This window comes from Myxocyprinus asiaticus, chromosome 12, assembly GCF_019703515.2.
Source record: "Myxocyprinus asiaticus isolate MX2 ecotype Aquarium Trade chromosome 12, UBuf_Myxa_2, whole genome shotgun sequence".
Taxonomy (NCBI): Eukaryota; Metazoa; Chordata; class Actinopteri; order Cypriniformes; family Catostomidae; genus Myxocyprinus; species Myxocyprinus asiaticus.
In genome coordinates, this window is record NC_059355.1 from 35,589,581 (window position 1) to 35,651,235 (window position 61,655).

Below are 61,655 nucleotides of genomic sequence, written 5' to 3' on the forward strand. Positions count from 1 at the left end.
CTAGACTATATTTTGACAAAATCAAATTTCCTACATTTTAGGGACATTTAAACTAATATGACGGATGAAATAGACCATGCTGGAAATTGTACAACTCAGTCCGTAACATATTTGTAGTGCAACCTCTGTGTGTTACCTGTAAAGTTGGCACTTGCGTTTCAATGGCAAAAAAGTCCGAAAATATAATGAAGAACATAAGTGAGGGGAGAAGTCTCTGTTCACCTATTATCCATACTAAATACAATGTGAAAAGAACAAAATATCAGCCCAAGGTGAGTTAAGAGATAAAAATAAACTAAACTGAATGGACAAATTGAAAATGAAGTAGAAATAAAAACTAAATTAAAATTCAAAATAACAACAACTCTGGTTGTAATGACTAACGCAGCTTTCACTTTCTTTGGTGTATGTTTGAGTGGAGGGGAAAAGCAACAAATAATTGAAATGTCAACAGAAAGCGATAAGTAGTGTGTTTAAGGACAGTTTTGTCTTTATACACCTAAAGCATATGTTTTCATTCTGAAACCACTCTGAAATTTGTTCAGCAGGATACTAATTTGTTTTTTGCATTTATATTGACAAATTGTTTTTCTTAGTTGTGAAGGTTAAAATAAGCTTAAAATATTGATGATGAGTTTACAGTTACAATTTTAATACAGATTCTTGAACAGATTCGTTTGGACTCGGATTCGACTCGGACTTGATTAAGGTGGACTCAAACCCAACACTACTCCATCTAAAACTAGTAAACAGTTTTTGTAACTCTTATAGAATCATCACACATCGTCACATATGACCTAATCTGAACAGAGCACATGGAATATTTGTACTTTTAGAAAAAGTGTATTTAGGCATCATCGCTTTCCAAAGTATGTGGTAGTGGTTTTGAAAGAAAACGCTGTTCCGAGTGTGGATTAGAGGCGTAAATATAGCAAATTGCATGCATTTTCAAACAAAAATGTATTAGTGTGGACGTTTTTGTTTAGCTATGCGCTTTCAAACAAAAACGTATGTACACTAAAACGTCTTCATTTGAAAATGCATTAATAGTTAATATAATGCTTTAAATTATGCAATTGCACCTCTCTTCCACACTGGAATGGCGTTTTTCTCCAGCAAAAATGGAGTGTTTCGAAAACACACTCTATTACCGCATATTTTAGAAAACTAATCAATTCACTACTCCATACAAGTTTGAAACCTCTGCTTTCAGTCTGCTTGTTCTACTGTGGAGGAGTGGTGTAAAAGTAGCGAAATCAATGGGTTTTCAAATGAAAAAGTATTAGTGTGTACATGGCCTTAGTCACACAGCAGGACTATTTAAATTAAAACAAAAAAACAAAAATAATAATAATAACATGGTCAAGCTTAGAAACTCTTGAGAAATGCAGACACCTAAAATATTATATAAACTTTAACCCAAGATTTCTTATTTTGAATAAATATGTCCATGTTACTCGTCATCTACCCAGGTATAAATGTTTTGGTTGTATTTAAAGATCCCTCTAGTAGTTTCTGTGTTCAGAGACCACCAGTTAGCACCAACTGTCATTCTACAGACAACAGAAACAACACACAAACGTACACCTGACACAGCAGAAAAGAGCACTAAACACGCAAACCGTTGCATCTGTCGCTAGAGGCTGAAAACACATAGGGGTCTGCAGTCACATTACTTCATTCTGCTTTTTTATCTCTTACACTCAAGTTTTAACATGTTCTGCTGCTTAGTTTGGAGTTCCGATAAAACGTTTTGAATATCAAAACACCAACAGAATTGAAAGAACAATAAAAATTCATTTTTCCATTTGTAGGCTCACTAAAAAGCCATGCCATATTACAATACATTTTCAGACGTTAATGCCATTTTTCTTTAATTATTTGCCATGTACCATTGTAATTTAATGATATTCTTTGAAGTACCTTGATGTACTATGTAAAAACCATGGTATACTGTATGTAATTCATGATATATTTCAAAGCACCATGGAATTGTCATCTGATACCATTAATAGTCCCACCAAAGTACTTTTTATAAGGTTTGAAACAAATCTTTATCTCATAGTCTTTCATAATTGTAATACTTTCAGCAGCTAATTACACTTCAATTGTTTAAAATATAGCATATGCATTACTGGAGGTACTCTCTGAAGATAAGGGTTTATTATTAGGTGTTGACTTGATGCTTAGCAAATATTATGTTAAGCTCTAACACAACACAGTGCCAGGCAACAAAACCAAGGCTTGTTTTTAAAAACCATCAGGATGACATTATCCTCATCACGACTAGTGTAACACAAGTCCAGAGAGTATTTTAATTGATTACTGCAATACTTACAAGTGGAACACATTCACAATATATTCATAAAAGGTAACGCCAAACAATCCCTCTGAATGGGTTTAATTAAGGATATAAACTGTCTGTATTCTCTTTGAATCAATTGTTTGATGACACTGCCACACTGCAGTAGTTGTGTGTAGATAAATCAGACCTCACATTAGGTAACAGGCCTGAAAGGTTCAGTTAGGGCAGCTGGGAAAACATGGGATCAACAGCACAATATGACAACACAAAGAATTCAACAAGCACTGCAACACACAACAAGTCCACTTTTGTGAAAAACACCTTGAGAAACACAACACATGCATGCATACATATGGCTAAGTCTTTTGATTCCTGAGTTTTAACAGATCTAAATATAACCGAACCACAGCTTTTCTGTAGTACACATGCAGCCATAACAGTCAATATGTTGTGGGTTTTGTGACCATGCTGTCACAAGTCCTTTATAAAACCATTTAATAATGATCTGATCTCATGAATGATCACAAAAGCATTCAGAGTTTTGAACAGCTGAGGTTAATACTCAATCGACAAGGGAGTGGGAGGAACCGCATAGCCTCATGCAGTCTGTCCATGACATAGGATTGAGAGCATTCTGAAGGATTTCCTAATCCTGCCATTTGAGAACATAGTAAATCTCTGTAAGTATGAGATAAAGAGATCCACAAGATGAACTCATTTCCACCCGGTATTAAGATGCGTTTTTGGTGATCCGATCATGTGTATAGCGCTAAATACAGGTCTAAACGGGGTCTAAAACATTTTGTGATCGAATCACAAAAAACACATAAGTGGTCAAAAACGCATCTGAACCCATCACATTTGATGTGTAAATGCTAATCCGTCCTGTATGCGTCCCGGCAGCAGCGAAGCGCCTCCCCTCGCCTGTCAATCAACCACTGTGCTAAAACAAGCGTTTAAATTTAGCCAGTTAGGAGTGGTTTAAAAGGAAATAATCGTCCGATCGAAAAAAAAATTAAAAAGTGGATATACAGTATTCACAAGCATGAGAATTTCATGGATCTTCTTCAGTGTGTCTGATATCAACATACAGGGACACTTGTGAGAAGCACAAACATCTGCAGGTTCATTCCTAATCCGATTACAGATCACAGAAGACGCATTTAAACGACCAGGTGTAAACAGCGATGTGTCTCGCCTGACCACGTGATCGGACCACCCGAGACGCATCCTAATACCAGGTGGAAACGGGGTTGATAAATCAGAAATAAGATTCAAAAAAACTTCACTTTCGCTGCAGAGTTTGAGGCATTGAGAGGATTCAGTTGGAAAGAGTAAATCCGACTGCCAATGCCTCCGTTATTTTAAATGCCTAGTGGACACTACACGACTCAGGCTTGTCTCCTTTTATGTTTCGAGTCGGCGACTGGTCTGCGACGAGAAGTCCTGTTGTGTGCGCACTCCTGCGACATGCTGAGACTAGTCCCAGATGCTACGACAGTTTTCAAAAAAAAGGTGTGTGCACTGTCCCAACAAGTGAGAAACAATTTTGAGCCAAAACCAATTAAATATAGAGAGAACACAAGATCAGGACGCAGAAGACAAAATACAATGAAAAAATAAAACATTACCCACATCTCCCTACTCGCTATTTTTATTATTTTCAGCTGTTTATAATTTTTTCCCCTTTGCAAATTGTGACAATAAGCGCAAAATGGGCGAGAGCCATTCTCTTCATGTTTGTTGACATGTTTTCAAGAATAAGCTGCAGGAGTTTGTGAATGAATTTCATTATCTTAATTTTAAGATGCATTTTGGGTGATCCGTTTGAAACAGGATGACACTAAAGGCAGCCGTACCGTCCGGTTTTTCACTGGTTACTTGTGGATTTAAAGGGAAATAAGAGTACAAACTGAAAATTAAAAGAGAATGCATGAATGTGCACAATAGGGACACCAATATAAGCAGCATGTACACTAAAAGCTCAGTTATAGGCACTGCACTAAAATATCTCTTCTGCTTTAAATGTCATATTTGCGAATAATTTAGAGAATGTGTGTGTAATGGAGAGCCTGTGAGTAGATCTCCATCACGGGATTTTAAAGGAATGTTCCGGGCTCAATATAAGTTAAGCTCAATCGACAGCATTTGTGGCATAATGTTGATTAACACAAAACTTTATTTCTACTCGTCCCTCCTTTTCTAAAAAAAAGAAAAATAGCAAAAATCGAGGTTACAGTGAGGCACATAATGAAAGTGGATGGGGCAATTTTAAACAGAAATGAGGAGGGTTCAAACAGAAATGTGAAGCGTATAATTTTATAAAAGCATTTGCTTTAATTATTCTGTTAAAACTTGTCATTTTTTTTTACATTTCACGGTTTAAAGGGTTGTTGACATTACATTGGCATACATGACAGACATGACATTACATTTTAATCACACTAAAATCATTTTTAAATGTATATCCTTTATGTCTTGTGGCTATACTTTAGAAACAGTGAGTATTTCAACGTTTGCAGATTGCCACATTGACTTCCACTGTAAGTGCCTCACTGTAACCTTTAACAACATACCTTTAATGTGTTCAATGGACTTTTTTATCCATCCTTTTTATTGTATTTATTGGTGATTTTAACTCTTATCTCGTGTTCTTATGTATTTATTCCAAGATATTGCATTTAAGAATGGGGAGGTGAGGGTTAATTTTATTTAGAAAATGGTTTATGGCAGGAAAACTTTGTATATTTAGGCCTGCCACCACTATAGGCACTATACACAATGGCTCATGGATTGATTGTGTTTGGAACACATGGAGAAACAAGGTTGTTTGCACTACTTGAATGCCTAGGACTCCGGCCTCCATTGTTGAACGAGGGGAGTTGGTACTGCTTTAGTACCCAACAGTTCTAGTTTTTAGAAAGCTTTTAAATGACCTTGTTTTCATTTGTTCTTAACACTATTTATTTGCACATTTTGCGCCTCCAACAAAAAAAAAAATTGGAACGCCATTCCTGCTTCCTTGTGTGATCACTCCTTGTGACTGCATTGGTCCCTATAACACTGTGACCGTTTTTAGCAGTTTTCTTTTTTGTGCTTTATCATTCAGTAATACACAGATGTAATGATTGATGTATGTCCTCATGAAATCAGACTCTCCCTGAAATCCGAACACAAGTGGTCAAAAGAGACGACCAGGTGTAACAGTGATGTGTCTTGCTTGTACACTTGTGATCGGATCACCCAAAACGCATCTTAAAATACCAGTGTGCACATGGCCTCAGTTGGGGATGAATGGTTGTGTAGTTGATACACTGCAGTCCTGCATAGTGTGCACCAGAACAATGAAAAACAAGACTGAGTTGCAGAGTGCCGACTACAAGTTGCGTAGTGTACGCTTGGCTTTAAGCAGAAAAACTTGTGTCTCTAATAAGCATGATCAGCTCTTGAGTGGGAGATTACATGGTGTTTCAACAATACCTGTAAATGTGTTATGACTGAAGGGATTAAATCACACAAATAGCTAATTAACTAAACTCTAAACAAATTCTGACACAAGATACAGTATCTTACATACTTTTTATTTATAACAATGACTTTCAAATTAACAATGATTTTCAAATTTCTAGATATATGAATGTATCTACTCACTGCACTGATTATATTTAATTAAAATGGGCTTGTTTTGGGAATACCTTTATAAATCACCATAAACATGATACAGAACAGCATTGTGGGTACCCTTACCGTGATAACCTTACACTTTGCCATTCCCTCAATATGAAAGGGCATATTCACTATATCCAATTTAAGCCTTCATTTCATCATTCCATTGCTCATATGTGTTTTTTCTTGAGTTAACTGGTTATTTTTGTTCATTCCTCTCCATCTTCATCTTCTCCCTGGTCTCCATCCACCAGTAGGGCTGAATACTTACTGGCTGAACTAAATTGCTGTAGGGACCAAAAATACAAAGTTAGTTTATGAATCTTAAAGTATGTGCAAAAATTACTTGGGGATGGTGATGAGCAAGTCAGAGTGGCAATAGACCTAGTTTATAAGTTTATAGAGGAGGTAGTTTTAAATACACTGCAAGTTAAACAGCAGTGGACTGAACCAGAGACTATTTAGCCCTGTGACGGAGCACTTGTATTAAAATGAATGGGAGAAATCGGAATGCCAAATATGGCGGATGTAGATACTGAAGTTCCGCCTTACAGGTAAAAGAACCAATCACCTTTTAGACACAGACATCACCTGTCAATCAACTTAAGAATGCATATGTACATTAGCTAGACTGGCTGGGAAAATAGTATTTTTTAGAGTGATCTGAGCTAAAGCAGCACAATTTATGATACCATTGTTGTCACATTTTACTGCTGATTTAAAATATATTTGATTGTAATCTTGACCTACTATTTTAGAGATTTCAAGCTTTTCCCATTTAAGTAGACAGGAGCTGTACTTTCACGATGCTTTTAACCACAGAAAATAGCTGCCTGGGAGTGCTTCCGAGATGGCTGCTGAGTGGAATGACTTGCCTTTGACTGAACTAGACTAAATGGGAAAATTTTTTCAATTGAATTGAATTGTACTTCGCTCCCTCCCACTCAATTTAGGACCCGGCCTTGCAGCCTAGCATTATGAAAGCCGTTTATTCTTCCAGGGTTCCTACAGATTAAGGCAAGTTAGATTTAAGACTTAAGACTTTTTTTAATGCCAATTTAAGACCAACTTTACAATAACCAAAATTGAAGAAAAAATGACATCAATTACTTAGGGTTAGGGACAATTTTGCCCAAATGTTTATTAAAACATGACTTTTTTTGGTCCAGTTAAAAAGTTCGTTTTTTTTTTTTTTTTTTTTTACACTTTCTAGAGTGGAACACAAGGAAAACAATAACATAAAACAACAATCATGAATCATCAGTAAAAAGGTACAATTGGCTGAGACGTATAATTCTCGTATTCCTTATTTGCTTTAATGGCGGTATGCATTTAATGCATATTCAAAATACACAACTAAAAAAACAATAATAATGTGTCACTTAAATGTGTTGGAATAAGTCTTCAAGTCCCTCATTTGACTTGTATGACTGGTGTTTTGTCACTGTGTTCAGGCACCACAGTACCTCTGCTTTCAGTGTAGGCGAACACCCGAATGTTATCTGGAGATCTGTTGCTGCATGCCCTGGTGCTGGTATCGGAGATGGGGGTGGAGGTGTGGTGGAGACGAGGGTAGAACAGAACTGGGAAATACCTGCTATCTGTTGGCGGGTTGTGTTGGCAGTTTTGTGTTTCTCACTCTGCATGTGGGATTCCACAGCCTTAATTCCCATCGTGCCAAGTTTGAAACACTTCCTGCACAAAATACACCGTGCCTCGTATACATTGCCTGGTACCGGTTTCATCCATGCCACGAAATCTTGGTTGAATAGCCAATTTTCATTGAATTTGCACATCCCCATTTCGTCACTAGCTAGACAGTACATCTGCTCTGAGCATCCCGGCCACAAACAAAATATGAGTGTTGTTGGTTCCACTATCCTGATCTGCGTGACGTTAATGTGAGAGGCATTTGGTAATTTATAAAAAATAAAAAAAATGTTGTTGCCAATTATTTTGAAATTTTAAATTGCAATGTCAGGAAAAAAATATTCATAAAATCCTACTTCCCATGTCTTAGAATTTTTAAGACTTTTGAAAGATTGATTTAAGACATTTTAATACCAATTAAGGCCTTATTTTTAGATTAATGAATTCAATGCCTTTTAAGACTAAGGATCTGCAGGAACCCTGTTCTTCGCACTGTCATAAGAGAAAAGGAAAAAAAAAAAAAACCAGTTGCACATACAACCCCGATTCCCAAAAAGTTAGGACGGTATGGAAAATGGCATATTGAAAGCACTACAACAATGAAGTATTTGGTGTTTGTGATGAGGAGGAGGGCGTGGCCAGGCCATGAGGCTGCACGGCCGGCGCTGAATCAGCTGATCAGTGGGAGAGCGAGATAAAGGGGAGCCGGAGATGCCAGTTTGAGAGAGAGAGAGAGAGCATGCGGCCGCATGCGAGTCTGCGTCCTTATGTTTTATGTTGTTTTAAGTATCATTAAAGTTTGTTTATTGTTCAGCTGGTTCCCGCCTCCTCCTTGGTACTAAAAACTGGGTTGTATCCTTCTTTTGTCTGAGCGTCCTGCGTCACTCGCTACAACCTATCATTTATAATTGAAAAATACAGATGTGTGAGTGCAACACATGGCTGAAGGCATTGACCATCAATGACTTTCACTTGGTAAAACGCGTGCTTAAGAGTCTCGTCTTGCATCTACTCCAGAGGGAAATCCCCAGGAGGTATTCCCCTAAGGGCTGGGGAAGCCGAGGACCTGGATCAATATCTCCATCTCCATCAATGGGCACTGTTCTCGGACATGTCCCGGCTCCCCGCAACTCCAACAGATCGGCCCAAACCTCATGCCCACACCAGCGGCAGCAGCTTCCCCCAACTGAGAGGAAGAATGGGTAGAGCCGGGGGACAGAGAGACAGGAGTATTAGTACACCCCCGAGGCCGGGGCACCGGTCCACAGAGAGAGAGAGAGAGAGAGAGAGAGAGCGGGGCGTGCCGGCCCCCGGGTATGCCACTAAATGGTCCTCTGCCAACTGCACTGCTTCATCCAGCGACACTGGTCGGTGGCACTGGACCCACTTAGCATTTCCTTTCGGTAGTTGGGGGATGAATTGTTCCAGTACCACGAAATCTATGACACCCCCGATGTCGCTGGGCTCCTCAGCCAGCACCCACCGCCGGCAGATGTCATGGAGCTGTTGAGCGAGGGCAAACGGGCGGCTGATCTCGCTCAGCATCAGGGATCAGAAACACTGTCGATGCTCTTCGGGACTGCGGCCGACCCGCTGCAGGATGGCTTTCTTCAGCTCGGGTTACCTCAGGAGGTTGTCGACCAGGTGCTGTTGGGCCAGTGCTTCTTTTTGAAATTATAAGTGCCACATTTGAGGTCGCTGCAGTTTAGTGCTGCATCACATCTATAATGCTTTAGAGGTGAAGTTTAAATCGCTCAAACAATCTTCATTAAAATAAGTCGATACGCGAACTTATGTCATGAGAAGTAAGATGAACAAATGGTCTCCCTTCTTTACTTTACACACCCATAATAATGCATAGGACGTGACAGTTACGGACACTTCAAATCAAAACATGGATATAATTGAGAATCAAAAATCCACCCCTCCTTTTGCCATGATGATTCTGATAGATTGTGGACTATTGCTTTGATCTGTGATGTGTTTCAAGCTTTCTGCATCTAAAACCATCTTAAAAAAATCTAATCGAATTTTGCAGCACTGCTTAGTATGTGCCGAACACAGCCACTAGAGGGCGCTGCTCGCTCACGCAGTGCCGATTGAGGCAGCGAATGCAGACTATCCTTTAAAAAGCAGCCTTTTGCAGTTAAGTAATTGTGCAAGGCCATACGGTTATTTCAATCTTATTTCAATTCATCATGCAGCCTTGATGGTTATCAAACAAATGTTTCAAGAGGTCAAAGTCTGCAGGTATCAAAGCATTTTGGATAGTTTTCCCTCATCATATAAGTGCTGCTTTTACAACTGTCACGTCCACAACACCGTTTTTTCCCCATTTATGTGAAAACGACAATGAATAAAAATAAATATTACATAGGGATGCACCGATATTAACAGTTATGGACGATACCGAATTTAAAAAATAACTATTGGCCGTTACTGATGCCGATCTTGCCACTTACCTTACTTTGTCATCAGATCACAATTTGCTCAGGAATTGTGTACAAAGAGGTACAAAAGCTTTTGTTCTAACAAAAATTAATTTCTTTTGAACATGGATAGGATCTGCTGAACACATGATAGGCCAAAATTTTAAAGAAAGCCACACACAATGAAAGATAAATAATAAAAATATTCAAGCTTTTGTAATAGCACAAGACCTTATCGCGATTTCAAACTTAATCAATCGTGCAGCCTTAATGGATACCATATCAATGTCTCAGAAGTCAAAGTTTGCTTTTATCAAAATGTTTGGACGGTTTTATCTCATGTATAGGAAAATTTCAAGTGTCACGTAATGACGGTTTTTCCTCATTACTGTGAGAATGATAAAGAATAAAAATTGTATATTACATGTTCTTCGGAGTGCCAACCCTTCTGCATTCTGTGGCTATCATTTCTGGATTGTGCATTTGAATTCAAAGTGTTTTTACAAAGTGTGATAATTACCATCGTTTTTTCATATCGGCATTGTCATGCTTAAACCGATTTGCTGATGGTTTTAATTTGGTCATTAATTGGCCGATAAATATTGGTGCCTGATACATCGGTGCATCCCTAATATTACATATTCTAAGGAGTGCCAACATTCTATGGCTATTATTATTTCTGGATTGTGTATTCCAATTCACAGGATATTTAAAAAGTGAATGGTCCCCCAAAAACTTGTGTCCATTCTTATCACATACATAAAGCAGGTTCATTTCTCTCTCCAAACTGTAAAAAAAAAAAAAAAGTGTCTAGACTGAAAATTTACTGATCTGTGGAATCTATCTGCAGGGGTCTGCAACCCTCTACGGTCATACTGGAGAAAGAATTGCCATTGGCTTGTAAATTTTTGTATTTACTTACCAGACGTTTGACGACATGCAAGCGTAATGCAACAGAAAAAGATATTAAGTAAACCGAGAAAGGGGGCCTCTTCATATATATGACTTAAGCAATTTAGTATATTATACATTTTATTTTTATATTTTGCATGATCATTTTAATCACATTTTAAGCTTTTTAAAAATGTACAAATTTCACATTCTATCAATTTATATGATGTCATGAAATTGCATTTTTAATAATGATACAAGCTGTTGTCACTGTTTGAAATTTCATACACATTTTTAACAAAAACTTCACAAGGTTGGAACCTAATCACAATTATGAAATTTGGCTGACAATTAATTGTCAAACAAATAATTGCGATTATGACGATGAATTGCCTGTTTTAGAGCTATCACAATTAATTGTCTGATTTTGGTCTTTCACGAATATGACAATTAATTATACAAACTGTCACTATGTGTGCTTCATGCACACAACAAAGTCATTTATACAAATTTAGCTTGGGTCATACAGTAAAATAAGTTTATATGATTTCCTTTTCAGGCTTCAAAAACGTATCAATGACAACCAAATCAAAAATATAAAAGTATACATTTTAAAATAATTAAATAATATTTTAACTCTAAAAATATTTCTAAATAATTAAAATATATCTCTTATTTTTCAGATTTATTGTTGGTCCATTTCATGTCATGGAGTGTTTTTTTTTGTTTTTTGTAACCCAGTCATATCATATATTATATTATACAATAGTAAAATATTTCTGCCTTAAATTCTTTCACACATTATTTTAAGGTTCTCTGATTAACTCACAAGCCCTGTCTCATAAAGGAAAAACTGAGATTCTGTTTCTTGCATTTTATCATCTCCACAGAAATAGAGTAGGTTGGCATCTCCTCTGTGTCAATGCGTGTCATTATCACTGCGTGAATGAACCCGAAATGAATGGACATTTGCCATTACACGGTTGTTAAATTAAAGTGAAACTGGAGCACACCAAGTTCACTATTCAATTAATATGTTTATACCCCTTATATTTTCGCTGGAGTTTGGCCCAAGCCTATGTAGACGATGTGCACATCAGAGCGCTTGAGAAGCGGTTCATCTTCACGCACTCTCAAGAGAGCTGCTTTTGGTAACGTCCACAGTGCCGTTCCACGAGACGCTCAAAGTTCAATGTGACAAACGCATTTTTCTGCACGCTGATGAGACAGCATGCAGGGAAAGACGAGACTGAATCCAGCTTCTTAATCGCCTGCTTTTTATTAAGTAAAAGGATCTTGATGCTACGACACTACACAACTCAATCACTGGCGAGTGAAATGTTAATATTTACTCGCCAGTGGTTAATAACAGATTTACTCGCATATGCGAATGATTTACTCACTATGTAGAGGGCTGGTCTATGATTATACACACAAATGGTTTCGGTATAGTGGCAATGAGTACAGAGTCAGAAATTTAGTCACCCACCACAACAAATCAAATGAGGTAAAGCAGATCTCTGGATTGAACCACAACCCTCAAGTGTAAGTGTTCGTGGTTATTGCAATCAATCAATCAATCAATCAATTATTTTTGTGTCTAATGCTGCTTTCATTGAAGACTACTGAGGAAGAGTGTTTAAAAAGTTAATTTCTGATTAAGTATGAGATGTGGCATCAGGAATGTGTTTAGTACTCACAGGAGCAGACTCCTCATATTTTTTTTGTTCTTGGCCTATCCTGGGCTCTCTCTCCTGTCTGCCCTCTTTCCTGTCAATCAAAACACATAAAAGTTAACAATTAAGAAGTCATTATCAGGGACTAAAAACAGAATGTTTTTCATTTCAGTTCGTTCTGAGATAAAACAGTATTTTTTCACTCCGGTTCAGAATTTCCGCAGCTTCCTTTCCAAATGGTAACAAGATACAACAAAATAAAAGAACAGTTAATGACGTTCTTTTTAAAATAACATTGTGCTAAGGGGAGGGTGAATTACCAATTGCAGTTTTGCCAGATCTCATAAGAGAAACAAGCAACACGGTCTGGAAAAACAAGCCCAAAATAAGCCACTTGCCTCACCAAAATAAACAAAATTAAGCAATTTTTTTTTCCTGTGTGGTGAATTTATAAGCATAGAAATCCTAACAAGCAATTAATTACCAGTTAAGAATAATGTTAATTACAGATCTGCCTCAGAGTCAAAACCCAGCAGCATCAAATCTGTATTAATGCATCATATCTAACAATAATTCAGTGAAGACTTGGAAACAACTGAGAAATGTACTTTTTACCTCTAATAATGTTTTCCTTGTATCTGGATTAGCCGTGCATGTACAGTATGTAGTGATTAAGGCCCAAGCACTAAAAGTGCGGAGGCCCTATTGTTCTTCTAAGGATTATTATTCTTAGGGCCCAAGCAGTGAATGTGTGGAGGCCCTATTGTTCTTCTAAGGATTATTATTATTATTATTATTATTATTAAGGCCCAAGCACTGAAAGTGCAGAGGCCCTATTGTTCTTCTAAGGATTATTAGGGCCCAAGCACTGAAAGTCACCAAAATTGGTACATATATAGTTCTCATCAAGCTGAAAAACTTTCATACTCAAAGTCATTAGATCCGCCCAACAGGAAGTCAGCCATTTTGGATTTTCTGAAAATCGCAGGCTCTGAACTTTTAAATACTCCTCCTAGGGGATTCATGTGACTGGCACCAAATTTGTGCAACATCATGCCAAGACATTGTAGATGCTAAATTGCAAAGGATTTTTGATATTTTGAACGGAGTCGCCATGGCGAAGCAAAAAATGTGAAACAGGAAGTTCCTTATATCTTCTGTGTGCATTGTATGATTTTGATGAAAATTCAGCTGTATGTTTGGTAATGGAGGCTGATCACATTTATCTGGCTATTACAGGTCACGGTCATAATGCCACCAACTGGCAGCAGGAAGTAAGGCAATTTTAACAGCCTTTGAATAGCCCTCGTGTTTACATGAATTGCTTAAATTCTTTAGAATAATGTCAAGACACTGCTGATGTAAAACTGTAAAGGGATATTTGATATCTTAGTGTTGCCATGGCAACACATTGTTATTATTCCTTTCTTCCTATATTTGGGTGTAAACTTAAACAGTGGTAACTCATGAATGCTAGGGAGTACAGACCTAAGCCTGGTATCTTTTTAAAGAAATTTACTGTGCAAGTGAAAGCAGTTTTTAAAGTTACATTAAAAAAAAAGTTGGAGAAGTTTAAATTTTTTGTACTGAAAATATACTGCACAAGCTTTTTATTTTTATATAAATAAAATATAATAAAAATATCAACTGAAATGTAAAAATATTAGACAATCAAAGCCATAAGTCTAATCCAATTCTGTTCTAAATTTTAGGTTGATATATCAAAAAATGACCTTTTGGTGGCAAATTTCAGACACAGTACTAGAAATGTCCAATAGAGGACAGCCAAGCTCCATTGGTGAATGATTCCCAAAATACCACATATGCACAATAGACCTTTTATCACAGACTGTGATGACGCGTTTCCACCTTATTTATCAGGGTAAATCTTGCAATTTGTTTTATATTATACATTTTTTAAATAGTGTAAATTTATAACATTATGCTTGTTATATTACCCTGGAATTAGTTTTAAAAAACGAATTACCACAGCTGTGAGGGGGTTTCGATTGCAGCTGCTGAGAGAGTGACAGTAAATTTGTCATCTTGTCCCATCTGATTTGCTTAATCCACTGCTCTCTATTTTTTTCCTCTTCTGGAAAGTAATTCAAATGTAATAGTGGATTTTTTCTTTTAGTCTTGGAGCAAATGGTTAAGTGAAAATAATCTTTGCTGTGATCTCCCATTCAACGCCGTCAAAGTTTACCCTGCAAACGTTTACTTCTGCATTCCAAAACCCTGAGTGTGAAAAAGCTCTATTATCTAAGTAAACTCGGAAGGAATTGACATAAAAACACAAAGGAACCAAAGCCACTTGTCTGACCATGTCCTGATATAAATTTGAGAATCTGTGCTTGAAGTGGGTGGAATGCAATACCTGCACTTCTGTAATTTACTCAACACGTATAGGTGTCCTGAAAATATATGCTACCTATCAGGATGTGCTACAATGCTACAATTACAATAGGGTTTGAGGTAGGGCTTAGTTTAGCCTCACGCCCGTTTCACATCGCAAGCTTGAGCGAGACGTGAGCATAGCGTCAGCTTAAGCGTAACTGCAGCTGCAGACTCGACAGGGCTTTCACTCTGGAAGTGTTTCTATAGCGTCACAGCAGCGGCTCTATACAAAACAATACTGTGATTTCTATGTTACTAAGGTGAGTATTCATTTGAATAAAGATCATATCTTTTAAAATGGTTATCAGGACTGGGTCATTGATAAGTACTACAAACTTGATTGTAATACTTATCAATGACCTGAAGAGGAGGACCACATTTGCAACTAAAAGGTAAACTATAGAGCACTTTGTTCTTCACTTCCACAATCAATCTGGTATCATCCATTGCTGAACACGAATGAGGTAAGTTCTGAATTTGCTGACGTCATAGTCCATCACGTGCATGTGTTTATAAGTGAAAGCAAACTCGTCTGTGATTGGGTATTGCTGAAGCCTATAGACCTGTTTTATGTTTAATAGTACATAAGAGTTTGTCGTCTCATATTTTCAGGCTCATAAGTTGTAGTTTACTGTAGTTTTAAATGATAAACCGCATTTCTGATTAAGATCTATAATTAACATTTTAAAGTGGTTTAAATTGTTAAATCTCCTGGAATTTATTTTTTTCTTTTCATTTGTTTTTCAGATGTGCTCTAATTATTTCAGTATAAAGACACACTAGACTACTAATATATGCTTATTCTGTGCATTGTGTACTTTTTTGTGTCAGATCACATACATTTTATCTAACAACAGTGCACGGACACTTTAAGCACAAGCGGCGCAGCAAAAATAGACTCTGATGCAGTTCACACATCCTCCATGAGCATGGCGAGCGCGGCACGGTCACGTTGGACGTTCCCATTGGCTGCGTCTCTTCCGCAAGAAACAGCAGCGCCTCTGCACAGGAAATAAATCTATGGGGTCCTACGCCAAAGGTTTTCTTTAATAAGGTCGTAATAAGCTGAGGTTATTGCTGCTTCAAAGACAACAGTGGGCAGTCATTTGCACTTCATCTTTATCAGCTCACTTGGTTGTGATTGGTTAATGTTTTGTCTAAACTGTACACCTATATACACAGAATGGCAATAGGTCCGGCAGTTTAATTCTTTATTTTATTGAGTTTACTTGCATGCAGACATATAAATTGTAGTGTACTATAGGTTCGGTTTGAATAATTTTGATTTACTTGTGTCTTTTCAATAATCTCCTGATTATTTTAGTGTTGTACTGCACCCAGAGCCGCTGAGCTCAGCGTGAACCGCGTGGCAAAAATAGGCTCAACGCTGAAACTATCCGCTTCTGGGATGCTTCACTTCGCGACTCATGCTTGCAGTAAAATGCGCCGCTCTCGCCTCGCTCACGGAGGATGTGTGAACCCAGCGTGTGCTGAAACCCCCACTGCACTGCAGCTCATGCTACGCTTTGACGGGGCTGCTGACGCATCCGATGTGAATGCTCTAATCTGTTATTATGGATGGCGAAAATAAATGCTCTGCTTATGTGCCAATCACGCTTGTGATGTGAATCGGGCATTACACCATATCACACTATTTGATAGTTATGCAAGTAGTACATCCTGGTATGTATTATCTGGCTGACAAGATGTGCTACCTAGGTTTTTAACACCTTTAATGCTGTTGTAGTATATACCGACAGGTTCTCCCGTGCCTCGACATGTGCTACCCAAGTTTAGGCTTTACATACCACTGTTTTCACTGCTGGTAGCACATCCTAAGCAGGTAGCACAGACTTCTCAGAGTCTCCCAGTACAATGTAATGTCTTTATTTAATGTAAGTCAGTGCTTCGATGAGGCCAGCCAATAACGTTTATCTGACCTTCCAAATGATTGATAAAATCGCGGCTGTAAACATCCGAGCCTTCTCTGCGCAAAAATCAGTGGTGAATTTAACAAAACTCAACATGTGCAACAGCATCAGCAGTCATCAAGCTATCCATGGTACAGTTCCTGACCGGAGCCCGCATGTTTAAGCTTAGTTCAGTTACACTCTTTTTCAAAAAACAAACAAGCAACTTTTAGGTGAGCGCATTTTATCGCATCTTATTCAATCAAATGTATTTATGCAAATTGTTTATCCGCTGGGTGCTGTCAAAACTACAGACTTAAATGTCAAAGCTGTTACAGAAGTGATGTCAGCTCATATGCACAACCTTTTTTCACAAAAGATAAACTGATGATGAAAACCAAAGCTTCAAAGAAAAACAAAATGTGCATTTTATTCGCAATTATTTTCTGTAGTGCTCGTAAAAAGATTGTGAAGTGTCACTGAACTTGCCTATGCATAAATACTGACAGTGTTTAGTTGTGTACAGGTGTGCGTCAGCGTTCACAATTCTGAACATCATCAAATCAGTTTGTTCATCGTTTCTTCACTGTGTAACAAATGTTTGGTTTTTTTGTTCCTGGGTAGTAAGTGTTATTTCCTAATTGCTTTTACCTCAAAAGTATATAAAATGGCTATTATTCCCCACAAACTTTGCTTTTGTGATCAGGACAGTGATTTTTGAAATGTACCTATTTCCAATGAGAAAACGGGCGAATGTGTCTTTTCATTCACATAAAGTGAATATTAGGAAATAACCTGCTACCCAGGAACAAAAATTGTGTTACATATTGACTGCACAAGTATATGGCTCCTGTTTGCAAGTTCATGTGTGCAGGACAAGAAAAGGCTAATTGTCCCCTCATTAAATGTGAGGATAATAATAATAAAAAAGGAAAAACAGACATTATGCTCTTTTTCCAGTTTTAAGCTACATTATTTTGTGTAAAAAGAGAGTTCTACAATAGATTGCCATTGTTCTCTTATGTGGGTGGATATGGTCAAAGACAGACTTAAGCAGGTCTAAATATTCTTCCTCAGATTTCATATTTTCATTATATACCCCTTATAATGTAATTACATACTATTTTAAAATAAATGCATAATATTAACAGTTTTATTTTTGTGTTAGGTAAGATAAATATGTTTAGTCTTGGGGGCTAATCACATGGATTTGACTATTTTGGGTCACGGTCATAGCACCACCATCTGGCAGCAAGAAGTGCGGCTCTTACAACGGACTTTAAAATAGTCCTCTTATATTTACCCAAATTGCTTTAAAATTGTTTAGAATAATGTCAAATGCATGTGTCCACCTTGCACTGTTTTCCAAAAGCCACCAGGTGGAAATGGACCATTTGTGCTTGGGCTCATTATCGCTGCTTGCAGCTATATTTATACATAGTTGATAAAAAGGTCTTCATGCAGAGAATGCGACATACACAACAGGCAGTTAGGCAAAGAAATGTGTGATGCCGTTTCCTAAAGCACGTTTAATTTTTTTTGGGCAACATGAAAGTACATTTCTGAAAATGTACTGTCATAAACCCTTTGGCCTTTAGTTTCATGAAAAAATGATCGGAACAAAATTCACCAGTTACAACTGGTTACCAGCATTTTAAAATAATGTTTTCACTCTGGAACAATTGAAAATCACTTTGTTCTGGTTTTTGGTTATGTTTTGCTAAAAATTTCATTCGCTTTCGGTTTTCATTCCTTGAACCATTTTTAGTCCCTGGTCATTATGTGCAAATCTCAAGTGAGTAACATGATGTTACGTCTATGTAGTCATTTAAATTTGAAGTCAGATGCGTTAGTGAAGTCCACCTCACCTGTCTGCAGGTTCTCTTTGTTTGTCTTTGTTGGGGACCTCAACTCCTCTACCCCACCCCCCTCCTCTCCCAGCTATTATTCCTCCTCTTCCCTGAAGTACACCTTTATCCCTTCGAGCCCCATCAACCCGGTTTTCATCAACTAAAGAAAAGGAAAGCAGTTAGAATACACCTTCCTATTCAACTTGCTAATCTAATGTTGTACTGTTAATATGGAGACTACTACCTTTGCCTGAGACTCTCTCCTCTGTTGATCTGGAGAAACCAAAAAATTTACTTGTGCATTTTGACTAAAGTACTCAACAGATAAATCAGACAAGTACTCTGCATGTGATGGAGTGGACTGTGTTGCATCAGCATTTTGCACCATATGCACCATGTGTTTTTAAATACTTTTATTTAAAACACTTCTTAAAACACATGCGTTCTGTTCCATTCCATCAGTTGTGCCCTGTATAGCAATTTTAAAACACTGTGTACGACCCCTAATCCTCTCATAACGTGGATAGTTACTGCACCAACTCTAACCAAGATATCACACCATATATCCACACAATTACAAAAAGTGGAAAATGCAGTTACTGTGTTTTCATGATTTATCAATGTTGTCACTTACTCATGCCAATTCCTACTTGTACTGTACTTCATCATTGTGTGTTTGTGTTTGCACTGATGTTCTCCATTTTCCATTAATTTGTGAGAATCTTACCTGCTGTGAACAGGGGCACTTTTGCTGCTAGTGGACACTGACGGTGGCACATTCCTCTCATTACTGCCACCCCCTGAACTGCGTTTGGCCCAGGCATTTTCTTTAGGGGGAGGTGCTGGCATCACTTTTAGTGGGAGCCCTCCCTGTTTGGAAGATGGTGATGGAGATGCGGGAGAGACTGGCTCATCCTCCTGGCCACTGAAGACTTCATTCTCTGAATGTTCACCATCTCTACATCTAGATCCTGAACATACAGATATTCAAATATTTATTGTTAACGCTGGTAACCACTGGCAGTAACTAACAAGATTTAGAGGACTTTTTTGGCATTGAAGTCATACTGCTTTTTGAACAGCAAAATGGCATTTTAACATGATATTTGACAAAGACAACTATCTGACAACAAACTAGTAAAAACGTTAAATGCTTTTTATCTGCAACATATTTGCGTAAATTGAGGCCTAGCTTAGAATGAAATGTAAACTCTCAGATTCACGTACTTGTAATTACTTGCATTGATGTTAAGAATGTACATGTACTACCTTTAGGATTTGAGGATTCACTTCCTGTGCGTTCACGCTCCCTAGATGGCTCCTCACTCCTCCAACTCGAGTCACTGAAAAAAGAAAAGAAAACTCAGCCCCTAATCATCTTGTGTCTCTTATTTACTCCTTTCATTGCCATTTAAACTTTTTTTCATAGACACAGGATGTTTTTGAGCTGTGTTGCATTTTTGTATTTTCTCCTTCCTCATTTTCAAACTGTCCATCCACCTCTCTCACCGGTCACGTGGCCGTCTCTCTGAGGCCCTGTTCTTGTCCTCCTCCAACTGTCTCTGCAGTCGTTCTTGTTCTTTCTTCAGCCTCTCCTCCACCTCTCGCTCCTTGGCGGCCGTGTCCACAGGTTTGGCTGCCCCAAATATAGAGGAAGCCCTGCTAGGATTTGCCGTGCTGCTCTGGGGAGACACACTTCCACTCTGTTCCTCCTCTTTTGGGATGCTCCGTGGCTTCAAGTTTAGCTTGGGTCTCTGAGGAGGGCCTGGAATCAAAAACGCAGACATTAATGGTAGTGCATTCACAGAAATCTTGTACTATTAGTCTCTAGGGAGGAAAGACAATTCAACAGAAGTAAAATTCTGATCTTTTTATGTTTCTAAAATTACTTTCAGGCCAAGTCCACACTATAAGACTAAAGCTTGTCGGCCTTTGATGTTTTAAGTCTGTGACAAAAAGCTTGAAATCATAGCCAACACGCTCTTCTTGTGTGTGCACTTGTGAGAAATGCAATGACTAGTTGCAGACAACTTTTAGGTCCTGTTGGGAGAATTACCTTATAATTGACACTCCTAGTCTATAATTAGTTGTGTAAAGTGTGGACCAACACAACAGAAAACAACAAACTGTAAAGCCCCATTCACACCCCAAACGACACTGTCACTAGACTCTGAGATCTGTGTCGCTGGTGGGCGTTCCTACTGCTGTCGCATTAATGTTATTGGTGGACTGAACGTCTAGCCATAATAGCTTTGGAAATTCTGATTGCAGATTATTCTGTCGGTAAAACTAAGATATCATTCTAATTTGACAAGGAATTAGTTCTATTGCTTCTGAAAATGTATATTTTTTAGGGGAGAGTGTTTTTATATAACCTGCAGCAGAGCTCAATGCATCATATCATGAACAAGATCAATGATCTATCAATGTCTGAATCAAACTCACTCAGAGTGCCACCACGGTTTTCCACGCATCATTTATATTAGGCAATATCCATGTGTGTGGTTATAGACAGATGACATAGAAAAGTGAAATTGTTCACAGAAACTTTTAACTTCTTTGTTTGGCCTACACTTGACTCCAGTATCTCACACTCACAGCAGACAGGTGACGTAAGCTTCACTGTCTTCACTCTCATTGGCAGTCTCTCCCGAATGTTGCTCGTCATTCGCATAAAGTTATACTTTTCTCAACTTTGTCTTGTCGAATGCCACGGCGACCTCTGTCACCAACGGTCACTCTCGCTTGTGTCACCGGAAGTCACTCTGCTCTTTTTGAAAATGAAAGGGATTGTGTCGCTTTGTTGCTCGATGTCGTTTGCGATGTAAACAGGGCTTAAGTCTTCAAATGTGAGCAGAGCAACAAGCTTCAATCTTTTGGTGCATTAAAAAAAATCAATGTCTTATTATAATGCCAGAGATAATGGTTTGCACCCTCTCCCTCAAGTACCTCTCTCTTCTCGTCCATCATCCCTCCTGTCTAGACGTTCTTCTCGGTCCCCATAGCGATCTCCATCTTTTCGGTCATCAAAGTCACGTCTGAAGCCGCTACCGAATCCTCGTCGTACTCCACCACGTGAGTCATAACCTACAGATTACATGACCACAGCTTTACTTACAGAGCAGACAGCTATAAACTTAATGCATTCACAGCAAAAGTCTGTTTTGGAATTCAAATGTGATGTGTGAATAAGAAAAATTGTCCCCCTCAAAATTAAAATTGTCATCAGCCTCAGTCCCCATTCACTTTCATTGCATAAAATTTTCCATACTTTTTTTTTTTCATACAATTGAAGACAGTGGGGACTAAAGCATTCTGTCTAACATGTCCTCTTGTGTTCCACAGAAGAAGAAAAAAAACAAAAAACATACGAGTTTGGAACAATGTGAGAGTGAGTAAATTACGAACATTTTCATTCTGAATAAAGTACCCCTTTAAGACCACAGCTGAAAAAATAAAACAACTCCAACCTCCACGATCGTAGTCTCTGCTACCTCTGTCGTCATAGCGATCTCTGCGGTCCCGGTCATCGTAGCGATCTCTACCACTGTATCGATCTCGACCACTATCATACCGATCATCACGCCTTGGAGCATCTCTGAATCGATCTGACTCATAGCGATCACGTGACCCTGCAAAAGTGACACACCAAGGTGTTACACAAAATATGCATGCACAAGTTCAACCAATTGTGTGTTAACACGGTCAAGTCAAAGAAATTGAGCTGATCTACATTTAGCCTTCATTCCCACAGCATCATTATTTGCTCCAAACTTTTTTAGATATATCTATCACAGCAAAGATCTGGCAAATCACTCTCATTCATGCAACTAATTGCAAATTCTATACCTCAGCAAGAACAAATTAGCATACAACTTCGCCATAAATTATTCTGCTCAAGCACAGTCTTCTTTGGTCTAAAGAAAAGCACATTTGAAAATATTTCACAGTATTAGAGGGATTTGCATCAAGAAAAAAATCTTCAATAAACCAACGACAAACCACTACATTTTTTCTGAGGAAAGTGACAGTTTTCAGGTTTCTTTTCAAAACTTGTCCAGTGCCCTCCACAAGTATTTGGACAGTGAGACACTTTTCATAATTTTGGCTCTGTACTCCACCACAATGGATTTTAAATGATAATCAACCAATAGGTGATTGAAGTTGAGACTGTCAGCCTTCATTTGAAGGGTTTTACATACAAATTGGGTGAACGGTTTAGGAATAACAGCACGCTTGATACACAGACCCCCCCATTTTCAGGTACTCAAAATTAATTGGACAAACTAGCATATTCATAAATAAACTGATCATCTTAATACTAGTCACTGACACAGCTACTGAAGAATATTCTACTTCTTTGCCTTGAAAAGTTCTTAGGTTGCTTTCACAGTATGTTTTGGTTACTGCTAATCAGAACTAAAAAGCACCATCCTCTCATTTTTGCAGCATTTGACTGAATCCGAGCAGAAAATATAGCCATAAACACATCAGAAAACATCCTGCTGCTTCTGTCAGCAGTCATATAATCAACTAACACTAGTGGCCCATTACCATTGGCAGCTATACAAGCCCATACCATAACACTGCCTCCACCATGTTCACAGTTGATGTGGAACACTTCAATCATTCTCCACACTCTTCTCTTCCCATGATTTTGATACAGGTTCATCTTAGTTTCATCTGTCCAAAGAAAAGTGTGCTTTCTGGCAGTCTAATCTGTCCTTCCTACTCTTGAGGCTTACTAGTGGTTTGCGCCATGTGGTAAACCCTATGTATTTACTTTCATGAAGTCTTCTATTGATTGTAGACTTTGACAATAATACACCTACTTCCTGGAGAGTTCACCCAATTTGGATGTAAATCCCTTCATATTTAAGCTGACAGTCTGCACTTCAATAATATACTGATCGCTTCATTTCAAATCCACTGTGGTGCCATACAGAGCCAAAATTACAAAAAAAGTCTCACTGTCTAAACACTAATGGAGGGCGCTGTAAAAGCTACAGTACAACATTTATCCACCTAGACTGCACAATTTCAGTACATATCTGTGTAACTTACTGTCCCCATAACCCTCATCTCTGCGTGGGCCATCATCCTGTTCCACACTCGGCCGCGCCCTCCAATCAGAATCAGTCTTATCGGGGCCACTGTCCATCATTCGACCACGATCCCGATCCCTGTCCCGCCCTGGCCCATTATCTCTTTCTGCAGGAAATAGAAGACTCAATTTTAGAATAATTAAGTATGCCCCCAAAAAGCATTCTTTCACAGAGGCCTGGTGTGAACAATGTGAAGGAGTTTCTTTGTCCTCCATTTACCTTTGTCATTGGATTGGTCTGCAATATCCACCCGAATGCGCCTGTTCCCGAGATTCTACACAAATGCATTTAATGAAATGTTAATTGAGAGAAAAAGAGAGTTTGCCAGCTATTTGTTCAGTACTTCAGTGACGACCCACCTCTTCATTTAGAGTAAGCGCACGCAAGAATGATTCTACATCTTCAAATTCAGCATAACCAAAGCCCTTGAGCCTCTCTGGGTTACTAGGCTCCCTTGGCAAACGCACAGAACTGATCTATAAACCGGACACAAAACACATACAATTACACATAACCCTTACAGGCCTAATTTATTTTCAATCAAGCAAGACACAAACTGTTCAAAATTCAGAATGTAAGAACTGGCTCCCTGGCAAACCATGAGTTGGAATTTGAAATGACCACATGCGACAGGATGTTGAACTGGATTTTGAACTGGAAAAACAGATGGAGGAATTCACTGAATTGCAATTCAAAGAAATTGAACAGCCATAAAAAAGAGGAATTTCATTAGTCCAACTCTAATTACATAATTACAACAATAATTACATAATCATTTTGACTTATAATTAAGCTTTTGCAATGCCATATTTACATTATTAATTTTGAGCAATAATTATGGATATTTATTCACTGATCTGCAGAATAGTTTTTGCTCAACACATTGTTTATGTCTTGTGGCTATACTTTGAAACACTGAGTATTTTAATGTTTACAGACTGGCCCCATTCACTTCCACTGTAAGTGCCTCACTGTAACCAAGGTATTTGCTTAAAGAAAATGCGCAACAAATCGATTTTTTTTTTTTTGTGCGGTAATCAACATTATGCCACAAATGCTGTCGACTGGCAATATTGTTTGCCTTCAAATGCATTTAAGATTTTGGGATAAATTAGGGCATTCTGGGAAATAAAGTATTTGTCCACAATAAATTGAAAATACATGAATAAAAAAAAAAAAAAAAAAAAAAATATATATATATATATATATATATATATATATATATATATATATATATATATATATATATATATATATATATATACACACACACACACACACACAGAGAGAGAGAGAGTGTTGTGGCCAAACATACTGGCACCCTTGGTAAATATGATCAAATAAGGCTGTGAAAAATAAGTATTGTTTATCCCTTTGATCTTTCATTCAAAATATTCACAAAAATCTATCCTCTAATGGATATCAAACAATTGCAAATACAACACAAGTTTTATCAAAAAATAAGCATTTTGTCAAATATATGTGTGGCACAATTATTGGCACCCTTTTATTCAATACTTTGAGCAACCTCCTTTTACCAAGATAACAGCTCTGAGTCTTCTCCTATAATGCCTAATGAGGTTGGAGAACACATGGCAAGGGATCTGAGACCATTCCTCCATACAGAATCTCTCCTGATCCTGATCCACGCTGGTGGACTCTCCTCTTCAGTTCACTCCACTTTTTCTATGGGGTTCAGGTGTCAGGGGACTGGGATGGCCATGGCAGAACCTTGATTGTGTGGTCAGTGAACCATTTTTTGTGTTAATTTTGATGTTTGTTTTGGATCATTGTCCTGCTGGAAGATCCATCCACGGCCCATTTTAAGCTTTCTGGCAGAGGCAGTCAGATTTTGATTTTTTATCTGTTGGTATTTGATAAGAGTCTATGATGTTATATATCTGAACAAGATGTCCAGAACCTCTGGCATACAAACAGCCCCACAACTTTAAAAATCCACCACCATACTTAACCGTGGGCATGGGGTACTTTTCCATATGTAAAATAGATCAATGGCTAACGCACGACTGCACGTCGTGAAATACGCGTGACTTTTCAGCGCATTTTTTTCTCTCTCATAGATTTGGCTTGGTCTACATGTTAATTATTTTCAACAATCCATTTAGAACAGGCTTTTAATTGTTGTTCCATTGATCCTGCACTATTCATTCAATTGTTTTCTAGAAATATGCCTGTTAAATATTCGCTAACGTTGATTCAGTGAATGCGTGCCATGTTGTATATTTAATGTACAATGATCATAATTCAAGGCAAGCACGTCGCAGATAAATGCCCCTTTTCAGTAGAATTTAGTATCGGATTTGGAATAGATTAAGTATTTTAAATGGGTCGCATAAACACATTTTTTTTTACTGTTTTCTGAAGGTTGGTTTCTCTTTAAACTAGTCGGTTAAAAAACTTCCATTTAAACGACAGTCAAATTAGTCGTAGCATACATCCCTAATGAGAGCAGAGGCTTTTTTCTTGAAACCCTCCCTAACAACTTGTGATGATGTAGGTGACGTCTGATTGTAGTTCTGGAGTCTTTCTGACCCCAAGACCCAAATAATTTCTGCAACTCTCCAGCTGTGATCCTTGGAGAATTTTTGGCCACTTGAACCATCCTCCTCAGCATGCATGGAGACAATATAGACACACGTCCTCTTCTAGGCCAATTTGTAACATCTACAGCTGACTGGAACTTAGTTATTGCCCTGATGGTGGAAATGGGCATTTCAATGCTTTAGCTATTTTCTTATAGCCACTTCCCATTTTGTGAAGCTCAATAACATTTTGCCACACATCACAACTATATTCTTTGGTCTTACTCATTGTGGTGGATGACTAAGGGAATTTGGCCTGTGTGTTAACTCATATTTACACCCCTGTGAAACAGGAAGTCATGGCTGAACAATTTAATGTTCCTAGTCACCCAGGTGTACTAAAAATGTTAAACTATGAATGGGAATATACTTCAGATATATTTTACTCTAGGGGTGCCATTAATTGTGGCAAATGTGTTCTGGAGAAAAATATTTATTTAATTATGAGATCCCCCCCCCCATTCAATTAGTTTACTTCAAATAAAGGTTAGATTTGTGTGCATATTTTGAATGAGAAATCAAAAGGATAAACAATAAAGACATATTTTCACAGACTTTGCTCATATTTACAAAGGGTGCCAATATTTTTGGCCATAACTGTATATATAATTCCTATAGGTGGCATTTCAAACATTAATTGATGCCATCTAGTGTTTCTGGCAATACCCTATATTATGGTTAATTCATACTGAAAATAAATGTATTATTAAAAACTAAACTAAGAGCAGTTATATAAATGTTTTACTATTTACTTAAATTGTAATTCGAATTACAATTCTGCATCCTGTTTCCAAATTAATGAATTCAATTCTTAATTCAATTAATCTCTAAATGGTACACAACCCGGTTATCCACATATCCATTTATAAACATGAAGATACCACCACTGACCGCAAGTCCCCTAAAGAAGTCTTTGATAGATTCCTCGCTGACATCGTATGGTAGGTTACCAAGGAAGGCTGTGTAGGGTGGGCCGCGTGGTAACCGAGAGCGGTCAATGTTTGGCTCCCGCGCTGCACGGGGCGCAGTTGGCAGGATGGAGCGGTCAATCGGAGGAGCTCGATACACATCCTCCACGGTATGCCAGGAGGTCGAAACTACAGAAGGCAGAAAGAACAAGAGATTGAAAAGAAGACAGAATGAGAAAGCAGGCTGGATGCCAATTTATTTCTACTGGCTTCACTTACATAACAAAAAACATGAGATCTGTCTATTATGGATTAAGTTGCATGCGGAGGATATCAGAATATGCAGTTTCATGATACAGTATGCAAACAATCCCCAGATGAACTACTGCATCTGCTGAGATTCTGTAGTGTGCGACTTACTAGTCGATAATTTAAAATGCCACAAGACCACAGGAGCTCAATTCAAAAGGTTAAAAAAAAAAGATGTCTGCTCCTATAGGCTCTATTTACATCTGAATGACATTATAAATATGATGTAGCTACTTATGTACCTTACCGCCTCAGAATATAGTTTCAGTTATCAGATCACAAGATGCATTGGATAACATATGCACCTGTCCACTTATGCTCGGCTCACCTGAGATTGACTAAACATCTATGGCCCAGGTATACCTCTATGTCCTCTTACTCACCATCTCCATCCAAGTCATCAGTTTCATCTGCCCAGCTGGAGGTCTTTGCAGCGGGGTAACTAGGCGGTGCGTTGCCACTGCTATCATTCGCAAGGAAGTCATTCAGGGTCAGGGTCTTTCCCTTCTTCTTATTCTTCTTAGCTAAAGCATAATAAACATAAAATTCATCATCAGACTGTTTTAATGTTCCCATACTTTAAAAGTCACTTGGCCATATGGCGACACAGATAACTGCAAAGCATGACTGTGCAAAAATGTATAGGGTTATTCAAGAGTCATCCCCTAAGCTTAAACAACCATTAGTTTATCGACCAGTCTGTTTGTTTTGACTGTAGGCCAAAATGACATTGCACATGAAATGCAACTTTAGGCCTCTAAACACCCTCCATTAGATTTCATGACACCCTGAACGTTATTAATAGATTTCACAGCACTCAGATGCAGGGGTGAGCAGTGACACCACGTGTGCAAAAGGGGCGCTATTGACACTGAACACTGATAATAAACACTGAAAATCCTAAGCTGGTTTTAGGTGGTTTAGCTGGAAGGCCAGCTGGTCTCCAAGGTAAGACCAGCTTGTGCTGGTTTCAGTGTTTTCTATTCAGAAGGATAATCAGGATAAGTTATCATTCTGAAACAAAAATATCTGGTTATACAAGCCTTAGAAATATTTATCTATGTTTTTTAAAGGGTTTAGAATAGAGAACGTCTAGTGCACTTTCGTGTCCACTCACGTGGTGATCTTCCGTCCCTCCCCTGGATCACACTGCGCATGCGCACCATGCACGGGTTATTAGCACTATCTAGCATTTCACGTACTAACATTTAACATAACCAAACTCTAGTATATTAACCGTATGAGCTACACTAAAGTACACGAAATCAGCCGAAGCTCAATTATTAGCCTGTCTCGTCTTAAAACTCGGAGGAGAACAAAACAGACGAGCCACATGATTTGGTAGCTAGCAAACCGGCTAATTCATTTGGCCATAACGCTTCCCCCGTACAACGAATCCTTCGTGCTTTTAATGTATTTTCTCAATATATTTAGCTGCGTAATTTTTGGAAATAGACCACCACGAACACGTTAATCATTAAGGTTGAGCGCAAAAATGTTCTACAACTTGTTTAGAGCTGTTTCGCAAAGAAGCGTACAAATGAAGGCAGAGCGCAAGAGCGCACTATTCTCACCTGACGCCGCCATGTTGGAGAGTGGTAGAGTCCCGGATGAGTGCGTCAGAGATTTGTTACGAGGGCAGGCGGCACATACAATCACAAGTATTACAAATGTCACTTTGAGAGAACATGCAAACTCCACACAGAAAGGCCTGGTTGAGCCAAGACTCAAAACCAGGACCTTCTTGCTATGAGGCGATAGTGCTATCCACTGTTAAAAATAAGATCAAATTGCCTCAAAATCAATCTATAGACACCACACGCAAAGATTTCATGGAACAGGAATTTTTTCCAGTATATAGTGACAAACAGATGTTTAGAGAAGTGCTTTGGTAGTTTTTGTTGCTATTTAGTGTCCTGGGAGAAAATAAAATCAATGGAGACTTTTATCCCACGGCGCCTTTAGCCCCGGTGTACCCTACGTTTGTACTCACTGGCCCAATTGGGAAAATAATTTTAAGATTTTCGCATTTCTATTTCATGACAAAATCCCAACAAATTGAATTGAGTAATCTTTTATAATAAAAAATAATAATAATTCAAGTTTTGTTAGTTTAATTTAGTTTAACATTACACATACATAATTTGATGGATTTTTTATGAGATTGAAATGCATAAATCTTAAAACTAGGCTAAAGTATTTTTTTTAGTCTGACAGTTTCGTCAACTCGCCTAAACTCTCACACTGGTCCCGGCCAGTGAGTTAGAAATCAAATTACAGCTTTGTTTACATTGGGCCATCTAATATGTATTAAGTTTAGTGCTCAGAGTCTATAAGTACTAAAATATTAATGTTTAATTTAGGTTCTGAGAAATGAGACCCCAAGGCCCTTAGAATATATAAAAAATGTGCTTAAAGGCATAGTCCACCCAAAAATGAAAATTCTCTCATCGTTTTGCTACTCACACTCATGCCATTTGTATGGCTTTCTTTCTTCTGCTGAACACAACTGAAGATTTTTAGAAGATTCTAAAAGAATATCTCAGCTCTGTTGGTCCATTCAATGCAAGTGAATGAACTTTGAAGCTCCAAAAAGCACATAAAGGCAGTATAAGAGTATCATAAGACAGTAGTTAAATCCATATCTTCAGAAGCGATTTGATAGTTGTGGGTGAGAAACAGATCAATATTTAAGTTCCTCTTTACAATAAATCTTTCACACAGCCCTCCTATGCATGTTCTTTGTGAACACAAACTTTGACTTGTCTGCATTTTGAAAAGAGGGTGAGACAAAAGAATGATTAGATGAGGGAAAATGACAGAAAGAGACTGGAGAAGAATTTTTAAAAAGGTATTGTGAGAGGAAAGATACCATCAACATTAATTTTGCAAGCAGAGACTGTTTGAGTAAAGATGTGGAGGTTAACATGTCACTTTTGTCCTGCTTCTGTGTTACAGGTAAGGTCTTAGTCTCATCATTTTTAATATTGCCACAGTGCCCAAGAGAATTGTAAAAGAGAAGTTTGGTAACACTGTCCAATAGTCAAAAATAGAAATCGTTATAACTTTGGAATTACCTATCGTAAATTAACAATCCTTAATTTATTTGAGGTTATGTCTGGGCAATGCATTGCCAAATTGAAACAAAACCCAGGCATGCATGACTTTGAGACCATGCCCTAAAGATCACTGTAGAGTTTCAGCACAGCACTAGTCAAAAGTTATAAAGTTTCAGTCTACTCCTAGCTATACAAATCTACTCCTAGCTATACAAATATTTATATACACTTTATAACTTGTGTACCACTGCTTGCAGCTATACTTTGAACTTTCTGCACACTGTAGAATGAGACACAAGACAAACTAATACCAAATTACACACATCATCCTGGTCAAAATTTTACATACCCTTGGTTCTTAATGTAATGTGTTGCCTTCTTGAGCATCAATGAATATTTGCACCCTTTGTAATAGTTATGTTTGAGTCACTTAGTTGTCAACATCATAAAGCTACTGTTGGGAAGAACTAAAATGTGCAGGAGATGCTGGGAATCCAAGCAATGTGCAGTACCTGAAGGATTATTTTAAGGAACAGTGAGTAGCTTCACTGCTCAGGACAAACCAGAGACTCAACTACAGTATCACAAAAGAGACAAACAGTTACGGAAGCAACATACGATTAAGAACCAAGGGGATGGATTGAACAGAATAATTAGTGTAAATTCAGTTATTATTTTGACTTGTGGAATAAATGTTTTTTTTTTTTTTTTTTTTTTTTTTTTTTTGCCAAAGAGCTTCACCAGGGCAGTACTAAATAAAAAATAAAACACCATTTTTATTGATCCCTCATATAAAAAAAAATAAAAATAACCATCTTGCAGATTCTGCAAGGCAGTGCAAACCTATGCAATCGACTGTGTATCTACATATATATATATATATATATATAATGTTTTCAAAAATAATGGGATAAATCATTTTCATTTATCAATTAACATCATACAAAGTCCAGTAAACATAATAAATAAATCAATAAATCAATATTTGGTGTGACCACCTTATATCATTCAAAACAGCACCAATTCTCCTAGGTACACCTGAACACAGTTTTTCTTGGTTGTTGGCAGATAGGATGTTCCAAGCTTCTTGAAGAACTTGCCACATTTCTTCAATCTATTTAAGCTGACTCTTCATGTAATCCAAGATTGACTCAATGATTTTGTAATCCAGGCTCCGTAGAGGCCATACCATCTGTTGTAGGGTGCCTTATTCTTCTTCTGCAAATTTTATTTGCAAAGGGAATGTTGAAATCTAAAATTGTATTTCCTGCTGATACAATGAAAGCAGAATATATAAAATAACCATCTTAAAAAATATATAATGCACCTAAGACTTTTGCACAGTGCTGTTTATTTCAGACTGATTGCAGACCAACGCAGCTGCCGCTCAAGCAAATATAAAAAAAAAAAATTAAATCTTCTACGGCAGCTGCTGCGAGACACACACGGTGTCACAGTGTGAACCCCTTTTTGTCATCTTTCTGTGTCCAGGGACTCTTATGTTGAAATTTTCCAAGGACTCTTAGTTTGAAATGTATTTTTGTCTTAATACAATACAATACAATACAAAAATTGTATTTCTATAGCACATTTAAAACAACAGCAGTTGACCAAAATGCTTTCCAACAGATTAAATTAAATAATGTAAACATTTACATACACATTCAACATGTAGCACCAGTTTACTCTGCTAAAATGCAAATACATCATCAAACTCAAATTATATTAAAAAACATAAATTCAAACTTCAAAACCTTTTAACTTGTAAAATGAGTCATCTTATATTATAGTTATAAAACATATACAGCCAATTAGCTCTGGTCAGATGTAAAAGACATGCTGAAAAGATATGTCTTCAAACTCGATTTAAAAATATCCTCTGTCAGGAAAAATGTAATATGCAATGGAAGAGAGTTCCATAATCGGGGTGCAGCCACAGAAAAGGCCCTGTCACCCTTAGGTTTTAATCTAGATTTAGGGACAAGGAGTACCATCTTGTTAGGGGACCTCAGTTGTCTGGCATTTTGATGAAAAATTAAAAGGTCAGTTGTGGCACAATACCATGAAAAGCTTTAAACACAAATAAAATAATTTTAAATTGAATCCTAAATCTAACAGGCAACCAATGTAAGGATGCTAAGACTGGAGTAATACTATCTCTCTGGCTGCTGCATTCTGCACCAACCGAAGACGGGATAATTGGCACTGAGAGATGCCAATATAAAATGAATTACAGTAGTCAATGTGTGAAGATACAAATGCATGAATAACGGTTTCCAAGTCTTTAGTGGAAAGAATCGACTTCAGTTTAGAGATCACTCTTAGTTTATAGAAACCTGCCTTTACAACACTAGTAACCTGCTTGTCAAGTGTTAATGCAGAGTCCAAAATAACACCCAAATTCTTTACTTGATCAGAAACACTTAGTGAAATAGTGGCTAGCTTACTTATAGTCTCCTTTGTGGCAGAAGGAGATCCAAAGACAATACACTCAGTCTTATTAGTATTAAGATGGAGAAAATTGCTAGCCAACCAGCCTTTAATCTCACTTAAGCAATGTGTTAAGGAGCAAAGAGATTGAGAGCAACTTGGATCAAGTGGAATATATAATTGCGTTACATACAAAGTTATCCAGCAAACTGCTGTTGCTTTTTGTTTCCTTTTGTACCACTGTTTGATTTTCATCGTTGTTCCTTCATCTTCTTCTGAGTTTAATAAATATAAATAGTACTGCATTTGGATCCACGCCTTTTGCCTTATCCTCTCAAACATCATCCTGCAAATTAACTAGAAAATCATGTCCGTGACGAAATGGCCCTAATATTAGCAGTGGGCCTTTCCAGTGTTTTCGGATGTAGCATTTGCAGTCAAATCGTGAGACGTAACTTCTCAGCAAGTGCTAATTACTACTGTCTTGACTCATTTGTATATATTTTCCCAAACAAGTCAGAGAAAAAAGATTCAGAAAGAAATCTTTAGATAGGGATAATTTTAAATAAAACTAAATTGAATTGACAAATTGAAAATGAAGTAGAAATAAAAACTAAATTAAAATTAGAAACATAATAACCTTGGTTGTAATGACTAATGCAGCTTTCACTTTCTTTAGTCTATGTTTGAGTGGAGGGGAAAAAGCAACAGATAACTGAAATGTCAACGGAACGCAATAAGAATGGTGTTGTATGACAGTTTTGTCTTCATACACCTAAAGCATATGCTTTCATACTGAAACCACTTTGTTCAGCAAGATACTAATCATAAAATATATATATATATGAAAGGCAACAGAGGTGTTTTTGTTACATTTATATTGACAAACTGTTTTTCTTACACTGTAAACCCTAAAGTTGTCATTACTGTACAAATCAAGTTTCTTAATTAAGTATTACTTGAAATGTCAAGTTTTGGACTCATAACTCAAATATTTCAGTTAATCAAATCCATAGACTTAAGATTTGAAGTGTTAATAACTCAAACTAGTGAGTACAAAATTGAGACTATGGGGAATACCCACAATCCCTTGCAGCTTGAATTATGTTTCCTTGGTCAGAGGGAACAGATTGGAGAATTTAATAATTGTTATTAAGAATTCATAGCTGTTTTAGCTCTTTTGTTGTATTATTTATGCTTTGTTGCAAATAGTTGTTTGTTATAATGTCACCATTAGGGTGATCTGTGTCTCTTTGGTCAAGTTGGACCCTGGTCCCTGGTTCTCTTTGTGCATGTGCAGCTGAAGTATATATATATGCATTTCTGTAAAGAATGATTTAATCTTAATATTTGAGCTATGCTGTTGTTTGATCTAAAATTGAATCAGTTCAATTAAAATGTACAACAGTAGAAACAACAATATTTAAATTAAAATCTGAGTTAAGTCTACTTGCATGTAGTTTACTCAACTTAAATAGTTAAGTTCACTCTACTTGAAAACCAAGTTAACTGAACATAAATACTCAAGTTTTGGGAGACGCCATTACTCAATGGAATTGAGGGAACGAGTTTACACAATCAGATGAGTGCAATGAACTTATTAGGGTTTTCAGTGTAGTTGTGAAGTTTAAAATAAGCTTAAAATATTGATGTTGAGTTTACGGTTACAATTTTAATTCTGGTTCATGAACAGATTCATTCGGACTCAACTCGGACTCGGCCTGTTATGGACTCGGTCTTGAATCCAACTCGGCCCCTTTTGGACTCAGACTCAACTCAGACTCGATTGTTTAAAGACTCAGACTTGAATCGGACTTGACTAAGGTGGATTCGAACCCAACACTACTTGATTGCATTTAAAAAAAAATTATATTTCATTTATGTTGTTTTTTTATTTCTTACATTTTATTTTATTTTGTTTTCTATGATGGACACTTATTTTGACACCAAGCTTGTAGTGATCACGCACAAATAGTTTTTGTTTGTTTTTTGCTGTAGCTCTTACAATGGTTTGTCAATAATGTAAACACATGAAATATTTTTGAAAACCTCAGTTGAAGAGTTGACCATCAATTCAGCTAGTGTAGCAACTCCTTGAGAATGCCATTCAGATTTGAGATTATGAAATGGATGAAGTAATTTAGTCTGCCAGGAACAAAGGATGGCACCTTTCTCTCATCACGCAATATGGCGGATGTACAAAAGGAAGTCCTACCTGACAGGTAAAAGAGCAAATCATCTTTTAGATACAGAAATCGCCTGTCAATCAACCTGAGAACTTGCATGTGCATTAGCTGGACCAGACTGAAAAATTTGCATTTTGCAGTGTGATCTGAGTTAAAGAAGTACTCGATCTCAGTGGACAACTTAGGGGCGACGTGGGGTTGCAGAGAGATATTCTCTCTCTGTAACGAATTCATTTGATTCGTTTGATTTTTTGTGTTTTTTTTTTTTTGTGTATTGGGAAACACTGGGGCCGAAGCCTTTATTGAATGGGTGAGAGAAAATGTAATGGGGTGGTGACACTGCTTGTGAACTTTTTCTCACTGTAAACACTTCCAGCATGGGGAGGATCCCTGACATGAGCTGGACAGGGGAACACACATTGTTCTGCACTGAACACATGAGAAACCTACCATGAGAAAACCTCCTTTTTTTGAACGGGTGAACTAGGAGGGCAGGATAGGAGTCCAGGGGGCTGGCGGCCTGAGAACATGGACTCAAAGCCCCCTGAGGCCGTGCATCATGCCGGCCGTTTATGCTAAGAGTCGGAGGGAGTAGGTTGGGGGGTTTCTTGGCCTTGGCGAAAGACGTTCTCCCCCAGGGCTTAGCAGAGGGTGGGTTACTCTGTTGAGGAGGTGGTTTATTGTGTGGCTTTGCCTTACCAGGGTGCTGGAAAAGATGCCCGTGGCAGGAGGGTTGGGTGGCTGCACGGGGGACGCCTGGTGTGGTGCCACTTTCCTAGGAAGGCATAATTTAAATGCTTTGTCCTCCTTTTTCTTGTTGTCACAACGCTGTTGCATCAAAGCGATGACAGGGCCAAAGAGAGCCTGGCTAGGCTCAACCGGGGCACCCGCGATGCGCCGCTTCTCACTGTCAGGGAGGCCCGACAGATTAAGCCAGAGCGCACATTCTCCAGCCACTGAGAGACCCATGGAAAGCCCGCAGGCTTGGACGGCCTGTAGGCGTTATGGAGGACAAGGTTGTTAACTGTGACAATCTCCTTCCACAGAAAGGGTGTGGGGGTCCCTTTCTCTAGTTGTTGCCCCATGTCGACCAGGAGTTCAGCCTGGTATGCAGAGAAGAGGCAGGAGACGTTGAGGGCCCTGACAGCCAAGGCCAAGGCTTTGTAAGAGGCCTGATGGATGGAGGCAGAAAAGCATTCCATTTTTTTGGGGAGAACAGGCTCGGGGAGGGCAAGTAGGCCACCTTGAGAGGGATTAAGGTATCTGGCGATAGAGGGCTCGATGGAATGGGGGTCACCCATGCCAAGGGCCATCATATCCTTCACTTCAAGGCATATGAGACCGTGTTTGAGGTCGAGCGGATCTCCCCAACAATGCCTCATATGTTTAGCACATGCAGGGAGGACAGGGAGAAGTTGTTTTCTCCGGCCGGGAGGGGGTCCCAGGAGTTTCCTGTCATACATGTCCCTCTCTTGGTCAGTGGCATTTTGTAGGGCTGGCCATTCGATATTGAGGTGAGCGGCCGCTTGCTCACAAAACTCGATGAGGATGGACTGGGCTAAGGCCGCAGGGGCGTTAGCCTGGGGAGACATGGAAGATGGGATGGCCTCCTCATCCTCTGAAACCAGCCAGCTCATTGGAGAATGAGGGATCCCCTGAGAAAATGTCCTCTGGGAGGCCCCCAGGAGCGCGTCGTCATCACCGCTTCCCCCGTCAGAGTCGGAAAGTTCGGGGTAGGCGCACTGGGTAGCGGCAACCTTGAGCCTCCGGCGCCTGAGTTATTTGGGCAGCACCAGGCAGTGGCTACAGTTTTCCGGGAATTCTAGAGCCTCCTCCGTGTGTTTGAGTCCCATGCAAATGACACAGAAAGAATGAGGGTCTCTGGTGGCAATGAGGGCGCTGTACGCAGCTGGGCAGGCACGCGATAGGTTGTCCCTGGGGCTAGCTGTAGGTTTGGAAAGTGCCATACTAGAGAAAAACTCTGTAAAATCCATGGCGAGCAGCCGTGGAGCAGGGGAAGTGGTGAGAGAGAAAGGCAGGCAGCCTGACAGGTAGGAAGCGAGCGTGGGCGGCTTGCAGCAAACAGAAACAGCTAACCTGGCTGAAGCAAGTCAGTCACGTCTGGCGGAGGCTGATCTGAACGATGTGTCCTCCTGTAGACAAAATTGTGAAAGTCCAATTCCAACCGAGCTGAGAGAAACAGAGGTCCCGAGAAGCGAATGTCAACTGAGGAACAGCAACGCGTGCAGGTCCTTATATGCTCTCAGGTAAGGGGGCGGGTCCTTACCTGGCATAGGTCACACGCTTCTGTCAGTCTAGCCAGACTTGGTGCAATTGGATGCTTCTGCAGAGGTCAGGTATGGATGCCCTTCCCATAGGTGGATCTCGAACACGAGATGATGAAAGAGAACCAGTACTTCTGGTCTTGAAAGATGTTGTTGGACCAGTTTACTGATTCAATGTGTAAGTAAATTGAATTGAAGTTTGTCACAATCATGAACACCATGAATAGCTGTGTATGTATTTATGTGCCTGTTTGGGTTAACTCAAAAGCACTGCTTTTTATAATCTCTGCAGCAGTTTATGCGGCAATGAATATTGCTGTTGCAGCTGTTGCGGCTGTCAGCCATCTCACAACATCTACTACGACAGGAGTTTGAGGCTACAAAAACACACATAAAAAAGCATTTTGAAAATAAGTGAGTGTTGTTGATGTAGCATAAATGTGTATGGGTGTGTAGTTGTGTGAAAGAGATTTCACTTAAAGGGTGGAGGAGGTAAGATAGTTGAAGTAGGTAAGGTAGTTGATACAGGTAAGGTAGTCGAAGCAGGTGATGTTATAGAGGCGGGTTAGCATGAGCTTGTGGGGCTGAAGATGAAGAATCCTGTTCAGCCCGATGGTGTTTATGATCCAGCTCTGGCACTGCGACACGTGGGTGTACACACTAGGGGCATTGGGATCGGCACTGCCATAGCCCCAGCTGGTGATACCAGACTGAATCAACACTGAACACTGCTGGCTCACCAATTGACCTCTAGAGTCCCCTTACAGAAAGAGTTAGAGGAGGTGGAGGAACATTGCGTATTATCCACAACTGGAACCATAGTCTCCTGCAGAGTCCCAGGAGCAGGTAAGCTCACTGAACGTGTAATCATACACAAATATACACTTAATCATCAAATTGTGATGTTCAGAATGATGTCTTTATGTGAATGAATATATTTGTATGTGTTTGTACCTCCTGATGCAGCATCTCCCCAGCTTGATCCAGCTGCTGATGTCAGAAGGGAAGCTGCTATTCTGGTCTGCCAGACACACAGGTCTTATATAGTCAGTAAAGGTAACTGGGGAGGATAGGCGCAGAAGAGCGATGTCATTGTCATTGGTGTTTCTGTTGTATGAGGGGTGAGTTTTGGCAACATACTCCTTGCTGTGTCCTCTTTCCTAAGTACATTAGCAGAGTGGACATGCTGACACTAAATACAGGATCACAAAGTTAGAGAGAGAAAACAACAACAGTATACCAAGAACATCTGACCAATCATGACAAAATCTGTGCATATGGGTTTTAAAGTAGTTCTTACCCAGAATACAGTGTGCTGCTGTCAGCACCCATTCACTGTTGATTAGGGATCCTCCACAAAAATGCCCATATGTAGAGTTCTGTAGAATGACCTGCCATGGCCATGCCTCCTCAGGGGCATCCGCACCACCCACAATATGTGAGTTTAGAGGGGCTTTTCCACAAACTGTGAGAAAGGAAGAGTGAGAGATTGTTCACAAGCATTTCTATGCACAAACTATGTGACTTCACATCAATATTTAAAGAATGAGAGGGGCTCTTACTAGAAAGTGAACCTGCAATGGAAGATACATTGTAAAAATTAGAATGAAAAGAAAACATGAATATAAATCTTTGTGATGCATACATATACATACATATAATGATTGTAATTTTCTTTCTTCTGTTGTATAAATTAAAGTGGTAGAAAATAACAATTAACCCTTAAACGCATTCCACCCCCTGTATCTCATCCATTTTTTTGGAGTTGTGCCCACACCTCTGTAGTATTCAATCTATCTCTAATAAATAATGTGACACAAAAAAAGCCACAATTGCCACACACACACACACAAAATAAATAAATAAATAAATAAATAATTATAATGGTTTAAGTGTCAAAAATATGAGGTATGTAAGAGTTTTTTTCCTCGCACTTCCGTAAATTATATTTTTAATAATTATTTCAAGTCTATTTAAGTTTACTATCACAATATATCTATTAATTTGTGTATTACAAGAAAAATGAGTACTATATTCATACAAATAAATACTATATTATGTTGAATTCTGTGCAACAATGAATTATCAACAATAGTCAATTATCAGTATTTTATATGCGTATACACATACATAATATACATGCAATTTCTTACTCAAGGTGGCGCTGATGTTCCAGTTGTTGACTTGATTTACATTTGACATTGCTATTTGATGAAGAAACAACATCAAAGTAAACTATAGCAAGTGTAACACATGAACAGTATGATATGACAATTGTCATTTGGGTGTACTACTGAAATAATATAAGTTGTGCATCTGTTTAGACTCAACAAGTTCCTGAGAAAATACATATAAGATACACATAAGCTACACATAAATTACACATATATTACACTATATGTTTGACAGCCAGTTGCATCTCATGAAATTTCAGTGTGAAAATTATGAATCTTGTTCTTGATTTGTCCTGATTTGTTGCATTATCTCTTTAATTTATGAAAAATAAAACATCAAAATGTATCAAACTATATTTTATTTTTACTGCTTTCTAATTGTCTTGAAATTTTTTTTTAAATTGACACTAAGCATTTTGTACATCCATTTTTGATGGATATACTGTAAGTGCCGGGTCTCTAAAGACATGAATATGTTAGAGTGTTTGGGAAAATGACCATGCATTTAAGGGTTAAAAGTAAATTTTTCCTTTAATTGCACAGACCATTGGAATTGGCTAGAGCTCTAAGATCTCCCTTGACTGATCTGATTATAGTTAGCATTAATAATTGATAACAGAGTTAAGACATAAAGGTGAGGTGAGGATGAAAAGGATGCTGAAAGAATTGTCACTGGAATTTGCTTAGCAACTGCTTATTTATTCTTGAGATATAACTGACAGGATTAGATGAACAAACTCATTCTGAACTTATGTTTGGAACTTCATTAAATGTTGCACTTAGATTTAGTATTGCTACTACCATATAATGAGAAGGTCATACAGTGCAGCCTTTGCATCTTGAGAAGCTTCAAACTTAAAGGATGACAATATGATAATTCATGCATATGTAACTTTAGACATCTGCATGTGACATCCTTAAACAAACTTAATATAAACGATCACACAAGACACAGGATCATGGCTAGTTTGAGTAAAACTTTAAGAGTAGAGTAAACAGAGTAGATATAATTTTCTACCCCCAAAATCATGAGACAAAAACCTTACCTGTAACACATAGGATCAGGACCAAAGTGAAACACGTTAACCTCCACAACTTCACACAAACTGTCTCGTCGCTTGCAGACTTAATGTTGATGGTGGATTTGGTCCTTTTTTATTCTTATGATCCCATTATAATAATTTTGTCACAGTGTGAACTTTTGTCATCTTTCTGTGTTCTGAGGCTTATATTGAAGTTTTCCCCCCGAACTACACTTCCCATCATGCACCTTCCAGACATCCTCATCACACTCACCTGTTCCCAATTCCCTCTGATCGTGGTTCCCAGCTGTTCACTGTAATGTCTTTAGTCCCCATGCGTATATGTATAGTCCTCTTGTTCTTCTTCCTTTTGCCGGTTCTTGTTTGTATGGTTGTGAGTTTAAAAGTTATGTTATTTCTCCAGCCTACTGCTATGACATAGTTTCCTTTCTTAGCGAAGTGTTTTTTATATTCATCTTCTCTTATTTTCTTTGTGAATAAAATTCTGCATTTGGATCCACACTCTCTCGTCTCATCCTTCCCATAAGTATTACACACTTAAGCAGTTTCTTCCTGTCAGTTATCTAATCATTTGTCACATTAATCCATTTTTCATTCTAATTTTTTTTTTCTCCTCGCCCTCTCTCACAATTCAGACCTGTAAAACATGTATTCTACGAGTATACACTAAAGATATTCTTTTGTTTTCTCAACTCCTGTATTATTTGTGCAGGATGATCTTTCTGAGAACAGTAAGTCACTCTCATTAGGATGCAGGCATCCAGATAATGATTTTAGATAAATCAGAAATTATTTCTGTGCAGTTTATTTTGCATCAAATAAATATCAGAAGGAATGTGTTTTATTTCACATTTGTTTCAAAATTTCTGAACCAATACATTGTTTGCCTCTGATGTCACACATGAAAAGATAGAAACACTTCTGCTTTTTAAAAGACATTTGAAAGCCTGGCTAAGTTGCGCTGTGGATAGTTTGTGAATAATGAGTTGCGCATTTAGATACAGTGTGCTATATTGTCATTACAGTTTAGTTAATTTGCTCCATAGTGTATTTATTTTGTTTTATTAAATTATTAAAAATAAAACATAAATTATAAATCAAAATCTGAATTCTGTTTTCTTGTAAATATGAAATTCTGTATCATATTTCCATTTCAGTACTTGGTTTCAGACTAAACTTTATGTTGGAGTCACTTGCCCTGTGTGACATTTTTACAATGACATTGTGAAAATTAAAACCAGACTCTAGTGCTGTTCTTTAAGGTCATAATTAGTGAACTCTAACAAATATTATCAATATAATTGTTGTATTTGTGTGTTTTGACAACACCTGTTGCATATACATTTGTCACAAGTCTACTTTTCAACTGCTTATTTTTTTCTTTTGCGACTAATGTTTCCTCTTAATAAGAACCTTACATTATGTGAAATGTTGCTGTAGCCTATTATAATATCTTATAAATAATCAACAATCTAACATGTTGTAAATGTATATTTTGGATCATATAATAACAGTTTGTTAAAAAAAGCTGAATACAAAATTATTATTTGATCAGTTTTGTGTCTATGCACTTGTTTAAATACTACAGAGTGTCATGTTTGTGTGCTTTTTCACTACATCTGATTCAAGGGATCATGTATGTTGTCCAAACAATCAAAGAAAGAAAGAAAGAAGGAAATACAACACTGGAATGTAATTTCCATTTCAGCTGTGGAATACCATGTGATTTTGCTATCTATATTTTAATTATAATTTATGTGTAATAAAGAATTGTGCTCCAGGGCATTTACAAAACATTTTATGTGTCCAACAGATATGCAGTATGTATATATATATACAGGTGCATCTCAATAAATTAGAATGTCGTGGAAAAGTTCATTTATTTCAGTAATTCAACTCAAATTGTGATACTCGTGTATTAAAAAAACTCAATGCACACAGACTGAAGTAGTTTAAGTCTTTGGTTCTTTTAATTGTGACGATTTTGGCTCACATTTAACAAAAACCCACCAATTCACTATCTCAAAAAATTAGAATATGGTGACATGCCAATCAGCTAATCAACTCAAAACACCTGCAAAGGTTTCCTGAGCCTTCAAAATGGTCTCTCAGTTTGGTTTACTAGGCTACACAATCATGGGGAAGACTGCTGATCTGACAGTTGTCCAGAAGACAATCATTGACACCCTTCACAAGGAGGGTAAGCCACAAACATTCATTGCCAAAGAAGCTGGCTGTTCACAGAGTGCTGTATCCAAGCATGTTAACAGAAAGTTGAGTGGAAGGAAAAAGTGTGGAAGAAAAAGATGCACAACCAACCGAGAGAACTGCAGCCTTATGAGGATTGTCAAGCAAAATCGATTCAAGAATTTGGGTGAACTTCACAAGGAATGGACTGAGGCTGGGGTCAAGGCATCAAGAGCCACCACACACAGACGTGTCAAGGAATTTGGCTACAGTTGTCGTATTCCTCTTGTTAAGCCACTCCTGAACCACAGACAACATCAGAGGCGTCTTACCTGGGCTAAGGAGAAGAAGAACTGGACTGTTGCCCAGTGGTCCAAAGTCCTCTTTTCAGATGAGAGCAAGTTTTGTATTTCATTTGGAAACCAAGGTCCTAGAGTCTGGAGGAAGGGTGGAGAAGCTCATAGCACAAGTTGCTTGAAGTCCAGTGTTAAGTTTCCACAGTCTGTGATGATTTGGTGTGCAATGTCATCTGCTGGTGTTGGTCCATTATGTTTTTTGAAAACCAAAGTCACTGCACCTGTTTACCAAGAAAGTTTGGAGCACTTCATGCTTCCTTCTGCTGACCAGCTTTTTAAAGATGCTGATTTCATTTTCCAGCAGGATTTGGCACCTGCCCACACTGCCAAAAGCACCAAAAGTTGGTTAAATGACCATGGTGTTGGTGTGCTTGACTGGCCAGCAACCTCACCAGACCTGAACCCCATAGAGAATCAAGAGGAAAATGAGAAACAAGAACCCAAAAAATGCAGATGAGCTGAAAGCCACTGTCAAAGAAACCTGGGCTTCCATACCACCTCAGCAGTGCCACAAACTGATCACCCCCATGCCACGCCGAATTGAGGCAGTAATTAAAGCAAAAGGAGCCCCTACCAAGTATTGAGTACATATACAGTAAATGAACATACTTTCCTGAAGGCCAACAATTCACTAAAAATGTTTTTTATGTGTATTCTTATGATGTATTCTAATTTTTTGAGATAGTGAATTGGTGGGTTTTTGTTAAATGTGAGCCAAAATCATCACAATTAAAAGAACCAAAGACTCAAACTACTTCAGTCTGTGTGCATTGAACTTATTTAATACACGAGTTTCACAATTTGAGTTGAATTACTGAAATAAATGAACTTTTCCACGACATTCTAATTTATTGAGATGCACCTGTGTATATATATATATACATAATATTTCAGCAAAAACACACAAGAGGTCATGATGTATATTTTAGTTAATGGATTTTTTTTTTCCTGAATTCAGTTATATTATAATATTAATATTATTTTTAATATAATAATTATTTTAATGAAAAAAAATTTCAACATAATGTGGCATTATTTCTTTATTTAAATGAAGTGTTTGTATTCAAAATCTTCACACCACAATCCGAAACTACAGTTGCACGACAGAACACAGATGAAGAATCACAAATGTAAGATATTGCTTTAATACACTATTATTATTATTATTTAACTACAGTAAACATTACAACACAATACAGTAGTAATATATTGTTTTCTTCTTTCCCCCATTTCATGCATGCATTTAAATCACAACGTTTTTGACGGTAGTTTCTCACCTCCTGATAAACATTTCGCTACATGGCCCAATGTGACAAAACCCCAAAAGCTGTAATTTAATTAAATAAATATACAGTTGAAGTCAGAAGTTTACATACACCTTTTTTCACAATTCCTGACATTTAATTGTAGAAAACATTCCCTGTCTTAGGATCACTACTTTATTTTAAGTATGTGAAATGTCAGAATAATAGTAGACAGAATGATTTATTTCAGCTTTTATTTCTTTTATCACATTCCCAGTAGGTCAGAAGTTTACATACATTTGTTAGTATTTGGTAGGATTGCCTTGAAATTGTTTAACTTGGGTCAAATGTTTTGAGTAGCCTTCCACAAGCTTCTCACAATAAGTTGCTGGAATTTTGGCCCATTCCTCCAGATAGAACTGAATCAGGTTTGTAGGCCTCCTTGCTTGCTCATGCTTTTTCAGTTCTGCCCACAAATTTTCCATCAGATTGAGGTCAGGGCTTTGTGATGGCCACTCCAATACCTTGACTTTGTTGTCCTTAAGCTATTTTTCCACAACTTTGGAAATATTCTTGGGGTCATTGTGTGATGAGACAAGAGAGGAATGAGGAACTAAATGCAGCTTTTTAATAAAACAAAGGTAAACCAGGTAACTCAGAACATAACAAAACAAAACACAGAGAACAAAGCAAAGCATAATACAGATATAGACTGACAAAAAACAAAAAAACAAAACAAAAAAAAAAAAACAGGGGAAAACAAGGGCTTAAATACACAAGGGAAAACAAGGGAATGAGGAACACCTGGGGAAACAATCAGGGGAAAACCAATCATGAAAAGAAACTACAAAGGACTAAAAAACTAACAGGAAACAGGAACAGGGAACTAAACCAGAATTTCAACATAAGTCAATACAAACAACAGGGAATATGTGACAGAGCCCCCCTTTTAAGGAGCAGATTCCAGACGATCCAAAAAACAAAACAAAAACAAATTGTCCATGGGGTGTGAGGGAAATAACAGGTAGTTCTGGGGGGGCACAAGGGGCAAGGGGAGCAGAGGAACAAGGCAAAGTCAGGGAGGCTTGAAACCAAGGCCGAGCCGGAGGGATGGAGAGCCAGGGTGACGCTGCAGGCTTGGAGGATCAAGTAGACTAGAGCAGATCAGGTGGGCAGCCAGGAGACCAGAGAAGATCAGGCGGATGGCCAGGAGACCAAGGAGACCAGAGCAGATCAGGCGGGTGGCCAGGAGACCAGGGAGACCAGAGCAGATCAGGCAGGTGGCCAAGAGACCAGGGAGACCAGAGCAGATCAGGCAGATGGCCAAGATACCAGAGCAGATCAGGTGGATGGCCAGGAGACCAAGGGGATCAGAGCAGATCAGGTGAACATCCAGGAGACCAAGGAGACCAAGGAGACCAGAGCAGATCAGGCGGACGGCCAGGAGACCAAGGAGACCAGAGCAGATCAGGCGGATGGCCAGGAGACCAGAGAGATGACCTCAAGGTGGGGACTGGGTCAGGAGTCCTGGGAGGCAGCTGCAGGGCCAAGATAGGGTCAGGAGGCCTAGGAGGCAGCCGCAGGGCCGACACAGGGTCAGGAGGCCTGGGAGGTGGCCGCTGGGCCGAGACAGGGTCAGGAAGCAGAGCCGCTGTAGGAGGAGTCTCTGGGGGAGCGGGCGGAGCCGCAGGAGGAATAGTCTCTGGGGCGGAGCCACTGGGGAAATAGTCTCTGGGGAAATAGTCTCTGGGGCGGAGCCGCTGGGGAAATAGTCTCTGGGGGTGGAGTCGTGGAAGACTGAGCTGTGGGAGGCTCAAGAGGCCAAGCCATGGAAGGCTAGAGACAAAGAGTCCTGGATGAATGGGAAATTACCTGCATGGTTGTGAACATGGGAAGAGACTCAGGAACAACCTCCATGGTCGTGAACATGGGTTGAGACTCGGGAATGACCTCTGTGGTCGTGGGCATGGACAGAGTCTTGGAAACGACCTCCGTGGTCGTGTACATGGGAAGAGACTTGGGAACGACCTCTGTAGTCGTGGGCATGGGCAGAGACTCGGGAACGACCTCTGTAGTCGTGGGCATGGGCAGAGACTTGGGAATGACCTCTGTAGTCGTGGGCATGGGCAGAGACTTGGGAACGACCTCCGTAGTCGTGGGCAGAGACTCGGGAACAACCTCTGTAGTCATGGGCATGGGCAGAGACTCGGGAACGACCTCTGTAGTCGTGGGCAGAGACTCGGGAACGACCTCTGTAGTCATGGGCATGGGCAGAGGCTCGGGTACGACCTCTGTAGTCGTGGGCATGGGCAGAGGCTCGGGTACGACCTCTGTAGTCGTGGGCATGGGCAGAGACTCGGGAACGACCTCTGTGGTTGTGAGCATGGGCAGAGACTTGGGAACGACCTCTGTAGTTGTGGGCATGGGCAGAGACTTGGAAATGACCTCCGTGGTCGTGTACATGGGAGGAGACTCGGAAACGACCTCCGTGGTTGTGTACATGGGATGAGACTTGGGAATGACCTCTGTGGTCGTGGGCATGGGAGGAGACTCGAAAATTACCTCCGTGGTCGTGGGCATGGGAGGAGACTTGAAAACGACCTCTGTGGTCGTGGGCATGGGAAGAGACTTGGGAATGGAAACTTTTCTTCTCTTCCTCCTCCTCTGGATGGCCGAAGTTGGCAACGCTGGCTTTGGGACGGGCGAGGCTGGCAACGCTGGCTCTGGGATGGACGAGGCTGGCAACGCTGGCTCTGGGACGGATGAGGCTGGCAACGCTGGCTCTGGGCTACTCGTTGGCCGTGGCAGGTGTGGGCGTTGGCTCATTGACCGTGGGTGCTGGCTCGTTGACCGTGGCAGGTGTAGGCACACGCAATTTTTGAGGTAGGGTCTTCATGGACCTATGCACTGACATCAGTGGCAGATCATACAACTTGGAGACAGGGGCTGCGGAAGGCTTTGAGACAGCGGCCGTGGACGCAGGTTTTATCCCGGGGTTCCCGCCATAATCCACTCTATATGGGGAACCGCTAAGTTCCAGAGCCTTCTCCACATAATCGCCGAGCGTCCAGTGAGGATCAGCCGGAGGCATGAGTTCCCTCAGTGCACTATTCAGACCGGCCCGGAAGAAAACCACCAGAGAGCATTCTGGATAGTGCACTACATTTGCCAGCTCTAAAAACTCTTGATGGCCGCTAGATCCATTTCTTGGTCAGTCTTTCTGTGATGAGACAGAAGAGGAATGAGGATCTAAATGCAGCTTTTTAATAAAACAAAGGTTAACCAGGTTACTCAGAACATAATGAAACAAAACACAGGGAACAAAGCACAGCATAATACAGATGAAGACTGACAAAAAAAAAAAAAAAAACAGGGGAAAACAAGGGCTTAAATACACAAGGGAAAACAAGGGAATGAGGAACACCTGGGGAAACAATCAGGGGAAAACCAATCATGAAAAGAAACTACAAAGGACTACAAAACTAACAGGAAACAGGAACAGGGAACTAAACCAGAATTTCAACATAAGTCAATATAAACAACGGGGAATATGTGACACATTGTCCATTTGGAAGACCCATTTGCGACTGAGCTTTAACTTCATGGCTGATGCCTTAAGATGTTGCTTCAATATATCCACATAATTTTCCTTTCTCATGATGCCATCTATTTTGTGAAGTTCACCAGTCCCTCCTGCAGCAAAGCATCCCCACTGTCACAGCTCTGGTGAGTTTGTCGGTTTATTCTGTGTTTTGTTATTTTCTCTCCCTTATGTCTCGCAGGCGAAGCCAGCATGCATGATCAGTGTTTCCATGGGAACACTGATCATGCCACTAATTAGCATGCTAGCAACACCTGGTTCTCCTCTAATTCACTCCCTACTTAAACCCTTTGTGTTCTCAGTATCCTGGCTAGATTGTTGTTTGATGTGAAGTGACTTACCTCATGCTCTCTGCCTCATTGGTTCTGTCTCGTGTATCTGTTTGGTTGCCCATCTCTGCCTGCGTGTCGGGAGTGTGGTTACCTTCCAGCTTGCTGTACGCTTGTTCTCTGCGCTCATGAATCTTCAACAGAGGATTCCTCGTCTCTGCCCACGTGTCGGGGAAAATGATTGCCTTCCAATCTGCTGGGCGTTGTTCTCTGCACCTCACTACGCTTCTATGGAGGATTCTTATGAATCTGCTCCTGACTTCCACAATGCACACACTCGTCTACGAACACACTCTTCACGGATCTAACCATTGTGCAGCTACAGCATGCACTCATCCCCAAAACTCTTTCGCTCAACTGCAGCCGGTGCCCGGATCTCCAGTCTTTGCCAGCACAGTTCAAGTCATTTATTGTTAATAAATCCTTTGAACTGTTCCTCTGCTCTTGGGTCTCTTTGTCTCACTCTCGCTTTCTGACAGGAGGATACAGCAGGGGGTTAATGCCTATGAAATCATAAGAAATGTCACCCAGGTCATTATTCACCCCTCATACAACAGCAACCCCAATGTCAGTGACATCGCTCTGCTGCGCCTATCCTCCACAGTCACCTTTACTTACTATATTAGACCCATGTGTCTGGCAGCCCAGAACAGCAGCTTCCCTTCTGGCACCATCAGCTGGATCACAGGCTGGGTAGATGTTCCATCAGGAGGTACAAACACATAGAAACTTATTCATTCACAAAGATGTCTTCTCTGAACATTTGATGATTAAGTGTATATTTGTGTATGTTTACATGTTCAGTGGGCTTACCTGCTCCTGGGACTCTGCAGGAGACTATGGTTCCAGTTGTGGATAATATGCAATATAACAATCTGCTGGGTGCTGTATCTGTCACCAACAACATAATATGTGCTGGTTTACCTGAGGCAGGCAAAATCACCTGCCAGGTACAACAACCAACCAGACAAATATGGTTCATCTAAGTGTGCACATCAACACATGCTGTATGTTTGAAGGTGCACTAGGTTGTTATAATATCTTTATCTATCTATACTGTCTTTTTAAATCTTTGTGGATATACATTTATCAGCCACAACATTAAAACCACTGATATGTGAAGTGAATAATATTTATTATCTCATTTCAATGGCACCTGTCAAGGGGTGCATTTTTTAAATGCTCAAAACATTACAGCATAATGTAACCATATAATCATGAAATGCAAAAATTTACAACTGGTTAACATCAGACAAATATTGTTGTAAAAAGTTCCCTGTATGTCATGATAATGGACTGCTATTGTCACAGAATGTAGAGATGAATGCAGGAATTTATTTATTTGCCATGATGTAACTGTTATCAGAATGAAAGTCTAGTCATTATGTTGTGTTACATGAATCTTAGATGTGGGATCTTTCTACTTGATATCTTTGATCATTGATCATAATGGCATTTCATTGCATGATGATCATAATATAAGGTGTTAGGCTGTTATTAGAGACGTGTCAGAGCAACCATATTATAAATGCTGCAGTGCTCGCATTTGCGTTACAGGTGCTTAGAGTACAGTGTAGCATGATTAGAACACCTGTCTTTGCAAATGTTTGTTAAACAAGTGTTATCATTATGTAATGCAGAACCTTTGCTTCACAGAGTTTTTTTTTTTTAAATAAAAGTCAAGGTTCCAAGTCTGTGCATCTTTCTGGTTTTGGGATATTTGTGTGATGACAGGCCTCTGTGTCTTGGCAAAAGTGGAGTGCAATATTTTGTAGGAATTTCCAAGTATTATGTAGTGTGCCATTGCACTTTTCCTAGGAGGAAGGTGGAATTGTTCATTTTTAATTTATTTTATTATGATATTTATGATAGTTTGCTGGTATGCATGAATAAAATAACAAGCAGCAATTAATTAAAGTTAATTATTACAGGATGGTTTATACAGGGTTCATTTTTACCAAAAGGTGCTTAAAAAGTTCTTGAATTATAAAAAATCATAAAATGCGTTGCTTAAATCATTTAATAAATAACAATTATTTATTTATTTTCGGAAAAACATGAAGAAAGACCACTGCTGAAGCAGGCAGCGCTGTCACCTGATAAATGTTTACTTTTGGCAGCGCTGTTCAGAATGGGCCAATCACAATCAATTGTTCTTGGAAGATTTAAAAATATATATTTTATAGATACTGCTGTGGCGGAATTAACCAGTATGAATCTTTCCAACTACCAGTTTTAATAAAAAATTACTCTCCAGAGTGAAAAAATTATATGAGATGTAAAACGTTCTGAGATTTGAATGCAGATCAATGGAGGATTCAGTTTTGTAAGCAGTCTAGCGCCCCCTTGTGTTAAGACAGATTTGTGTCTCACAAAATAGGTTATTTCTGACAACATTTGGATTTTTAGTCATTAAAAAGCTTTCAAATAGCAAAAAATAAATAAATAAATATATATATAAATAAATTAATAAAAGGTATCATTCTATAACCGAACCTTTAATGATATTAAATGGCTTGACTCTGTTTTGCAAATTTTTCAGAAAATATATTTTAAATTGTCAATTACCTGAAAAAAAAAAAAAAAATCCTTGTCCCCTTCATCTGGTACACCACTTCTATGACATGTAAAATTATTTATGTATATATTTTGCACTTATTTTTTATAAAAGCATTAGTGAAAGGCCGAACAAGTGTGCAAAAAAGCAAAACAAAATGATTATTAATAATTTAAATAATTTAAAAATAATGTTTGTCCCTTGATTTCATGGTATTGGTGTTATCAATGTTAAAACCTTTTCTTTTTTTTTTCCCCTACATTTTTTTAATTATTTTTTTAAATACATAAAGTTGTGGAAAATAATTTTAAGGTCAAAATTCAGAGGCTGCTTAAATATGCATATATCGATTTTTCCCAGCATGTTAAAAAATTGCATTTTATGGGAGCACACCAACTGCACATCAATTTCGTCATGAATGCACCATTTATTGTTACTGTGAGAATATGTAGTTAAAGATGCACATAAGTGGTGCTTTATAAAAAATAAATTAACTGAATTAATAAAATATTTTTATTTAAAATGAACAAATAAAGAATTTGTTTTAATGACATCTCGAGCATACTTCTTGAAAACAAATAAAAAAATGAGCTTGAAATGTCCTTGAAAGTCCTTGAATTTAACTTTAACTTAACTCTGTACGAACCCTGTTTATAGTAAGTAGATAAAACACTGCATTTTTTTTTACCAGCACAGGAAATCATTCTCTGTAAAAAGTCTGTAAACACAGTCAAATATGTCTTAAGTGAAAACAGGAGGGACAAAAAAATTGGATATAATCAGTTAGGATCTGTGCATTAAGCTTTGCAGGTTACATCTGCACCAAGCGCTTCTTTGTCAAACACTAATTAATTTTTTCATATGCAGATCTAAAACAAATAATACACTTGAGAAGACAAGAAACACCTTTGATGATAAATAAATGGGAATTCTGTTGGGTGTGTAATGTTGCTTTTGTATACCCATTATTTCTCCATGAACAGAACTTAGCCAATGACATAGCCTACGTGGAAATATAAAACATTTTAACTCTTGCAGTGTGTTCCTCAAACAGTCCTACATGACAATGCAATATGCAAAATAGTTCTCGTGAACATGACTAGCAGAGGTGCCTCCGAATACTACATCCTGTGTATAACTGCCTATACACGCTACTAAAAGATTGTTTGTCATTCTATGACCCTGCTCTTTTAAAACATGGATCTTTTAGCATGCACGTGATATTTCATCTATTGGTGCAATAAATATTAACTTTATTTGATATAAACCAAGGGTATTCAATTAAAGTTCCAAGAGGTCCGGTCTCTACATTTCCTTCCCAGCAAAGGTCCGGACAATAACTTACATGGTGTCAGTAGTCAGTATACTGTAGCTATGAAATTATATAAGGAGTGCTTTATTAATTTTATGAAATAGTTATTATAAATTTACAAGTTGGCAGCAATAGTACTTTGTAAAAGAAGAAAAAAAAAATCTTAAAGTCAAAACAGTCTCTTCAAAATTAGGCAAGGATTATGATATTGGAGCCCCAGAGACAAAGCCAAAGTATTGGGGTTTGGGGAATATTCTACCAAAAAATTTAAATATTTCAATTAGTTCATCAACCAAGTGCACTTTGATATGAATATTAAAAGATCAAATCAACTGTTTGTTATGAAGCTGAATGACAGCAGTCCAGTCTTTGTGTTTGAATATTTTAAGATACCTAAGGGGCATAGTAGGCCTTGTGACAAAATAAATATACATTATGGGTGTTCTACCCATAAGAGAGAAAATGTGGAAAATGTAAAAGTCTGAATGGACCATTTTATATTTTCCTTGAAAAATGCACATCACAACTGTAAAGCTTGAAATACTGTTAGCTAAAGTTAAGTAAGACTATAACTGGAATATAAATATAAAATAATGGAAACTTTCTCATGAGTACTCCACTATACTACAAGTAATATCACATTTCTTCTTGTTTTTCCTTGCCATCTATGCCAGAGATGATGACATCTTTAATTAATTTTCACAAAAAGAATCTGTGAAAGACTTTAAACATGCTGATCATAATAAGGGCAATTTTAGATGGAAATAAACGTAATTGTTTAAAGGTGCTCTGGATGCACGTTGTCCTGTCACAAACCTGTTTTAGCTGAATGGACGGATTCATTTCAGACACATGAAGTTCACTTTGCTTCATTCCTGTTTTCTGCAGTGTGTTTTAGTGAAAGATGCCAGTATCTATATTGCTGCTCACAGTTTTTTTCTGCTATGGCCTACTGTCATATTTCAGTTTTTGTGAGGATATGTGCATTCCTACTAGGACTTATTTAACATTTAACAACAAAAAACCATGGTTTACAGTAGAACTCAGGCAGCTTCGTCAGGCCAAAGAGGATGCTTACAGAGTTGGGGATAAAGTCTTGTACAGTCAGGCCAGGAACACACTGAATAAGGGAATGAGAGCGGCTAAAAAAAGATACTCTGAGAAGCTAAAAAACAAGTTTTCAGCTAATGACATCAGTGTGGAGTGGCATGAAACAATTTACGAATTACAGGACTCCTATCCCCAACCCTGTGGTGGACCAACAACTGGCTGATGACCTGAATGTGTTCTACTGTAGATTTGAATGGCCCAATCTCACACCCTACACCCACTCTGACCTTCACTTCACACAAACACCAACACCTCCTGCAACCCCCCTCCTCCCCCCTCCTGCTACTCAACCTGCACTTAAGATCTGTGAAGATGATGTGAGCCGCGTCTTTCGACTACAAAGGATAAGGAAAGCACAGGGCCCCGATGGCATTTCACCTGCATGTCTTAGCACAGATCTTCAATAGATCACTGGAGCAGTGTGAAGTCCCATGCTGCTTCAAACGTTCCACTATCATCCCCATCCCAAAGAAACCAAAAATCACAGGACTTAATGACTACAGACCTGTCGCCCTGATGTCTGTGGTCATGAAATCATTTGAGAGACTGGTGTTGGCCCACCTGAAAACATCACTGGACCCTTTCTAGATCCCCTTCAGTTTGCTTATCGAGCAAACAGGTCTGTGGATGATGCAGTCAACATGGGATTGCATCATATCCTGCAACATCTGGACAGACCAGGGACACATGCAAGAATCCTTTTTGTGGACTTCAGTTCGGCTTTCAACACCATCATCCCAGCTATACTCCAGAATAAATTACACCAACTCTCTGTTCCCATGTCTATCTGTCAGTGGATTACCAGCTTTCTGACGGACAGGCAGCAGCTTGTGAGACAGGGGAAACTCACTTCCAGCACCTGTACAATCAGCACTGGTGCCCCCCAGGGATGTGTGCTCTCCCCACTACTCTTCTCCCTCTACACCAATGACTGCATCGCCAAGGACCCCTCTGTCAAGCTCCTGAAGTTTGCAGATGACACCACTGTCATCGGCCTCATCCGAGATAACGATGAGTCTGCATACAGAAGGGAGGTTAAACAGCTGGCTGTCTGGTGCAGTCAAAACAACCTTGAGCTGAACACGCTCAAAACGGTGGAGATGATTATGGACTTTAGGAGGAACACCCCAACACTGACCCCCCTCACCATTCTAAACAGCACTGTGGCAGCAGTGGAGTCATTCAGGTTCCTGGGCACTACCATCTCACAGGACTTGAAGTGGGAGACACACATTGACTCCACTACGAACAAGGCCCAGCAGAGGTTATACTTCCTTCGCCAGTTGAGGAAATTCAACCTGCCACAGGAGCTACTGATACAGTTCTACTTAGTCACTGAGTCTGTCCTCTGCACTTCTATAACTGTCTGGTTTGGTTCAGCTAAGAAATCAGATATCAGAAGACTAGAAAGGACAGTTCGGACTGCTGAGAGGATTATTGGTTGCCCCCTGCCCCCCCTTCAAGAACTATACACTTCCAGAGTGAGGAAAAAGGCTGGAAAAATCACTCTGGACCCCGCTCACCCTGCCCACTACCTTTTTGAACTGTTGCCTTCTGGCCGACGCTTCAGAGCTCTGAGCACCGGAACCGTCAGGCACAGGAACAGTTTTTTCCCTAAGGCTATCCATCTTATGAACAGTTAAATTGCCCCATTGAACAATAACTATGTGCAATACACAGTTTAGTCTTTCTTATATTTATCCAACACATCCAACCTCCTCTGCCATTTCATTCCTTTGAAAAAAAAACAAAAAACAAAACAAACATTTGCACTGTACATAACAGATTTGTATTTACACGGTACATAACAGATTGTATTAGATTTGCACTACCCATGTGTATGTGTGTATGTATGTATGTGTGTCTGTACATATGTGTATAATTATTTTTAATTTTTTATTATTATCTATGTCTTGCTGCTGTTTTTGTATTGTTTTTGTATGGTTGTACACTGGAAGTTCCTGTCACCAAGACAAATTCCTTGTATGTGTAAGCATACATGGCAATAAAGCTCATTCTGATTCTGATTCTGTCATTAAAATAACCATTTCTGCAAATCTGCGCGCGACACCACGTCTAGCAACGTGTGCTGAGCGCGAAAATGATTGTTCTGTAGTAGAAAGAAATATTGAACGATACAGCGCTGAAAGATCAGTGCTATTAACACCCAAGCGCTTGCGCTATACACAGCTCCGATGTTTTGTCGCGCTGATCACTTGAAGTACAGAAACGGTGAGATGAGTCAGCCGATGTCATGATGTCATGTTAAAAATGAGCTGAATTAAGATGCAAGGAATGTTTAACCATTATGTAATTCCAGCATCAATTTAATGACTGGACTTCAAAAGATTATCTGATTTACGGGGCTGTGGCAAAATATGTTAGTATTTATGTGGATTTCTGTGACTTTTTACAAATTTTTGTCTTATGGCTCCCTCTGGTGTACAAACAGTAAAACAGCCTCTCTTTCACCATATTTCTAACTGCTTAAAAATTCAGTTGTAAAAATAGCTATTTCTTCTGTTATAGCGCTGCCAAATTGAAATTTTGCATGTGGCCTCAGAATGTTCCTTTCTACATTAACTTTTGCTAAGTTTGAAAATGGTGCTCACAAGATACAAGGCCAATTAGTTATTATGGGCCACAGCCCAAAACATATTTGATTATATCTTCATAACTATGGAAGCCCAGGAGTGCCACTTACAAAAGAATGATGGAATAAATGATCAATCTATTAATTTGAAAATAAAAATGTAAATAAATAAACCAATTTATAAATGGACAAATAAATAGACACATTTAAATGTGAATAAATAAACCAATTTATAAATGGACAAATAAATAGACATATTTCAATGTGTTTATTTAATTCATGTTTTAAAATGTACTTATATTTAGCAATAAAACAGCACATTAATGAGTCATTTTTAAATGCACCTTTTAAATTGCGTTTGAATTGCTTTTCTTTATTGTTTGAATTTTCCTTTTCTTTTTCCATTTGTCAATCCATACCTACTGAAACACAGGAGTGCCAATTAAAAAAGAAATTAGGAATAAATTATCAATCTATTAATTTAAAAATAAAAACTTCAATAAATAAATCAATTAATAAATGGACAAATAAAAAGATCAAATTTCATTGTTTATTTAATTCATATTTAAAAATGTCATTATATTTAACAATAAAATTGTGCATTAATAAATCATATTTATTTAATCTTTAAAATGTCAGCAGTAAATGTAGCAGTAAATGAGTACATTAATGAGTCTTTTAAATTCACTTTTTAATGCACTTAAAAGGCACCTTTTAAATTGCATTTTAAAAAGGAATTTGCCAATTGCTTTCCCTCATCCATTTGCCAATGGCTTTTCTTTTTCATTTTGCTTTTCGTTTTCTTTTCCTTTTTCTTTCTCCAATTAAGAATAGAGTTAAAAAATGCCATTGGACTGTTGACTCCTAGGAGCAACCAATGAATTTTGACTCAGTTATAAGACACACCCCCTCTCCCATGTGCCACTCAAAGAGGATGCAAGATGGCCTGTCACTGGACGACAGTATGAGCAGTTTACGTGATATTATTGGATCTGCGAATCCCGCACATTAGAAACGGATGCGAAGCATATCAGAAGTTAATTGTGGCTTGTTCGCTGTTTCTGTGAAATGCTGAACGCGGCCCTAGCTGAGCGTGCACAGTGCAGATACGTGTCCAGGAAGGGAACTGGTGATCGTGATGCTGTCAACAGAACCAGCCTCCCGACCCACACCCCTAACTGAAACAGGTGCAGCAACCGCCATTTGCCTCACCCTACTTCAACGTTTGAGGTACCGAGCCTATGAAGAATACCACCAGATCCTATACTAAAGCACCTCCGTGAAGTTGGCACCCCATATAATTAAATCTTTACCAAATCTATAACATTCAAAAATTAACATTTGTGCTGGTTCGGTGTTTGACATATTAGACATAATTTTTTGGGTTGTGTGACGTCACTTTTCACCCCATGAGGTCCATATCGCTCCAAATTGGTGCCGTTCATTTGTACCTTGTTATGTGTCAATTAAATTTTGCCTATAACATAATCGATTCAGGTACAATTCAAATGTAAATTCATTCAAAATTCAAATTCAAAATGTTAAATCCATAAGACCCAGACTGCAGTTGTAAAAGAGGAATGTGTGTATAGCTACTGTCAGTCAATAAACATTTTTATGAAGATGAGCACAAGAAAAGATTAAGCACAAACTTTATTTGCAACATTATAAACAGACATACACAGCAGGTTGGTGTGAAAATTTTTTTTATATATATATATATATATATATATATACATTTTCATTTGAAAGAGTCACTTTTGTAATACACATAAGTAATACACAACATTAGTTTAAACACTACCATTTGTTCCACAAAAGTGTGCTTGCTTGCCTTCTCTGTATCCTCAGCTGACCTTCATTTGACTGTTGTGTGTTCCAGTTCGGGAGGCTGGTTCTGTTGACAGCATTGCAATTACCAATTCCCATCCTGGTCACGTATCACTGTTCACGCTCAGGTTGGGCCGTGTTCAGCATTTCAAAGTAACAGTGACCGAGCCACCATTAACTTCTGATATGCTTCGCATCTGTTTCTTATGCACGGGAAATTATAGACAGAAATGAATCGAATCAGAGGAAAAAATAATTTTGATTCTAGCTCTTATGGTTGCAGAGATATGAGTCAAAACGTAAACGTGTTTATTATTGCACCACCTAGGGTCAAGTGGGTGTGTGTTTGTGCACCTGAGTATTGGGGGGGATTTGGGATCATCCTGCCACGTTTGGTGTCTCCATGACTTATGTTCTCTGACGCCCAGACACTTTTAGGGCAGAAAAAAATAAATAATACAATTTTACAAAAAGTACAATTACAGTTACAATAGGGTTCCAGCAGCTTTGCTGCTTGACCCCCTAAAAAAGAAGAAAATCACTACAATTACAATAGGGTCCCAGCAGCTTCGCTGCTTGGCCCCATAAAAAAGAAGAAAATCACTACAATTACAATAGGGTTCCAGCAGCTTCGCTGCTTGGCCCCATAAAAATCAGTACAAATACAATTGGGTTCCAGTAGCTTCGCTGCTTGGCCCCTAATAAGAAAATTCTAACGGATACAATAGGGTTCCAGCACCTTCGGCGCTTGGCTCCCTAATAATAAGAAAATCCTTACGGATACAATACAGTTCCAGCTCTTTCTGTGCTTGGCCCCCTAAAAATTCTGACAAATATAATAGGGTTTCAGCCCTTTGGGCTTGAACCCCTAATAAAACAAAACACACACACGCAAGTCCATATTAAATAAAAAATTCAAAAGTACTTCACAGTTCCACAGTTTTAATGGCGTCCTTGTTAGTACTAATCTTAATGGAATCTACATAGTTTCCAATTACTTTAAGCACAAAAGAAAAAAGACTCTTTAGGTTGGTAAATTTAAATCTTTGTACATAAAATTTACTAATTTACTAATTATCTAATATAATGATCATGTTAGATCATCCATCCTGACAAATGAATGTTTCCACCCTGACCGACAACACCAGGAATGTTAGACCCAGTTTCCCACCTCTCTCTCCTTCACAAGATATCAGAGTTTTGTCTGATATCCAAAAACCAGTCAACATCAACAGCTTGTCAGTCTGACTTCAGAACAGTCTGACTTCGGCTGACCAACACTGTAGCAAGAGTGCTCTGTCCCTTTAAGAGCTTCCCTTTAAAACAGGAGTGTCCAAACTTTTTCAGTCGGGGGCCAAATGCAGAAAAAAATAAGGTGCCGCGGGCCACATCACTGTAATAATTTAAAAAGGGGCTAGAAGCTACTAGATTGCCACTATTCATAATCTTTATATTGTACACTTAATATTATGCAAGTTTTAATCATAATTTGTGCTCTATGGTATGCTTGTGTAGGCCCTGCATGTAAATAAAAGATAGGGTATTTCACTCACAAAGAACACTTATAATGGAACAGTGATGTGTCTTATACAAAATATTATACTCTCTTATTCACATTTTTATCTTTTTGATGTCCATTCAGTGGCACTGCAAAGCGGGCCTAATTCTGTTCTATTTCTAAAATCTCACGGGCCGCATCAGAGCAGTCGGAGGGCCGCAGATGGCCCGCAGGCCGGACTTTGGACACCCTTGTTTTAATAGTTGTAACAGGAGTGCTCTGGCCCTATAAGAGCACGTTAACGTCACCTGATGAAACAATCAGTGGGGGCAATATAATTAAGCTAGCAGTGAAATGTTGTGTGGCAAGATGTTTCATGGGAAGAAGGAAAGGGGATCGTCTTTTCTGTGGCCTTCATGGACTAAAAATGGATTACTCCCCTAAAAAGTATTATTTGTTTGCTGACTGGTTTGCGAAGGATAGAAGAATCCCTAAAGCTTAACTTCCCTAAATCTGATGGTAAAACAGTTGTCCCGGATTCAGTCAGAGTGACTGCAACTCTGAACACTTCTAAGCTACTTTGCAAGAACTCACTTACATCCATTTACAACACACTCCCTATTTACCTATTACCAAAACATCCAAACATTTAAGTTTTTTTCTTTGATTAGTTTTCTTCATCTCAGTTGTTTGTGCCAAGAGTACTGAAATTGAAATGGGTCTTTGTCTGTTTATTTCATTTCCTTATCCTTTCTGAGAGAAAGAAGTTTTGCTTTGTAATTGTGACTCAAATTCAATACAAAGGAAACTACCTGCGATTCTGTGTGGTACTTCTTTTGATGTCTTTTACATGATCTTTTGTTTTTTTGCTGTAGTGGTTGACCTGCTTCATGGTTAAAATTTAAGTGACAGGATGCTTTATGCTTTCTGTCTAGTGCCCGAGCTAAATGTCTAAATGCTCGCCACCGCTACAACACAAGTTCAACAAGTGTTATTATACTAATCAAAGATAATAGAAAATTACTGCTTAACAACATCGTCATGTGAAGTTAAAGACCTTAAAATGGAGACAACTTTTTATCTCTAACTTGTAAAGAGAATACAGCACAAAACATAAAATTAAAATGAAATAATAATGCAAAGCAACAGTAAAAAAAGATATATATATACATACACTATATTGCCAAAAGTATTCGCTCATCTGCCTTTAGACGCATATGAACTTAAGTGACATCCCATTCTTAATCCATAGGGTTTAATATGACGTCGGCCCACCCTTTGCAGCTATAACAGCTTCAACTCTTCTGGGAAGGCTTTCCACAAGGTTTAGGAGTGTGTTTATGGGAATTTTTGACCATTCTTCCAGAAGCGCATTTGTGAGGTCAGACACTGATGTTGGACGAGAAGGCCTGGCTTGCAGTCTTCGCTCTAATTCATCCCAAAGGTGCTCTATCGGGTTGAGGTCAGGACTCTGTGCAGGCCAGTCAAGTTCTTCCACACCAAACTCGCTCATCCATGTCTTTATGGACCTTGCTTTGTGCACTGGTGCGCAGTCATGTTGGAACAGGAAGGGGCCATCCCCAAATTGTTCCCACAAAGTTTGGAGCATGGAATTGTCCAAAATCTCTTGGTATGCTGAAGCATTCAGAGTGCCTTTCACTGGAACTAAGGGGCCAAGCCCAGCTCCTGAAAAACAACCCCACACCATAATCCCCCCTCCACCAAACTTCACAGTTGGCACAATACAGTCAGACAAGTACCGTTCTCCTAGCAACCGCCAAACCCAGACTCGTCCATCAGATTGCCAGATGGAGAAGCGTGATTCGTCACTTCAGAGAACGCGTCTCCACTGCTCTAGAGTCCAGTGGCGGCGTGCTTTACACCACTGCATCCGACGCTTTGCATTGCACTTGGTGATGTATGGCTTGGATGCAGCTGCTCGGCCATGGAAACCCATTCCATGAAGCTCTCTACGCACTGTTCTTGAGCTAATCTGAAGGCCACATGAGCTTGAGGTCTGTAGCGATTGACTCTGCAGAAAGTTGGCGACCTCTGCGCACTGTGCGCCTCAGCATCCGCTGACCCTGCTCTGTCATTTTACGTGGCCTACCACTTCGTGGCTGAGTTGCTGTCATTCCAAATCTCTTCCACTTTGTTATAAT

At 38.8% G+C, this 61,655-nt stretch overlaps 1 protein-coding gene across 2 annotated transcripts; it reads right to left on the bottom strand.

Moving 5' to 3' along the window:
* Positions 1–5,865: 5,865 nt before the first annotated feature.
* On the bottom strand, positions 5,866–29,312 carry LOC127448888 (eukaryotic translation initiation factor 4B-like). Of its 2 annotated transcripts, XM_051711796.1 has the most exons (15): positions 29,274–29,312; positions 28,083–28,223; positions 27,374–27,579; positions 24,239–24,355; positions 24,099–24,153; positions 23,839–23,985; positions 22,245–22,406; positions 21,724–21,861; positions 20,284–20,539; positions 20,044–20,117; positions 19,502–19,745; positions 19,019–19,047; positions 18,793–18,934; positions 12,642–12,711; positions 5,866–6,258 (listed from the first exon to the last, which is right to left on the bottom strand). In XM_051711796.1, exons 1-15 carry the CDS (start codon positions 29,284–29,286, stop codon positions 6,181–6,183), a joined length of 1,872 nt encoding a protein of 623 aa, XP_051567756.1. In that variant the 5' UTR covers positions 29,287–29,312; the 3' UTR covers positions 5,866–6,180. The 2 variants fall into 2 exon arrangements, with proteins under 2 accessions (XP_051567756.1, XP_051567758.1); XM_051711798.1 differs by lacking the exons at positions 18,793–18,934; positions 19,019–19,047.
* Positions 29,313–61,655: the final 32,343 nt, after the last annotated feature.

Coding starts and splice junctions, on each gene's coding strand:
- LOC127448888 (XM_051711796.1), bottom strand. Junction 20,118..20,283: donor GAGAGACGGCCACGTGACCG/GTGAGAGAGGTG, acceptor TTCTTTTTTCAG/TGACTCGAGTTGGAGGAGTG. Junction 18,935..19,018: donor GGAGAGAGTCTCAGGCAAAG/GTAGTAGTCTCC, acceptor CCTTTTCTTTAG/TTGATGAAAACCGGGTTGAT.